This window comes from Calypte anna, chromosome 1, assembly GCF_003957555.1.
Source record: "Calypte anna isolate BGI_N300 chromosome 1, bCalAnn1_v1.p, whole genome shotgun sequence".
Taxonomy (NCBI): domain Eukaryota; kingdom Metazoa; phylum Chordata; class Aves; order Apodiformes; family Trochilidae; genus Calypte; species Calypte anna.
Window position 1 is genome coordinate 170,704,727 of NC_044244.1, and position 66,273 is coordinate 170,770,999.

Here is a 66,273-nt window from a genome sequence, read left to right on the forward strand (position 1 = left end):
CAATTCAGGAAGACAAATGCAGCTATTAAAATGTCACATCTTAGATATATTTGACCAATATGCACATGTTATTTGTAGGTGTAGTTTTTGGAAGTTACTTATAGCATTAAAACAGCAATAAATCCCTCATAGTAAGTATTATTTAGCTCCTATATTTCAGTTCTTTCCCCAAAAGGATGCCAAGAAGTGAAACAATGAATTAGAGGGCAGCTGCCTTTCATCAGCTCTCCTTAATTGCTGCCCTGGTTGCATTCCTGTGATATTGGCAGGGGACCTCTGCAAAGGCCACAGTGATGAAAGATGCTGTGGTGATGGGTGAAACACCAGCAGCAACCTGGATAACTGTGACAAGCATGGTTTTGAACCAGTCTGTCAGGGCTATGACTTCCCCAGGTGTCAGCCCTGCCCAGGGCTCAAGGAATCATCTTTTTTAGCCCACCTGTGAGAAGCCAAAAACTGACGAAGGACTCCAAACTACATTAGCAGACTACCATCTGCTAATGGAGCTGGGGCCACAGGTTGGATAGCTTCAGATGTAGTCTGGCTACCACCTCTCCTTTTCTATGTACCTTAAAAAAATAGCAAGTAACCTCATGTCAATCCCTTTCTGAACAGTGAGTTGTAACTACATTTTGTTTCTGAAGCCAGGGCATCTGCTCTGCTCCATGATCTGCCCTACACCATGGCACCAGGGGCCCTTCCCTGTCACCTACACACTCACTGTTCTCTCCTGCAACATTTTCCTTATGGCATTCAGCAAAGCTTGTGCCCTGGTCCTACAAATCCCCTCTTGAGCAGCAGGGAGCCTGCAGAGGGAAAAACAAAGAACCCAATTCTCTCGTCTTTGGATTTAGCAGACACAAGTCCTGCAAAGAGCACTGGTGGCTGGTTTTGTTGCACTTGAGTTTCTTGGTGGCAAGTTTGGCTGTTATACTTTAATTTTGGACCATTCTAATGAGCCCCAATAGTAGGTTTCCCCAGGAAACATGGGCATGTCTTTGCTTGGACTTTTTCAGGACTGCTGCTTTTCCTTTCTCCAACCTGTCCTTGAAATGATGGGGGTGTATGTAAGAAACCACATGTTATGGCATAAAAATGCCTGATCTCAGCTTATGCAGATAAGAAGCATATTTAAGCCAAATGCCAAGAACATCCCCTCTGCTTTTGGTACTGTTTTAAACTGGGGAGAAAGTAGGAAGATTAAAGATTAAATTGTCTCCTTTAGCCACCACACATCAGCCTGTCTGAGCAATGAGTGTGGGTGGTACAAGCCGTGCCCATCACCTTCAGCCTCTTAACACAGATGCCAAAGACTTTCTAAATGTCCTCAACCCAGCAGGGGAGCACAGATAAACAAAGAAAACATTTGCCATGAATCTCATATTCATTATTTTAAAGAGAAGACAGTGTCCTCTGAAATTGCTGAGGGATGCAAATCACCCTCTTAAAATCATCCACGGCTCTTGGTGCAACACAGGATGAAAAGGTTAAATGAACAGCATCACTTGTTGAATTATGTGCCAAACCTGTTTCACAACAGTGTGACTGTTTCAGTATACTGAGTGTCACCTGGTGATGGGCACAGCAAACTGCTGACAATCCTGGATTTTAGGTAAGATTACAAGGAAAACACCGAAGCAGAGGGATTGTTCCTGGTGCAGAGCAAACATCAGCGTGTCTGGGAAAGAAACCACCACTGCATTTTTGTGCCTCTTCTGGGTGAGAAAAAATGAAGTTTGGCAAAAATCCCACAGTTTTACCATACTTTGATAACTGTTATCTTCAGTAAGCTGAGAACATGAGGTTTACCCAAGAGAAAAGGACTCTCTGCAGGTTTCCACATTGCTATGGATTAACATTCTTCATCGGATGCTTCCCTAAAAAGCATTGCCTCCTCCTCTACATTTTTTTCCCTGTGAGAACAGGGACCTCTGCCCAGGCAGAGGCTTTGGCAACACAGTTCTCCAGGCAGGATATGGACCATGCAGCCCATCCCAGGCCTCCAGCAAAGTCACCCTGCAGTGAGAAGAGGGGACATGGCCCCAGCTGTATTTCTGCAAGCACGTGTCTGGCAGCCGCCCGGATAAACTTATGAGCTTAGGGTTGTGTAATGTTGTTTCCTTGATGGATCATCCCATAAAACCACCAAGGGATCCTGAGGCAATCTGACACCTGTAGTCGGCTGGAGGAGCAGCTATTGCTTTCTTTGCAAGGCAACTTGGCAGAGGAGGGCAGGGTATTTTTACCCCCACACTTTTTCCTCTCTGCCTGGTCATGGCAGGTTATTTGGTTTAAACTGGCTAGAAAACTGCTGGGTTTCTTTTGGAGGAAGATGATCTTAAGGCTGTGGGGATAGACAGGAGGAGGAAAGGGCAGGGCTGTGTAAAACCATGCTGAGTCTGTTAAAGGGATTTAACCACTCACATCCCTGTTAGGGTGTGAAGCCTGTTAGGGCTTTGCTGAAGAGGGTGAGCCTGGTTTAAGCTGGAGGAGGGTCTCAGTGGCCTCTGCCATCATGGGGATCCTGCAGCAGTCCCTCTCCAGATGATGCTTACAGGGTGTGCTCAGTGGGGTGGCAGCTTCAGCCCACACTCTGTCCTGCTTTTCCCCCCCACCTCTCCCATTCACACTTATTTGGATACAATAGAGCATTGCCCCAGAACCAGAGACCTCTACCCCAAGGATTTATAATGCTCTCTGTCCTCTCCAGCATACTGGAGATGAGAGGCAGCCAGTTCTGGGCCAACATGGTGGCCTGGGATGTGTGGTGGCCATGGTGGCTTTAAGGTGCCACACTCCTGTCCTCAGAGTGAGCTCTTGTGGACTGCTGCAAAGATGAAAGGCAGAGCTAAAGGCATAGGGGCAATTCTGGATACCCTGAGCTGATGTGCTGGGTCACTCCAGGTTGTAAGACACCAGGCTGGATGAGCTCTGATGGGTTTGTGCAGGTACAAGGAGCATCACTGCAGTGTGTAGGGCTGTGGATTTCACACCAAGAGCCAGCTGGCCCCTATGTTGGGACATAGAGAGAGAGGTTAATCCCTTAGGGAGCTGGGACTGCACAAGTAATTGTGGAAGCTGAAAGCTGAACTCAGGTAGCATCGTTTGTGCCAAAGAACCCATAGTCAGCCCTTGCTTTGGAAATGCTGCAGTGCTCATTTCATCTGAGGAAGAAAAATCTCTTCCAGCCTGGATAAGGTAACATCAATCAATCAGCACTGGAGCATTTGATTTAATGCCTATTTGCTGGTTTGCTTTAAATATTTAAAAATAACTACCTAAGAAATTGTCTCTTTTTTTACATCCTAACTGTGGAACACAATATTCTCCTGCTGATGGATTTGTAATTTAATCTGTTAGTTAATTCTTTCTCAATATTGACTTTTCAAGAAGCAAAACGAGTACCAAGACAAATAGCAAAAAAGACTGAGTGAAGAATATTTACACTATTGTTTGCCATATGTTACTCTTTGCCAAGCCATCACCATCCTTGTTACTATGCATATTATTGATCATTAGCTGTGCAATGTCCATCTTCAGGAATGCCCCCAGCTTATTCCTCAGGCCTCACCTCCACAGCTGATCTGTCCTGGGGAGTTAATTGTTGTGAAATTCATTTACAGATGATGCACAGAAACGTCAGAGTATATGGAAATGAATGAAAGATGAGAAAATGAAGAGTGGGCAAATGAATATTCAGTTAAGATAAGACACTTTTGTTGTTATTTTATTGTGGCTTCCCCTGGAGGGAGCACAGACTTAAGATGTCCTTGTTAGTATGTCTGCATGCTTTAGAAAACAGAAATTGCAGAATGCTTCTATTTCAGTTCTTACATTTTCCTGTATCAGTCTCTATTTAGGGTTTTTGTCTGTCTGTATTAACTCTCAGTCTTAGGATGACAAGGATGGCTTAGCACAGCTGCCTGTGCTCTCTGGACTCAAACTGAAGATAAAACCCTTTCTTAGATCTCTGGTTTTATTTCTGATTCTCACTAAATCTAAACATTTTGCTGATTTTAGAGTGGTGAGCACATCTGTCCAGCTGCCACGCTGCACACAATCTCTTCAGGGTCCCACAGCAGCCAACAGCTGTTCTGCAGTGGAAGGTACCTTTTGGGGTGCATCCAACCAATGTCCTGCTCCAGAGGAGTCAGTGGCGATGCTTAACTCAGCTCACAGCTTCTGAGCCTAAATCCAGAGTTGTGAACCTAGAAATCCTGCTGCTGAAGCTTGGAGAAGGTTCAGACTTCAGGACATGGCATTGATGCACAGAAAGGAGGAGAAGCCCATAGCCAGCAGCCTGCAGCCCAGTGAAGCCCACCCTGAAGGGCCTGGGGCACAGAGACCTGCTTTGGGTGATGGTTCATTGCACTGAATGCAACTCCTTGTCCCACTGAACATCATCCTTCTCCTGACTTGGTCAGATCTGTGTTACCACAAGAGTTACCCTAGTCTGGAGAAGGCCAGCATCAGGCACCAGCAAGTGGGGTAAGCTGAAGAAGGCCCTTCTACCCTCACATACCCTAACATACCCAGGCCTACCATTGCTAAAGGTCTCCGTGTTCATCACATTGAAATCCTCCAAGACCCCCTCTCCATCCCCATCTGTGGTACATGAACACCAAGCATCCAACTCTGGGTGCAGGCTTTGTTTCTTGGACAAAGGAAAAGGTTAGTGTGAAAAATGTCTTATCTGAGTTTAAAAAGAATGACTCAAGTACATTGTATAACTGTAATATATCTTTATAAATGTAAATATATGTACATAGTGTAGAAGTATAGATTTGTATTTGTTATTATATAGTACCAATATGGGGAATATAGAAATGCTCTACATGTGTAGATACACATTTATGTAATCTGTATAATTTTTGTTTATATATACACATTATATATGACACGCATTTGCTAATGTTACCTTTTGCATTTTGTATACCTTGTGCTGCACTTTCAGTCATGGTTGAAGAGGCTTTGACATTGTGAAGAGTGCATCTTTGAAGCACAGTGGGCAGAAAGGCAAGCCACAACCCAGCTCCACTTGGTTTCATTGGCCCCAAGGAGTGCCCCAAATCCCATCTGAAAATGTCATTTTGAGGTTTTGTTAAGATAGATGCAGAGGTTTTTACAGGTGGGATGGGTGGATTTGCAGGCAAACCCCTGTACCCATGCAATGGGGTAGCCCAAGCACTGAGTGTGCTGGGCCATTGCTAGAAGGCACAGACATCCATGCAAGAGGAGAAAGGATGATGGAAGACACCGAGGGAACTTGAACCATGCTGGTGTTTGCCCAGGGCTGGGATTCCTGATGCTGCAACCCATTTGCCACCACATGCTGCAAAAGTGGTGCATGGCAGTGGGGCCACAGGGAGGCAAAAACTAAAAACCTGCAAGGCAAAAATGAAAAACTCCCACCAGGAAGAGGGAGAATGGCCCTAAAGTGTTGCTTTCCCTGTGAGAAGCATGCAGTGGTGTTGCTTGTGCAAGGGGCAAGCTCTGCTCCTGGCAGTGCATCCCAGTCCCAGCAAACCCCATGTGGGAGCTGCCTGGAAAGAGTGTGTGGCTGGTGACAGCCAGGTCTGCCTCCAGTAACCTGCCTGAGCTGGTCTGCTGGTAGCAGAGGGAAAAGAAAACATCTGGCTGAGATGGAGGAAAACCCAGAACTGCTGAGCCACATGCAAGGTTCCTGTTGGTTTCTCAAAAACTTGCCCATGCAGAGCTGTCTGGGAAGGCTCTGCCGTGCTTGGAGGGAGAGGGCAATAATCTCCCCTGTCAGTGAGTACTCAGATTTATGTACATCCCCATGCCTTCCTCTAAAAGAGCTTTCCATAGAGAAACTGCAAAGCTGAAGAGATCCTCTGCAATTAGGGGAGAAGCTCTCTCTCTTTCAGCTAACACAAGAAAAAGAGCCACATGAAACTGTGCATTGTTAACGTGCTTCAGCTTAGTCACTGTGGAGGGTAATAAACAAGGCAGACTTGGTTGGGATAAAAAAAGCATCGAGTGTGGTGAGATTATGAAACAATAGGTACTGATAGAGAGGCAGACCAGAGCCAACTGCAGAGCAGAAGCTTTACTGAATGCCTGGGTTTGAATGAATCCTAATGATAATCATGGGCTACATGGCAATTCGTTTAAATAACGTGCCTCCTGCTTCCTCCCAGCCCAGCAGAATGAGTCCGTACATGTTAATTGCTTCATTTCGAAGAGAAAGCTCCTCTCTGTGCAGCAATGTTACTTTTTTTGTTTTCTGTTTATTTACACTGCCCTTTTTCCAAGCCTTTTTTGCTATCTATAAAGGCATCTGCTGCTGTCCTTTTGCATTTCGAACAAAGGTGTTTGCACTCAGGCTCTGAACCTGTTACAGGGAATTTCTCAAGGATATAGAGAAAGAAGTGATTGCTGCCCCAAATGAGACAGATTTCTCATTTGGAGGGAACAGGAGTCTGTGAGAATGGGCTGCCCAGGGAGATGGTGGATTCTCCGTCCCTGGAGGTTTTTAAGAAGAGACTGAATGTGCCACTCAGTGCCATGGGCTGGTAACCACGGTGTCAGTGGATCAAGGGTTGGGCTTGATGATCTCAGAGGTCCCTTCCAACCCAGCTGATTCTATGCTTCTGTAATCTATATGCCAGATGTATGAACCTCAGCACCACAAATCCTCTGAACTTTGTGAAGGGCTGGGGCAGGCTCCAGCTCAACCCTCTTAAGAGCCCTGATCCTTTCCAAGTAAAAAGTGGTGTGAAGTCTCAAAGCACACTCAGGAATGTGTCACATAAGATTAACACTGAGTGCATTTGCTGGGCATGCAAGCTGGAAAGGTTGGCATGCTAAAAATAGGTTTATTAAGATCAATAATAATAATAACAACCACAGATAGAATAATACTACATATAATAATACTACTACATACACTACTATTAATAATAATAATACTAGATAATAGCAATAAATAACAATAATAATAATTATAAGAAAAAGAAAAGAAGGTTTTAGCAAGATTCCTCACTGGTTACATGCCAGTTCATTGCTGAAGCAGAAGTGAGCTCTGCCAGGCAGCTGCACTACCAAAGAGTCCATGGGAGCAGAAGCAGAGCCATATTTCTTGGGCACCTGTAGCCAGGCTTGGTGTTGCTGCTGCTGGACTTTAGTCCTGAGTTTTCTCTCCCTGCTCCCTCTCAGTTCTCCTCCAAGAGCCTTTCTCTAAGGGTGATTAAAAACCAGTATTGATGCAATTTATTTATTTAGTGATTATGTGAAAAAGGAATGGGGAATGCAATCCCAGCTGCTTTTTTGCTCACAGTAGGTTACAGGTGCAAATTAACACCCTCTGAGTTGTATTTCCTCTCATGTGGCCTCTGTTCCCACCTGGCTGCAACTCTGTCCTCTCCTACAGGCTGCTGCATTAGCTCATGTCATTTGTAAAGGTTTTTCAAAAAGGTTTTTATGGGGCTTGTTTCAAAAAGTGTTTGTGAAGGTCACCCTGTCCCAAAACAGCATATTCCCCAGAACACTTGATACTCAGGCTTATCACTTAGCTTGGGTATTTAATTTTCTACCAAAGCCTGATGCTTAAAATGCTGCTCCCACAGTGGGATATTTATGAAAGGGTTACCATCATTGGAAAAATTAATTGGAATATATAGGAAAAAAACAGGACTGCTTATTGCAAGTGCAAATATTGTTGCTGGCAGCTATTTTCCTAGGTCCTATGGACTACCAGAAAGAAGACAGGATTGCAATTTGTTGCCTGCAATTTGAAAAAAAAAAATGTTTTCTTTTTCATTAGCATCATTAATGGCATTAAGTATCAAATTCCAGCAGCTACATATTCAAATGGTACCACAGATCTACACACAATACTGTTTGTAACTATTAAATATTATTTGGAATAAGGCCTTTATGGATGGTAGGGCACATTGCAGTGGGTCATGTTCTGAAGGGGGGCTACAAGAAAGCTGGGATTGGGCTTTTTACATGGGTGTGTAAAGAGAAGACAAGGGGAAATGGTTTCAAACTTGAAGAGGAAGATTTAGGTTGGACATTAGGAAGAAAATCTTTAATTTGAGGGTGGTGAGACACTGGCACAGGCTGCCCAGGGAAGTTGTGGCTGCCCCCTCCCTGTCAGTGTTCAAGGCCAGGTTGGATGGGGCTTGGAGCAACCTGGTCTGGTGGGAGGTGTCCCTGCCCATGCTGGGGGGTTGGAACTGGATGGTCTTTAAGGTCCTTTCCAATCCAAACCATTCTATGATTCTGTGATCTGCGGGTGTATGAGGGATTCCTTAGAAGGGGAAAAGGACCATTCCCTACGCTGGGTCCAGAAGCTCATTACAAAGATCAGCTTCCTCCTAGCTATAAGACTGAAGGTGCTCCACAGAGCTGGATCCCCCCAACCCTGCACTGTCCCAGTGTTCAAATTGCACTGAAAAAAAAATAAAACCAGGCTGGTTCCAAGTTTTACAAACTTTTAAGCTACAACTAATGAATGCCTTTAGAAGAATCTATTTTTGCACGCACCTGAATCTCTCTTGTTTTTTTTTCCTTCATGGTTTGTGTTTGTTTTCACTTATGTATTGAAAAAAAATACAGGTACTTGTCAGTGAAAGAGAGGTGGGTTTATGTGACTTACAAGACAAATGGATATATAATGTGTCCCACCACAGTCACTGCAAACCTGCAAGGCAGAGGGCTTGCCCCTGCTCCTCTTTGAGATGAAAGCTGTGGCCATACAGCCAGGCTTGTTAGAACTAGAATTAGGAACATTTTATCTTTTCTATAGATTGAAAAGAAAAATGCCTTCAATTGTAAGACCTTACTCCATCAAAACACATTAGAAAAGGATTTACCAAAACTAACAAAAGCTGTCTCTGCTGTGGATCGACAGCCTAGAATTAGTCTGAAATATGTGGCTCAGCAAAACAGTTCTGCTCCTGACAGACGTGCAGGCCCAGTCCAAACACAAAAGTTGTTTTACTTTCATTCTTCTAGTACTATATAATCCCCACACATCTTTCTGTCCTCACCTGGAGTGCAAGCAGATAATTCAGGAAAAAAATAATAGTAGGGTAACATGTCCATGAAAAAGGGGGAAATGCATTATTATGCCAAAGTACCTGTGTGTGCCACTCTGAATTACACATCTGTAAGTGTTGTGGAAAAATCCACCCCTCTCCAAAGCCCTCCAGCCTTTTTCTTGAACAACAGAAAAATGGTGTATTGGGTTATAACTACAGATCATACATTTCCCCCAGTGTTTGTAGTTGGATCTGTTCCCAGGTCTGGACAGCTCATGAGATTTTCTGGAAGTCTAGTGCCAACACAAGGAGAGCATGGGCATGGACATCCCTGTTGGTGTCAATGTGGACTTTAAAGTCAATTATGGGAACATTTCTTGAGTCTTTCCAAAGACCCTGAAATTGCTGTACAAGTGCTATATGCCCCTTGCTTGCTTTCCAGAAGTGGGGATTGAAACAGTCTCTCTGCTACTGCTGAATACCTTTTTCCAAAGACTTTCTTGGGAATGGGCTGCAGACTGAGTGATGTTTTCTAGAAAACTGTATGGGTCATAGCTGACCACTACTCTTTGGGGTGGGAATACTTTGGTCATTCTTCTTCTGTCTTGCCAACACTATTTATTTATTTATACTTTGGCCAGGACATGGGTTAACCAGGCTTTTCTGCAGCTTGCAGAGTTTCAAATCCCCTACTTCTAGGACAACCCATAAACAAACAGGGTTCTTCTCTGGGCAAGGGTCTCACTTCACATCTCAGGTCTGGTGCTGAAACTGGTTTTGTGGTTTGCATGACACAGGTGCTGGGTAATTACAGGTTATACAAGAAAGCACTATCACACCCCTGCTGTCTGTTGTGGTATTCCCAACAAATCCATTTCTGGCTGCTGTGTTACTGGCTCCCGTTGCATCATGTGTTGGATGCTGTGTGTTGGATGCTGCATGCTGGGCTGAGCAGGCTTCCGGCTTCACCCAATATGGACATTTTATTTTAAAGAACAAAACAAAACAAAACAAAACAAAAAACCATCTCTTTGTGGCATTTCAAAGCTCATGGGGTGGCTACTGGTAGTTAAAAGAAGAGTTAGAGTGACTCAGGATGCCTTGAGCCATCTTCAGGTCCTAAGCAATAACCACCAGTGCCCTGGTGGTTACATCTCTACACAAAAGATGTCATGAGTGAACAAGGGAACAAATTTATGCCAGATCCTGCTCCATCGACAGCTTGGTAGGAGGGATTTGCATGATTTACATCCTGCCACCAATGTAAATAAGCCAATGAGTATTTTTTTAGCTTTTTCAGGCAATTTAACACTGCAGGCTAGGATTAACTCAACAAATATGTTACCCTTAGCCATGGAGCAGGACTCCCTGACACTCTGGGTGCCTTTCCCAAGTTTTCCAGCCTGGGAAAGGGGAAAAGGCAGTCTTGCTCCCAGTTGTTTGCTGCTGCCTGGATTTGTGTAATGATGTTTGTGGAGCAGGGTGACCTTGTTTTAACCTGATGGGACTGGGAATGTGTATGGCCAAGGGAAAGGAAACCCACACTGGGCAAGAGGCTAACTGGGAGTTATAAGGAGGCCAGCTGGGCCTGGATCAGATCTGCACAGTCCAGCTTTGACTCCTCCTGCTTGCTCTTCTCTGGGTGCCATCCTGCTTGCAGCTCTGCTCAGTCATTGCAACCGCAGCATCTTTGTGTACAGTGTAAGCAGTTTTGCTGAGAAATTAGGACTTGTATTTATTTCTCTCCTCAGAGGATGAGGAAACCAGGACCAGGTGAAAGCACTGTGGCTAGGTAGGGCACTGAGCTAACTAGGAGAATGTGTCAAGACATATTTTCAGGAGCTCATGGACACAAAGAAGTGGGGCTTGGCTGCAGGCCAGCCCAGCTCCTCATGAAGACAAGATCTTCAAACCAAGAAAAGAACCCGGCAGTGACTGCTGCAGCTTAACTTACTCTTAAGTGCAAAATTACTTCAGGCTCTAGGAGGAATTTACCGATCAGGCCAACACCAGCAGCTGCACATCCTTCTGCACCACTGCAACGAGGTATAAATTATGTGCCTTGCTACATTCAGAGACAGGAAAATAAGGAAGGAAGAGAAACAAAGGGGAGAAACAGAGATGGCCCTAAAAGGGAATTTACTTTCTTACAGAGCAATCCTGAAAGCAGCAATCAGGTACTAAACAATAAAGCACAGCTAAGCAGTTCACTGCTACACAAGGTCACAGTCAACCTCCCCCCCCAACCACCCTCAGTGGGAGGCTCAGGTTGGAGCAACGGATGCAGAGCAAAATTGACATCCCAACCTGGAGGATCCAGCCATTTCCCCAGGATGGATCTGACATCCCTGGCTAAGCTTAGAAGGAAAACAAAGGGTGAGGGAAGAGAAACAATATCATTCTGATTCTGGGGAGGAGAACAAAAAGCAGTGCTGTTAAGGCTCGCTTCACAACGGGACAGCTTTATCAGTACCAGAATAGCAGTGTGCTGTCCTGCAAAGCACCTCTAGTGAGGAGAGAGCTATTTCAGTAAAACTGGATTATTTTTTTTTAGCAGAATAACACCCTTCTGGATGCAGAGAACAGCAATGCAGCTACAAGCAACATTTTTGACTGTTTAACACTTCCTAGCCCAGAAGCTGCTTCCTGCCTGCCAGGCTGTGTTAGCTGGGGATATCAGCCCTTCCCTCTCCTCACTGATAGAGCTGGCTTCTTTGTTCAACTAATTTAGACTTTCTGTGTGTGACATGGGGCAAAATACTTAGGGTAGAGCTCTACCAGAATCCTGCTGGAGTGGGAGAGGTGTGCTTGCCCACCAGTTAGCATCACCAACTCTTCCCTCCCACCCCACTGGGACAGCAGCAGGAGCAGCAAACACAGAGGATTTTGGTTTTTCCCTCACTGGCTGGTGCAGCTCTGGCTCTTTCTGGAGCCCCAACTTCCAACACTGTGCTGATGCTGCTGAGGAGCCTGCAGGCAGCTCAGGCATCTTCCTTACCCCCACCAGCATGGTTCTGCAAAGCAAAGCTTCAGCAATATGTGGAGTTACACTGAAAAAAAAAGGCCATCTGTCACTACTGCTCACTCTGTTTGAGGAAATGATTCAAACAGCATCAGCAGAGCTCTTTTGCTGGGTGACATGCAGCTCCCACAGGGATTGTGTTGACCATCGCTTTTTACGTAGAGACAAAGTTCCCCAGAATTTGGGAATTATCAGCTTTGGACAAATAAATGGCTCCACATCACTTGTTTTAATACCAGTGGGAAAATGGGCCTTTAGAGCAGATGTAGAAAAGATGATGAATTAGATGAGAAAGAAGGATGGAAAGAGGCTACAGGCAGCCCAATCCTCACTCTCTGGCAAAATACAGATTCTTAAGATAATTAGATGTCCCTCCCTTTACTGTACAGTCTGAAGGTGTGTTCACACCCCCTACTCAGAATACTTTATTTAGGAGTTATAGCTACTACATTCAGATTAGTCATGAGTGATTCAGACTGCTCAGACTTCGTTCCTCAGACAATGGAGAGATGGGGTTGTGACAGGCGAGGGTAGAAACAGGCTGCAGACAGTCCCAGTGCCTCATGCTCCCAAGAGATGTTCTGACATCTCCCCCCAAAGTGGGAAGCACTATTTCCATCCTACATACAGAAAAAGATGACTTTGTCCAGATCTTGCTACCAACTTGCTTCCACCAGCTTATCTCGATTTTGCCAGAGTTTACTTTGGCCAAGACCTGTGCTTTTCCCACGCAAAATCCTCACCAAACTACTGAAGCCTTTATGCAGTGTAACACTTTTTCACTTTTGAAAAGGGCATAAGTCATCTTATACTGAGTACAAATATTTTAATTCAGAAGGGAATTTAGGTTTCTCAACAATGGGGATTTTAACATCTACTGCTTGCCAATATAATGAGCGCATCCAAGAAATATGACTCGGGTCTTCATGTTTCTTGAAGCTAGGAACAATCTTGTCTGCTAAACATGCCAGAGTTTTCCATGGATGTGACGTGGTTTCTATTTTTGCTCTCTCTGCATTATCTTGAATTAGATTGCAGGCACAATGCAACCTAAATACTTACAAAAGCATAATTTTTTTTTCTTGACGTGTTCTGGAATTCGGGAAAAGTGACATTAGTTTATTTATACATTTCTCTTCACACTGAATTTCAGGCATTTTAGCATATGACTCCCCATAAGAATGTTCTTGCAATCCTATTTAATTCCCAGCCCACCTCTCTTGACTGCAGCAAAGGAAATTCCAGTGTCCAAGCAACTATTCCTCTTCCCTGGACGTGACAGACCTTTGGATCATGTGGGGAGATAAGGAGCTCTTCTGCTGACTCATCAGTGGGCAGATCAAGGGGGTTTCCTTAGGTTCAACACAGGGCTAGAAAAGGGGCTGGGGAAAACTAAAATGTCTGGCTGTTAAATAAAATTGAAAAATAAAATTTTAATATAATAATAAAATTAAATTAAAAATAAAATAAACCAAGTATAAAATAAAATACTCTCAAACAAGGAAGAAAATGGTCCTACCAAGAGCTTGGTTTTGCAAGTATTCAACCTGAAAACAATTCAAAAAATCAAAGGTTTGCCACGGTACATCTGAGACCTCTCCCTAACCCCAACCCTAACCCTAACCCTCCCCTGAACTTTTCTCTAGAAATCTATATGCAAGCTGTCAGTAACCTGAAAAGTATTTTATTGTGGAGCTGTGTGGGGGAAAGAACAGTGAGGAGGATCATTTGGCACTTAGATTTGTTCCAAATCTTCTGTTGCAGGCTTCCTGCAAATACCTAAGCAGTGTAGTTATGGACATATTTACACAATCAGGTCCCTCACTACAGCAAGAGATAATTGCTAATGCCATTTCCAAAATAATTGTGCTGAGTCTCAACACATCAGGTATCTTAACACGCTTAAGTATCTTGTCAGGGCTGGATCCTTGGGCCTGATAGCCTGGATTCAGGGAGATGTGTAAGAATCAGTGTTTTGCTGATTTATTTGCAGGCCCTTGCAAAATCCTCTCTGAGCCATGAGCTTGATCAGCTGTCAATATACAGAGTAAAATCAACACAAACTGGCAACGAAAATGAGTGAGCACTACAGAAGTGATGTAAAAACTCACTCAGATAAATTCACATGTATTGCCAGGACCCTGTTCCTTCTATTGTTTTCACACACAGCCCTATGCATGGCAGTGCATTCCACAGAAAACTTGCAGAAAAGAAAACTGGCATGAATCCTCGTGGAAGTCTGTATTCTCATGAACATTTCCACCTGAATAGCACTTCCCACCATCTCTGAATGCTCTTTGTAGGCCTGGGAGTAGAACTGCACTCAATGGAAATGAGGGACCCCATGCATGTCACAGATTCCTCTTTGCAGAGCATCTGTGTTACCATTTGGAGAAGAGGAGGCTGAGAGGAGACCTTATCCCTCTCTACAGCTACCTGTAAGGAGGCTGCAGGGAGGGGGGTGCTGGCTTCTTCTTTTGAGTGAACAATGATAGGACTGGAAGAAATGGCCTGAAGTTGCACCAGGGCAGGTTCAGACCAGATTTGAGGAAAAATTTCTTTGCTGAAAGACTAGTCAGGCACTGGAATGGGCTGCCCATGGAGGTGGTGGAGTCCCCATTCCTGGAAGTATTTAAAAACCATGTAGATGAGGCACTTCAGGGCATGCTCTAGTGAGTGATACAGATATTGATATATTCAATATATATTTTATGTATTTTATTTTATGTATTTTATTCAGTTGGACACAGTGATCTCAGGATCACCGAGGATCTTTTCACACTGTGATGATTCTGTGGTTCTGCGTCCTGACACGATTCTTTTCATGGAAGATGAACACTTCAGGGAATTCCTGACAGGTATTTCTACCTTTGTAATATCTAATTAGGATTTTAAACTTATTGGAATAATACCACCTGACTTCATCTACTCAGAAAGCACCATAAACAGTTTAAATATTATAAAAATAACAACTTCAATATTATAAAAATAATAAGGATACGCAACAGTATTAGGTGCCCTGTCAGTTGTATTGATCCGTGGATGAACAAATAAAGTCTGGTTTAGACTTTGTATCTTGCTGCTACACCTATAATCCCAAAAGGACTCAGAAAACATACAGGTTCAGTCAATACAAAGTTTTGCACTCAAAGAGACAGGGTGTCAAATTTTAACTTTCAAAGCTTTGACAAAACATTTGGGTACAAACACCTAGTGGAAACACCTCAAACATTTCACTGGGAAGTATGATTCATTCTTACAAAAATTCATTTGGTATTGGCAAATATATTCCTAAATCTTAACCAAAAATTACTTCATAGTGCAACTTTTATAAGCAGGTATTGCCTCTTGTTTCTCTGGGCAAGGTTGGGACTTGGAATACAACTGGGAAAACATCTGGGTTTATTGCCAGATGCTGAAATGACATACTGAGACATTCTTTTGACATTGGAGTTAATGGTACCCTTTCTTTTCTGATTAATTATCACCACAAAACTTTTTATCAGGTTCAAAAGGTGCTCTCTTTCTGTTTTGATAAATGGAGGGTAGTCATTTTTTATTCACAACCCTCCCGAATTTTGTAGTATTTCCCTATGTCACCAGTTACAGAACAAGAACTTTCCTGACTTTTACACAAGAGGTGTAGTTACATCAAGCAGTATTACACATGCACCTTACTGTTTAGGATGAGAAATGAACAACTTTGGAGCTATAATAGCAGAGTCTTTGTAATTTCTTTGTGTGTGTGAATTTAGCAGCTATTTTGAATATTTTATATTTACAAAAATGTTTTCCATTTCAAACACCAGCTTTGATGAAGACAGCCTTCTCTGCATTTTAAAGCAAGTCTACATAAAGCTCAAGGCAGCAGCTTTTACTGTTAAATATTCTTAAACACAGCAGACTTCAAAAAAGTTGTTAGAGAAAGCGATAAGAATTTCCTTAAATTTCCCCATGAACATGAGAAACATAATTCCACAAGATGCACTTTCATCTCAGTAGTCTTTCATGGCAAAGAGCCACTGTTGAAGGCATTGTTGAAAGATATCAAAAGGAAAAAGGACACACGCCTCCCCTTCCCTTTTATATATGTATAATATATATGTATGTGTATGTCATAATTTCAAGTTTGAAAAGCTGACAAACTTGCTCACAGAAACATTATGATATGTGGCAGCTACTGTAACAGCATCATCTCCAGGAATAATTACAACATGGTTGAGGTTGGAAAGGCTCTCCAGAGGTCATCTGGTCCAAGCTCCCATGCTCAAGAAGAGCCACCTAGAGACAGTTGCTCAGGACAACATCCAAACAGCTTTTTAATATCTCCAAGGATGGAGACTTCACAATCAGACTAACCAAGATGTGTGACTGCTCAGTCACCTTACCAGTTAAAGTGTTTCCTGATGGTCAGAGGGAATTCCTATGTTTCAGTTTGTGCCCACTGCTTCTGGTCCTGTCACTGAGCACCACTGGAAAGAGCCTGGCTCCATAAATCTTTTCATCTTCCCTTCAGACATTGATATATATTGATCAAAGTCCTCTGAGCTTCTGTCTCCAGGCTGAAGAACAACAGCTCTCTCAGCCTCTTCTCATAGGAGAGGTGCTCCAGAACCACCATCATCTTTGTTGCACTCTCTCTAGATGCTCCAGTACCTCCATCATCTTCATTGGACTCTCTCTAGTATGTCCATGTCTCTGTTGTACCAAGGAGCTAAGAACTGGACACAGCACTCCAGGTGTGGCCTCACCAGTGCTGTGCAGAGGGGAAGAATCACCTCTCTTCACCTCCTGAAAACACTTCATGTAATGCACTGAGCATGCCATTAACTTGGGTTGTTTTGGGGGGGGGGGGTTTTGCGGGTTTGTTTGTTTGTTTGTGGGTTTTTTTCTCTTCTTTTCTTTTCTTTTTTTTTTCCCCCAGCAAGGACACATTGCTGGCTCATATTCAACATATTGTCCACCAGGATCCCAAGGTCCTTTTTTGCCACGATGCTTTCCAGCTGAACAGCTGCTCAACATGTACTGGTGCCTGGGGTTGTTCTTCCCCAGCTGCAGGACTCTCTGCTGAACTTCATGAGGCTCCTGTCAGCCAATTTCTCCAGCCTGTTAAGGTCCCTCTGGATGGCAGCACAAGCCACTTGTACATCAACCACTCCTCCTAAGTTTTGTCTTACCTGCAAACTTGCTGAGTGTATACTCTGCACCATCATCCAGATCATTAATGAAGATGTTAATCAGGACTGCATCCAGTACTGACCCTCCAGTACACTGCTAGGCAGTCATCTCCAGCTTCATACCACTAATCACCATCCTCTGAGCACAGGCACTCAGAAGTTTTCCAACCACCTCACTGTTTGCTTATCCAGACCACACACCAAGAGCTTTCCTGTAAGGATCTTATGGGAGACAATATCAAAAGTGTTAATGAAGCTGAGGCAGACAACATCTACTGCTCTCCCTTCATCTACCAGGTGAGTCATTTTATCATAGAAGTTCATCAAGTTGGTCAAGTATGACTTCCCTTTGATGAAGTCACACAGAGTGCTCCTGGTGATTTCCTTGTCTTTAATGTGCATGGAGATGGTTTGAGGATTAGTTGCTACATCACTTTCCCAAAGATCAAGGTGAGACTGACCAGTTTGTAGGGCCCCAGGTTCTCCTTAACCTTCTTGAAAATAGGAGTGACATTTGCTTTCCTCCAGTGTAGTGAAATGAGGCAACCAGGTGCCGCTAATTGCCAGGGAGTGAGCATGAGCTTGTGTCAAGCCCACCTGTGCCCAATTAGGATTGGCCCCCTGGTCCTGCTCATGCGCAGTGGGGGCCAACCCTAATTAGGGGTCCTGCATGAGCAGGACCAGGGGGCCAATCCTAATTGGGCACAGGTGGGCTTGACACAAGCTCATGCTCACTCCCTGGCAATTAGCGGCACCTGGTTGCCTCATTTCACTACACTCCAGGATTCAGGCACTTGTCCAATCACCATGATTGATCAAAGGTTGTTGAGAATTGCCTCACAACGGCACTGGCCAACTTCCTCAGCACTTGTGGGTGCATCCTATCAGCAACCAGCAATGTTAAGTTTGCTTAAGTATTCCCTGATCTGATTCTCTTCCACCAGGGGTACATCTTCCATGTTCCACCTTTCTCCCTGGTCTCTGGAATTCCTGAAGCCTCATCTTGCTAACAAAGACCAAGCAAAGGAATGTATTCAGTGCCTCAGCTTTTTCCATGCCCTGTGTCACTGCATCTCCAACCTCATTCATTGATCAATGGGTGCCCATTTTCCCAAGTCTTACTTTTATCTTCTATGTACATACAGAAGTCCTTCTTGTAGTCTTTCACATCCCTAGCCAGATTCAATTCCATTTGGGCTTGAACATTCCTAACTCTGTCCCTGGATGGTCAGACAATGTTTCTGTAGCCCTCCTAGGTTACCTCTCTCTGCTTCTACCCTCTGTACTCTTCCTTTTAGTGTCTGAGTTCAGCTAGAAGCTCCCCTGCTTACCCTGGAAGGCCTCCTGGCATTTTTGCATTATTTATTCATTGGAATGGAACTCTCTTGAGTTTGGAGGAGGTAGTCTTTGAATATTAACAAGTTTTCTTGGACCACCCACCCTTCCATGGCCTGATTATCCCATGGGACTCTTCCAAGATCTCTGAAGAGAACAAAGGCTGCTCTGCCCAAAGTCCAGGGCTGTGAGCTTGCTTTTTATCCTCTTCCCCATTCTCACAACCCTGAACCTCACCATTTCATGGTCACTGCAGCCATGGCTGCCTTTTACCTTCAGGGTCTTAAGTTGTGCCAGGGGAGGTTTAGGTTGGATATTAGAAAGAATTTCTTTACGGAGAGGGTGATCAGACATTGGAATGGGCTGCCCAGGGAAGTAGTGGATTCTCCATCCCTGGAGATATTTCAAAAGAGACTGGATGTGGCACTCAGTGCCATGGGCTGGTAACTGCAGCAGTAGTGGATCAAGGGTTGGACTTGATGATCTCTGAGGTCCCTTCCAACCCAGCCAATTCTATGATTCTATGATTCACATCCCCAACAAACCTCTCCTTGCTGGTGACTATGAGGCCCAACAGAACACATCTCCTCACTGGCTCCTCTGTCACTTGGAGGAGGAACACACTCCAGGAATACATTCCAGAAACCCCAACTGCTTCTGTCTTGCTGTATTATCCCTCCATCAGATATTGGGGAGGTTGAAGTCCTGATCCACTTTTTCTTCTTGGTGACGTGGCCTACAGCAGCCATGGACTATAATGTCACCTTTACCTCTAATCCTAACACAAACTGATCTCAGTTGTTTCCTTATCCATCTCAGAGTTCTATACAATTCAGTTGCTCTCTCACGTCAGCTACTTCCTCCTCATCTTCCCATTCTGCTCTTCCTGAAGACCCTGCATCTCTCCTGTGCAGCACTCCAGCCATGGAAGCCACTCCACCACATCTCCATGATCACGGTAAGACTATAGACTTGCAACTGCACCCAGATCTCTAAGTCACCACATTTATGCCCCATTCTGAGTGTGTTATTGTACAGATACTTCAAAAAATCATCCCAGCCTGTTGATTTCCTTCCTAGAAAGAGTTTGGACATTTCTCCCTGTTTGTGCTTTGCTTACATGCAAGCACTGAAGATGACTGTGCTTAAAATTTATTTTTTGATTTTCTGACTCCTTCTCATGACACAAGCTATGCCCTTTGTTCATTGAACCTCTCCATCCTCACTCTCTCCCTCCTCAGACTTTCTTGGTTTAAAGCTTTCCTAAAAAGATCAGCCATCCTATTGGCAAAAAGTAGTTTTTCCCCACTTAAATGAGGTGGATCCCACCACTCCCAAGCAGATGCTGATCTGCAAACAGAGTTCCATGATCACAGAAACCAAGCCCCCATCACCAACACCAATTCAACTAATTATTGATGTGTTATATTAGTACCCTCTTACTGGGCTTGCCCTCATCAGCAGGACTGGGACCACCACTGGGGCCCTCATGTCCATGACTACTACCCCAGAGCTCTGCAGACACTTTTGATACTGTCCAGGTTTTCCCAGCACTATCATTTGCACCCACCTGGAGCAACAGCAGAAGGTTGCAGTCAGAGTAAGGTCCTTCAGTAGGTCCTTCACAACATCCCAGATCCTGGCCCCCAGAAGGCAGCAAACCTCCCTAGATGATTGTTTGGGGTGACAGATGGCTGCCTCTGTCCCCTGCAGCAAAGAGTCACTCGTTATGACTCACCATTTACTCCTGGTAATGGTTTGGGGCTAGGTGGAGCAGGTTCTTTGGTTGAATGCACACCTAGGTCCTCTTCAGCATTGAGGAAAGGGAACCTACTTTACAGTTGTATGCCCTCAGGAGGGGCAGGAACCTTCTTCCTCTTGTTGCCAGAAGTCATGAGCTTCCATCTTTCCCCTTCTCCAGAGGTTTTGCTTACCTTGTTACTGCAAGGTAGACACTGCCTGCTTCGGTGATGCAGATAAGAGTCTGAAGCTCTTCAAGCTGTTAGTATCAGAGAAGATTCTGTATATCTTCTTTTCAACTTCTCTGATGTGGTGCAGCCTGCTAGCTTCCTCCTGTAACTCTCCCATCAGTGACACAGGTAGCACCTCTGTGATAACATATTTAAGAAGAGGAAAAATTGTTGGGCAGCAACAGGAAGAAGAGAGAAGTAAGAATATGTGGGAGTAGCAACTCTGCAGACACCAGGGGCAGTGAAGGGGGAGGGGGAAAAGGTGCTCCAGGTGCCTGAGCAGAAATTCCCTTGCATCCCATGGAGAAGACTGCGGTGTGGCAGGCTGTCCCCCTTTAGCCTGTGGAGGTCCATGTTGGAGCAGGTATCTACCTGCAGCCCGTGAAGGACTGGAGGAGGTGGATGTGCCCAAAGGAGGCTGTGACCCCACAGAAAGCCTATGCTGGGAGCAGGTTGGCTGACAAGACCTGTGACCCCATGGAGAGACCACCCCAACTCTGGAGCAGGTTTGCTGGCAGGACTTGTGACCCCCAGGGGACTCATGCTGGAGCATTCTGTTCCTGAAAGACTGTGCCCTGTGAAAGGGAATCCTGCTGGGACAGTTTGTGAAGGACTGCAGCCCATGGGAAGGACTCATGTTGAGAAAGTTCATTGAGGACTGTGTCCTGTGGAAGGGAGCCCATGAGAGATTAGGAGAAGAGTGTGAGGAGCCCTTCCCCCAAGGAGGAAGGACCAGCAGAAACATGTGAGAGACTGACCACAACACCCATTCCCCATTCCCCTGCACTGCTCAGAAGGTAGAGAAATCAGGGGTTAAGTTGAACCTGGGAAAAAGGAAGGAGTGGGGGGAAAGTGTTTTAAGATTTAGATTTTATTTTCTCTCTAACCCACTCTGATTTGATTGGCAATAAATTATATTAATTTCCCTGAGTCAACTCTATTTTGCCCATGGTGGTATATCCCTGTACTTATCTTGAGCCATGAGCCTTTTTCCTACATAAACCCAGCACAGAAGTCTCTGCAGTAGCAGAGAGAGAGCTCCCATGTCTGCTGGGGAAAATGCTTGAAAAATCTACCAGGGAAAATGAAAGGAAACTTATGAATGTTTTGTCTAACATAGATTACATATTTGACTAAAGCAAAGCAGAGCAGATTTCAAGGGGAGGTGATAAAACTGCACTCTAATCTCCCATTTCTTTCAGGTTGAAAAGTTGTGCTCAGTGCTATGATGTGATAGTAAGATTAAAACCAAGGAAAACACAGGCCACTCAGAATGAAAAGACAGACGCAGAAAATCATAAGGTGAAAGGCTTTGAGAAAGCTGTTTGTATTTGAAAATTTCAGAATCAGACAGTTTCTAAAAATATTTAAACAAAATCATTCATTAATGCAAATGCATTAACCCAGGAAGAGCCAAAACCAAAAACCAAACACCAAATATGAAGATTTTCTTTACAATAAAAATTCTTTTAGGAAGTATATTAAATATGACAGGAGGGAAAAAAAGCATCTCAGAATTTATATTCAAGGGCATCACATTTTAGAACAATGTCTTAGCCATAATAATTTATAAATGATTCACAAAGAAATTAAATATGCTATTCCATAAAAGAATAATCTAATTTACAATTTAGATGTAAGGCTTCACCATAACATCTCATACCCTTAACCTGGCTCTTCGCATACCCAACCTGATCTGTACTTACTCTCCTAAGTAACACAGCACCATGGTCCTCAAGAACAGGGAGTGTTCAGGTTTACTTTGCAAAGTTCAACAACAAAAAAAAGTAACTAGAAAGTGTCCTATAACTTGTAACAATAAAAGCAAATGAAAAGCTAAGAGAAATAGGTAAGTTTTATTTGTGGGTCTTCGATTGAGGGACTAGATTAAATTACACCTTTAAAAAAACACACAAAAACCCAAACAAAACATCTATCTGCTAGTTATGCTGTTATATTATTAGTCATTGTGCACAACTGGGACATTGCAACTCCAAATCACAGACTAGAAACACAGTGCTTCCTCTGAACAAAGTACTCAACTTCTGGGAGAAAAAGTTGGGAAAAAAAAATGAGAACTATCCATCTCCATAGGTGTCATATGCTTAAGAACTACTTGCTTTACAGAGTGACAGTTTATCTGAAATCCCAAATGTAATACTGATGTCAGTAATAAACTTTAGTATCCTTATGCATCAAGTACAAATCAGAGAAAAACTCTGCCCCCAAGCGCCCATTTTCTACCACAGAACATTGTCAGAAATCTCGTATTTGCAACACAGTTACCTCGTGTTGCAGTCAACATATTAATTCTGCAGACAACAGTCACGAATACTTACTGAAAATACAGATATGTTTCCTAAAAGTAACGTGAAGCTTTATTTAAGATGACACAGCTTTTGTAACAGTGCAGGGTGCAAATTTTCAGTATGAAGACATTCAGAAGATTTGCTGCTCAAAGAGGATCTTTTCGAACCCTGGTGGAGGTGTATGATAAAATTCACTGAACTGACAATCCAGAATGGCACTGTCATCAACTGCAGAAGAGAACCAAACAGAAGGAATCAGAGAAGGGACACTTAGAGTTTGATCCTCCATGACACCATATTCATGGATTATACACTCTGCTAAGACCACAAAGAATATTCCCCAATACATCCATTACATGTGGATTAAAAGTCAAAAGAAGTATCTTCAACAAACCTGCCTAGCCCTACACACAGGACACACAAGGACAGCAAATAACCTCTCTTTTCTACTGCTTACTTTAGCCAGCAATGGTCCTTGCTGAAAGAAATTACAATGGTACCTTTTATTTCACTGAGAGCACTAGCTGGGCTTCAGACAGTTCCCTTCAAGTATACTACTCTATTTCTCTAGAAATCTATAGATTGAGAACCCTGCCAGATACATATTGCAAGGCTGCTATCTCCTCAGCTGCATATTTCTCTGTCCACTGCCTAATTCTGCTGGGGTGCTGGCTGCCTGCAAGGATGTTTCTGGAGGTTTACAAGGTTGCAGAAGCCTGCAATGGTTGGTGTCAGACACCTGCTTCAGCAGGTGATAGGAGAGCATTCTTTAAATTGTAAGTTTTTACAATACTTCTCCTAGTTGTGGACTCCCTGCATAATCTGAAATACACGTGTTACGACCTTCAATGTAGAATATAAAAAAGAACCTGTTGAGAATTTTCAGAGGAAAGCTTTCATGTATGGTATTAGCAAACTGAAATACCCAACCAGCCAGAAAATCAAGATCTCTTTCAAAGACATATTTCTAAGATGAACCTGGTACACTAGCAACATGAGATCAAAAGAGAAAAGCTTCACCTCCATATTTTGGCTTGAAATTTAGGTATATCAGATCCCAGGTAGAAATTTTTCCTTTTTAGGCTCAGCTTAAACTTTTATATTTGTACAGTTCTGAACTATTAACCTAGTGTTTCTGTCTCACTTGTGCAGAAGTCCTTAAGTACTAAGCTGTAGGGAACAAACTTTAAGTCCACTTTTCTGTTTTACATTCTCAGGCTTGACACCATGTTTGCCTGCCTGATATATAAAAATATATCTGCAGTTCCAGTCTGAATCATGGGTAGGGCAAACATTTAAGAAACTCTCTTCCCTATGGTAAAATCCTTTCACATGACTACAAGTTCACATTAAAATAAGGACTTTGGTAGTTGAAGTTTATTCCAAGCGAGTACCACGCAAAAGCAATTTGCAGGCTGCAACTGTTACAGATCTATGCAGGAGTCACAATAATTACATTGAAATTATGCCCACTTGTGGAAGATGATAATAAGAGTGGCAATAAAAGGTCACTGCATTCCCCAGACATGAGACTTCTGTCAGAGAAAGCCATGATTTACAGTGGGCTAACATGCCACCAAATGTTTTCTAAAAGCAACCTGCATTCTCCATGCTATGTAAACCCATTTTCAAAATATAGGCAAGATGAAACAAATCAATTACCACACAGATTCTCTGCCATCTGTTGAGGGTTTTTGCACTAGGAAGCCCCGCAGTATTGCAGGGCAGCTACTGCCTGCCACAGCATTTTAGCAGCGCCATCATGTGGCATAAGAACACATCACAAAATGGCCATACAAAACAATTCCCACTCCAACAGCCTGGAAAGATGTAATTTGTCAGCTATACTGATAGAGTTGAAAAGGCTACACTGCATAACTAGAGTATTTTCTCTTCCCGTTTATAAAATTCATCATTACAAATGTATCAAGACATAAATGGTAACATTAGGAACCAACCATGAAATGAAAAAATTAGCCACATCACATGGCTGATGTGATGGTACCTAATGGTACCTCAAGAACAAAATTATTTTGAAAGGGGCTACTACTTCGATGAAGCTCAGACAGCAATAAAGATGAACTGGAGATGGCTATAGCTGTAATACAGGGGACTCAACAGGCAGTTAGCATGTGCTCCAATTTAAAAGCCAATCCAGAGAGTAGCATTGATCATGCACTGAGCCAGGGGAAGCTCAGTTAAGAGGCTAACAGAATTTTGTCTCCTTAGGGACTGAAAAACAACGGGCAAGTTCTGGAAGAGTAGATTGCTGAATTGTTGATACATATATCTTGGCCAAATTCCAGCTTCCATACTTCATAAGTTCTTTCTTAAGCTGCCTATGCAGGGATTAATTAGATATGGTTATTTGTTTCTTGTTCAGAACTGCTGTGTAGTATTGATGGTTGCTGACAAAACAGCTACCACAATTCACTCACTGATTGTTGGATTTCAAAACTGGGCACCAGTTTGGTGTAGCAGCAAAGAGCTATACTGCCATACAGCAAGCACTTGTTTTAGTACTACATTAAAGTTATTACTTCCATAAGACTAAACAAATACAGGATCTATTCATATTTCACCCTCAATGCATTTATGATATGAAAACTAACAGGCAGAAGTATCAAGCTTCAGAAATAAATCATATTGGCCCACAAGTCTACATTGCTTTGAATTTCTTGATTTTCCTTCTTCAGTCTGCTTCACAGGTTTTTTACCTGGCAATTTTTATACTGAGGGCAGCTAACAAAGCTAAGTTTAGACTAACTCCCCAGCTTGTTGGATGTAGACACTTTGTTTCCTAGCTATTAAGCAGCACTAAAAATGAGGTGAAAACGTACTTTTGTATCTTCATAGGTTTGTATTTTCATGCCATTTATTATTGTAGTTGCAAAAAGTAAAAAAAAAATATTGGCATGCGTGTCATTTAAGTGAGAGTAAGAATATATAGCTCACAAGATAGACTTGGAAAAAAAAAATATTTGTCCATGCTGTAAAAGTTTGAAAATCTTGAGCTTACCATAGACTACTGGGTAGACAGTCCCTCGGATTCCTGATGCTGGACAATGCAGGTTCTTCCCATTTAAATATACATTTAATTCTACATGGTCATATGTAATGCCCTACAAAGCACAGAAAATTAACAGAAAAGCATCAAGTTTGTATTTTTAAATACCCAGGATTCCCTAATGATCAATCAATTTGGTGCAACACTGCACACAACAACTTACTAAGGACTGTTTACAGAACAGATTTCCAAACTATTCTTCACCACATTAAATAAACACTAATTTTTCAATTATTTTCAATATTAAGCAGTTGGCAGTCTTATTGTTCATATCTCCTCATGGAGATAACTGCAGTAGTGATGCCACAAATTAAGTTTCTCTGTCCATATTTCCATACAGTAACCTCTCAGCTCATTTAATCTGCCAGAAGCAACAGAACACTGTTTCATACACACCACTCTAAATATGCTGACTACACAGAAGAAAGCAAACTCTAAACAAGTAATAAATTAATTATTTGTTAGCTAACTGATCTTTCTCACTGTTCTGGCATGGCTCAGTGTTGTCATTCAGTACTTCAGAAACCTATTTTCATGACAGAACAAAATAAACTCAAATTTACAAAAAAGTATGGAGTTTGCAAAGTAACACATGAGCTGCTTTTCTGTGATAAGTTGACTAAACCTCGAAACAGTCTGCAACGCTTTAAAAATATTTCAGAAAGGGATTAAAAGAATTTGGATTAGGAATAGAGGAGACTTAGAAATTTCATCTTCAGAAGCCTCAAACAGCTGACCATCACTATACAGGGGCAAGGTCACCCAGCAAGATAAAACAGTGGTGATAAATGGCCTAAATTTCATTGCACTGCTCCCATGTATTTTTGAAAAAAAAATATCAAACACAATATTGAAGAAATGACAGCAGTAAAACACAACCCTTTGAAAAAAATCACTTAAAAGTTGTTCTGAGATACCTGTAATACTAAGATACAAAAAATATTAAGATTCTCTGCTTGCTCTCAGTCTTAGTAATGTTCCCAGCGAGTCCCTACTTCATGCCTCTTCTCCCCTAAAAATACTTTGCTAACAACACAACTCATCTATCACTTAGGAGCTACCTCTCCCCAGCTCTGCCTTCTAATCATTAACACAGGAGCTTGAGTTCAGCTGGGCATGGTGCATAGGTGTGTAACACATTCCAGAACACTATTTGTTCAGGAAGGTCCCATCTGAAACAACACAGGATCCCTGTGATGGGAATTACCAGTCAGGTGGATAATGCAATAGAGCACTTGATGCTACTTTTTAAACTCTGGTGAAGTTTACCCCTCCTTCAGAAACGTATCAATGCTGAGAATAAAGTCCACTGGTATCCAGGTTGCTGATTCATTCAAACACAACAGGATTTTGTGTAAGCAGTTTCCAAAGCTGGAGGTGCAAGCTGAACACTTTGCCTGAAACTGCCAGTCTGACCACAGAGCTGTAAGTGAGAAGAATCTGTGACCAGCTGAGGAAGATAAAGAAGCCTTAAGAAACTCACCACCACATCACCCTCCTGAGGAAGGTTGTTTGCTGGTAGTCTATTTTTCTCCTCATTGTTGTAGTAGAGAGCTCCATCATTCCTCATCACCAGGCTATGGACATCTCGACCAAGTGGAATTTGATTCAAGTTTGCTTTCTGGGTTGCAACTCCAATACCCCAAATCCCTAAAATGGGACAACGATGTGACCAAAAAACCCAAACCAAAAAAGAAAGAACCCAACCACCCCCAAAAAAACCCAACAACCAAAAAACCACATTATTTTGAAGACTATCTGACTTAAGCAGGACAGCATGAAGGATGTGTTTTTAGCTAGTGCCATGCAGTACTACCAGTAAATATCTCCAGGAAATACAAAGATCACTGTGATTCAGCCCTGGTAGGCAGCTGAGGACCACCTAGACATTTTTCCCCACAGGGATGGAGGAAGAGGAAAGGAAGAATAAAACCAAGAAAACTTTTGTGTGAAGAGAAAAATTGTTTAATAAACAAAGGAGCAGTGGAAGAAAGAAAGAAAACAAAGCAAAACAAAGTGATGCAATCACTCACTACCTCCCAAAGGTAAACCAGTGCCCAGCCAACTCCCAAGCAAAAGATAGCTAATCTCCCTAAATGCCCTCCTCTCCCTTTTGTTGCTGATCATGACATTATATAGCATGGAACATCTCCGGGGTTAGTGCAGGTCATCCACTTGGTTTTGCCCCTCCCAATCTCTTGAGCACCCCCAATCTTTTTTGCTGGGAGGGCAGAATGAGAAACAGAGGCAGCCTTGCTGCTGTGCAAACACTTATCAGCAATACCTAAAACATTCCTCTGTTACCAGTATTGTTTTGGTCACAAATCTAAACCACAGCACCATATGAGCTGCTATGAAGAAAATTAACTCCATCCCAGACAGACCCAGTACAAGCAGTCACAAGTGGCTGAAAATAAACAGCATCTATCCTGAAAAAGAAGGATCCAGATAATTGTAACCACTTAGCTTAACTTTTATTCCCAGAAAAAAAAGTGAAAACAAACTCTGAGACTGCAGGAGAATGTAAAAAATAAATCCAACTAGCATGGATTTGAACAACACTATCTCCTTTTTCAGCCAGTTAGACTAGCCTTAGGGAAAAATAAAAAATTGCAAATATGATAGATCTTGATTTGGATGTGTTTCTGAAACTCATACAACATTGAAATAGTCAGATTATGAAAACATGCTCTAAAATGTTACAGTGATATGAATACACAACTGGTCAGAAAACTGTATTCCAGGACTACCCATCAGTAGCACCCTGACAAATCAAAAAAAAAGGCTCAAGTGGGGTTTGAGGTTTTGTATCTAATGCCCAAGGTTGGCTGGATACTGTTCCATACTCACATTAATGACTTGGACAACATGACAATGTGCTTACTAAACATACTGCCAGTACCAACCTGACAGGACTGCAAGCTCTTCAGAAGCCCCTCAGGTTTCAAGTGATCCTGACAAATTGGTTAAGATGTCTGAAATCAGGCAAATGAGTTTGCTTTTCCTGAATTATGAAGAACAGTGGGAAAGCAGGAATAGTAAGTGGCAAAAACACAGCACTGGCTTGGCAACCAGTTCATGGAATATAATATGGGGGTGATGACAGACCACAGGCTGAGCATAAGTTTGTGCCCTACTGCTGTGAAAAACTTCTGGATGTATGGTATGTATGAAACAGTCATACTGTATGTACAGGAGAGGAAGGACATCGACTGCTGCTGCAGCTAGAGCAGAGCATCCATTTTAAGCATCCTAACTCAAGACAAATTTAGGTCAAGATATTTTAGAAGAAATGAGAAAACCAATCAAAATTGTAAAAACATCATTTATAAGGAGATAGTGAAAAAACTGGGACCGTTTAAACTACAGAAGACTAAAATGGGGCAAAAATATATGAAAATTAGTTTCAAAAGACAAGTTTGCAGAACAATTTATTCTAATACTTACATGCCCAGACTGAAAAGGACAAAAGTGTGAACAAGATTCAGACCAGATTTCAAGAATCTTCCCAATGGTCAGGATGACTCCAGAGATGACCCTTAGAAGACTGTGCAATGACACTTCTGGGAATCAAAGGTTTTAAGCTAAGTGACCTACAATTCTCCAGTCTTGGGACACAGGAATACACAAGACACAGCTCACAGAGACCAAGAGAGCTTATTTCCTATGTTTCTCAAATAAAGTATAAGAGTGTGGACCTGATCTCAGAGATCTGTTCCAGCCTGAATGATAATTCTGTGATTCTGTAACATGGATACTGTGTCTGTGTGAATAATGAGCATATATGAACAACAGTGGCAGTGGATTCTTCCCTCAGCAGAACAGATACTAAAATTCCCAAATTAAGACTGAGCTGGGTTTAGAACATGTAGTTTTAAACTCAACAGCTGGTTTGACTGCAAGGTATTTTGGACAGATTTGTGTTCATGCTGCCTGCACTCCAACCCAGCTGAATTCTCTTGCCCAAAAAGCATCAGGGTCAATCTCCAGCTGGTATCATGAAGCCTGTCCCTGGACTAACACTTTCTTCCTCCCTTCCCCTACTCATTTAGGGGAAGAACAGCTTCTATTTCACAGTGCCTGTTGTTTTTAAAAATACAGGCTGATGTAAATGTCAGAATGCAGGCAAGCCTGGAGTGCATTCTGTACTAGTGAAGCTGATGACATTAGGAAAAACATAATGCTTTCAAATGTCATTCACTTTCAGCTGCCTTGCATTAGATCTGTGCAAACCAGATAAAGAAACAGGGTGCTCAAAGGCTCCTCGAGATAAGGCAGTGTCAGAGTAAGTGCTGCACATCTGATTGGAGGAGCAAAGTGTAGACCAAGTGTTTCCCTCACTTGGGCAAACACAGTGCAGGCTAAAAGGAAATGAAGGTAGACAAACAGCTACAAATATTGCTGGATAAACTGCATTACTTAAAGCAAAAACACTTCACAGCTACAGCATTTTATGTGGTCACAAGCATTTGGTCACCAAAAACATTTCTAAAATATGCTAACTGAAAAACATGCAGAAACCAGCATACAAAACAAGAGGGTGTTTTAGTAACAGACTCTTTTAGTAACAGACTCACCATTCTTAATATTTCAGATCCACAATTTCAAACCCCCCAAACTCCCTTTTACACAATGACAACTTACAAACTCCCCAATGTTAGCAGCTGCAAGGATACAGTTAGAAAGATGCATGTGCTCAGATTCTGAGATATGACCACCAATAGGCAATGAGACATACCTTCCAAGTTTAAAGTTGTACATTTTTGCTGACTAACCTGTGGACTGGATTTTAAACTCGAAATAGCTCTTGTTCTGATGCAAAGGTGCATTGGCTAAGCAGCCTCCTGTGCCACATATTCTTCTCCCATTTTTAACAATAACAACATCTGTTCCTGCAAGAAGAAAAAAACCAAAAAACAAAACCAAACCACAAAACATTTCAAAACATTTTAGAAGTCTGGAAACAGCCCTTAAAAGCCCTAAACACCTGAGATCAGTTTCTGTTCTTTTCTATCCCAAGTAAAACTTCGTTAGTCTGTGAGAACTACAATGATGGGCCATGTTTTGAAGTGAGAAAAGGAAGGCTGTTTTCAGGCCAGTTCATCTTTCAACCAGGATTTATTTAAAATCTATATACTGCACTAATTTTGCCTTGTGTTCTATGGCATCATGCTAATTACAACCCTTGCTCAGCCACATCAGAAGCATTATTTACAGGTTAGTCCCAAAGGGTTCACTGTGAGACCAAAGCTCTGTACCCCACCTCTATACACAGGAGACCAAAAATCTGCAAAATGAAGGAAAAGGCACATTGGATAGAAATGTTTGATGGAATTGCAAGGTATTTAATTATCCTTTGAAAAAAAAAACCGTTTTCATTAGAAATATGCCTGTCAATACATTGAAGAAAAAAAAAAAATCTGCAATGTTTTCCTTCTCCAGTGGAAAACTTCATCCTTGGCCACAGTTGTCACAGCCAAGAACATGGGAGACAGTCAGGGTCCACTGATACAACTAAATAAAAAGAGGCTAACAATTGTGCTTGAGCAGTGGACTCAGGATTGGCCACACAGCTTTCCTCCTAATTTTTCCCCCGGCTGTGCTGTAGCTGACCCAGATCACTTCACTGCTCAACTAAGCCCACGCATGGTTTTGAGGACAGCTCATCCCAAGGATGACACTCAAAGAGCACTAGGGACAAGCCCCTGTATGGCCTGGTTCCTTCTGTGTCTTGACTGCAATATCTTGCCCCCTCTGCTCTGAACTACACCATCCCTTGCCCAAACTGATCAAGGCTTCCAAGCCCTTCTCGGGCAGCCTTTGTCCCCTCAGACACCACCTCTGAGGCACACCCACACACACTCATAGTGCTGATGAGCTTCAAGTGCACTTATAACAAGGTCAGTTTTTCCAGAAAACTGCCAAACCCTTCTAAACCCTTCTAGAGTAGCAAAAAGTCGACTTTCCCGGTGCCAGGATGCACCTCAAGGGCCGGTGCGGTTACACCATATTAGAACAAACCCGGCACCCACATCCCCACCGCTCCGCCGTCAAACCTTCCTGCCGGCAGTGCCCGGGGACACACCACCCGAGCCCCCGGCTCCCCACCCACCTCCCGGGTTCCCCGCTCCGTGTCCCGGGGGCCGGGTCTGAGGCCTCCTCCGCCAGGCAGGCGCCCGCCACCGCCCCTCAGCCCCCACCCTCGCTCTGTCACGGGTGGCTTTCGGCCGTGGGGAAGGGAGACTCGGGCCCGCCTCGCTTACCCATGCGCTGCGTGTCGAGATGGACTGCCGGCATTTCCTTCAGCGGGATGTGGCCGGCACCTCCATCCCTGCACCAGGAGAAGCAGCAGAATACGGAGGCGGCCATGACTGGCCCGGCCCCGCCACTCCGCCCCGCCCCGGCCAAGCAGCGGCCTGCAAGGCGGGCCGGCTACAACAGCGCCCCCTGGCGAGCGGGAGGTGGCGGAGCGGGGTCGGGGGGCAGCGGGGAGGTGTCCTCGCTCTGCTGTCGGCTCTGGCGCGACATGGCGGGAGGAGTCGGGACATGGCGCGAGGCGGCGGGTCATGGAGGGAGGAGTCGGGACATGGCGGGATGCGGCGGGTCATGGCGGGAGGTTTTGTCGGGACATGGCGGGAGGTTTCGCTGGGACATGGCGGGAGGCGTCGGGTCATGGCGGGAGGTTTCGTCGGGACGTGGCGGGAGGTTTTGTCGGGACATGGCGGGAGGCGTCGGGACATGGCGGGCAGCGCCCTCCGAAGGAGAGGCAGCTCGGCCCAGGGAGACCGTGAAAACGAGTGTGCAGTCACCCAAAAAAACCCAAACAAAACAAAACCAACAAATGAAAAAGCCCCCACGCAAATAAACCCCATTATACCCCCACCTTTCCTCAGGAAGTGAAAATTTAAATTAAAAGGAGTGCGGCCGGAATCGTGCTCCTCCTCCCTCCCCTTCCTCCAGAGCTGAGGAGCGTGTGCTGTGATGTGAGGCAGCACACCCGCACCTGAAGGACAGTTCATACATACCTGGCTTTTTCATGTGTGCGTATATATGTAAATAAATAACTAAAAAAATAAATATAAAAGAGGTCTTATATATAAGAGGGCTTGCTGGTGATGATGGGCAGCTCGTAGTTATCATGTCCAACTTCACAGTGCTGGGCCATGTGGGAAGGGACGCCATGGAAATTTAGTGGTCAGTGATTCCTGGCTAGAAGTAATAAGAAAACCCTTTTTTTTCTTTTTTTTTCTTTTTTTTTCCTCCCCCCCCCCCCTTTTTTTTTTTATTTATTTTGGAAAAGGCAAGAGAGATGGGACTCCACAAAAAGCAAGGTTCATTCAGCCAAGGCTGGCAAGGGGAGTCTTAACTCTGAACTTTTTGAGTCTTCTTTGCTTTTAGACTATTTCCTCATTTGTTCAAAAGCTTTGGTAGTGTTTGCCCTGATCGACTCAGGACTTAGTTGAACTCAAATGTAAAACTTCGTCAATTCACTTACACTGCAAAGTACACTTTGGGACCAGCTTTGGGACTCTTTCCTAAAGACAGAATGCCATGGAATTTAAATATCTGTAGCTTTATTTCTGGCTGTCTCTGCAGCACACAGCATCCAGAACAAGGGCCACAAACAGGGCTCCAACAGATACAGTAAATGGTTGTAATGTGGCTATAGAAGGCCACCTGTACCTACTTCACATTTTTATTTATCTACATAAAATGATCCAATAAGTGTGCTGTGAACTGCTGATCTCCCAATATTTTGCAGACAGCAGGTCATTTAAATACACATATTTGAAGGCCTATTTATCTCTGAACCAGTTTGGGATTGTTGGAAATTGTTGTTCCACACAATTTTCAGCTGCTGTCTTATTTTGTGGGATTTCTCCTAGAAAGCTCCCTTCACATTTTATTACAGAATTCAATATGATACAACTGATGTAACCCATGTGGTACAATGTTGTATGTCTTTGAGGATAAAGGGTTAAGCAGATATTAAAAAAGACTTATTAAAAGAAATCTTCATAGGATGAAATATTTTCTGGGTGGTCTGGATGAGCCGAATCAGTCACACTTACTCCTTTACTTGAAACATGGGGTGAAACAGTCTTCCTCAAGTCATTCCTAAGACTAGTCTGATTTTAAGAGCAGCTATAAAATATGCTTCCTTTCTTTTATTTGACTTACTGTTACATCCCATAAGCATTTGGGGTCAAGAGCTCACTTCCTTAAAATGTGTCAAATGGGATTATTCTTGAACTTCTAAGAAGTAAGTATTAGGTGGGAACTGATGTTTGTTTTGTATGGAGGGCATCATGATTCTCATTGGTAGCTTGTTGTTCACAAAATTAGTCCCATGTAAGTCACTGAGGGGTTTTTATTGTCTGTCACATACTGTGGGTTTGTTACAGCAAATGCTAAATGGCAAATGTTAATATAGTATTAAAGAAAACCCTAAAAAAAGCAAACAGAAAAAACACTTAGAAAGATAGCTTCCAAATGACTCTGCATCCTGTTTTTTTTTTCCCCTGTGCCCCTCTAGCTCCTTACCCAAAATGATCACTGGGAATACAAACTCATCTCACCACATGAAGTCAGCATTGCCAAATCAGTTGGACTCCAGGGGACAGAGCTTTGGGGAGCAGAGCCTGGCTGTGCCTTGCTGCCAGCTTCCTGCTCCACTACTTCCTTAACTTGAGCAGCCAGTTTTACAGGCCAGCAGCTGCAGAACTCGTGAGGGAAAGCACATGCCACAGCCTGGAAAAGTTGTTGGTGCTGTTTTGGAGCACATTGCCTCCACTGCCTATGTGCCTGGTGGGTAGGAAGCCTCAGGGGACCGAGGTCAGTACAGGTCTTGTCCCTGTGCCCATTCTGTCTCCCTCCAGGTGTGGATCTTGGGTGCTGAGCACCTTGGCAGGGGCTGGTGACAGCTCGGTATCAAAATGGGTTGTGCAAAGACATACATGTGCCCTGAGTGAAGGCTCCAGCACAGGATAAAAACAAGCAGATAACAACACTGGTCCGGTGAAAGTAAAGCAAACATCAGCTGGGAAGCTGGGAAGAGATGTGGCTTGTTTCTATGCCTTCCTTGGAGGATGAGGTGAGCAATTCCAGCAGGATAATAGCACTGTATGTGTAAATGTGCTTATCAGGCTCTCTAGTGCACATTTGAACACTAGAGCTTTTACAGTGCACATAGGATTGCCCCAAGGAGATGAAGATCTGGGCTCCCATATTTAGAAGTATAATTGTGCTAGATAATGAAGAGTTAATTCAGATTCTGCCTTTCTTGATTGTGCATTTCTTTCACTGGGGAGGCCAAGTATTTAGGATCCTCCCACACTGGAGGAAAAATTATGCTCAGCATGCCTAAACATGTTTGCTGCTCACGGGGTTTTAACATTATTTCCTTGAACAGTAGCAGCAGAGACATTTTGTCTGGGAACCATGTTAGAAGAAAAGGGAAAAAAATGGTCCCATCCATTGCAAAAATGCAGGCATATTTGGATGTCCTTCAGAAAGAAAATGATGGTCATTAGTTTGTTCTCTAGCTCAGAACTTAATTCACAAAATACAACTGTCTCACATCAGCCCTGCAAAACAGATCTACTGGCTGCAGACAAATGTGTTTCAGAAAGGTTCCCTGATACTTCCAAACTCATATGAGAGAATCACAGAATCATCAGATTGGAAGGGATCTCTAGAGAAGGGGACTCTCTCCTGTTGTTACAGCATGTAACAATCATGACTAATCAGTTCTCAGGAAAATCATTCCTTTTAGTCCTAGTTGTGAAAAAGTCCCTCTGGGACTTTTTTTCTCCAGTGCCACAAGCTTCATGGAGACACTTACACCTGTGAAAACCAATTTACAAAGTAGTTATTAAATATGCTGGAATGAGTTTAATAACATCTCCATACAACTTGCACAGAAGTGAATGATGGTGCAGGACTGGAAAATCAAGGTCTGTTTATTGAAAGCAGTGCTTCCACTCCCAGGGTCAGGCCTGTGGTTTGGAAGATGATGCAGACAAAGTCTCAGATGAAAAACAGGTTGTGCTTGTACTTTTGAAATCTTCATTATAACGTGTTCTTGTGAGGATTAACGTTCTGTAGGAAGCCTTGTTTTATACAGTTAATCTGATGCTTGCCAAGTCATAGAAGAAATTGTACCTGAAAATTAATTTTGTTCCTCATTGTTCTATTTACTTTGGAGGTGATTTCTCCTTTCCTTTTTATGCAATATAAGCAAAACCTACCAGAGCAGAGCTTTGATCTATAGGCAATCACAAACCTCATTAAAACTGACAGGCATGCTGACCATGCTTTGTTCAGGAAGGAGCAATTAAGTTCTTCCACGCTGTAAGACAGCTAAAAACTAGAAACTGCTGCCCACGGCTTACATGGCCAAGCACTGAGATGAACTAACTCGTATGAGCAAGCACTAATTTGGGGAAAGTCAGAGAGATTTCTCCAGGGACCGCTTGCGAATGTGGCAGCAAGAGCACAGATTGGTTGCAGCTGTGTTTGCTGTGTGCATGTCTGGGACCGGAAACACCGCGCCAGAGCCAGCAGACAGTGGGAGAAGCAGTGGTGCATGGCCCTGAGAAAAAGCCAAGGGACAGCTTCTTCTGGGCAGGCATCCTGGCTAAAGCAGCAAACTTGGACTGCTGCACAGTGCTCCCTCCCATTTGCTTCCTCTGCGTGCAAGGAAATGGGACGTGGCTGTACATTCTTTGTAAATAAATAGGATTACACTAAGGAGATAACGGAATTCGTAATCGATCCCACTCCCCTCCTCCCCCCTGCAGAAAAATCTGGGAAAGTGTTAAATATTAGTTAACTGTGGGGGTCAAAGTTCTGTTTTTGAAACTACAGAGCTTTTCGGTACTGCCAAAATAGTCACCCGAGACCCTGTAGATATCAAGAGAGTCTCTGAAATTCAGACCTCAAAACAGCAGTTGATCATTTCAGTGACTGATGATACTTCATGGCTTTTTCATGCCTGTTATTTCTATGATGCATATTAAAAGTAGCTTTTATGGAAGAAACTGTTCTCTCTGATCCCTCATTTGGAGTGTTTAATCTAGTCCAGATGTATCTGTTGAAAAAAAATGCAGGCAGATACGATATGGTTGTGAAACCTTTATATACAAATAAGGTGTTTGATACACGGAGCTGTTTTGAATAGTTTCTTTATTTGTGTTATCTTACAGCATCTTTTAATGGAGCTGCAATCGGTGTCAAAGCTCTTGCTGATTTCTTTATATATTAAGGTCCCCACAGTGATTTCATGGTACATCTCAAGATTGTCTCTCTCCATTTTAGGGGATGCTCACACCAGCACAGCTGAATAAAACTGTGCTTCAAGAAGCATAGAATCATAGAAGAAGTCACTGTCCTGATGCCAGAGTGTACTCTGTGTGCTTGGACACCTCTGCAACAGGACATGAAGCCTTAACTTCCCTCAGTGGGAAGTAAAAGGCAGACTTCCAGCCAAGGATAAGGCTGGAAAATGCTCTCAACTCACCTCTTTTCCATGGTGTTTCACCCTAGAAGACAATTACAATCTGAGAAGGCTTTGGTAGCATGGCTTCAGAGAATACAAACCTGAGGGGAAAAAACCAACCAAACAAAGAATAACAACAACAACAACAACAAAAAAAAAAAAAAAAAAAAAAACAAACCACAGCAAGTTGCTTTTAACTCCAGCTACATTTATAAATCAGCTTTTTTGTTAGACATCTTCTCTAGCACAGCACAGGGGGTGCCTGAGGCCCAGAATGAGCAGCTGGTGTGGCTGAAGGGGAAGGCTGTGTTACTTTTGGCAGCAGCATTGGCAATAGGTGGCTGGAAGCATTTGTGAAATTATGGCCTGTGGGGGCACTTCTGGTTTATGCTGACGTGTGTGCAGGCTGCCACCGAAACAGGCCCTAAACAGGCCCTCTCCCTGGCTCTTCCTGGCCTTGGTGTTTGTTCGGCTGTGGGCTCAGCTAGCTGCCAAAACCAATTCTGCTGAAAACTAATTTTTTTTTTTTTTTTAAACTGGATTAGCTTTCAGTTCTGTTGGCAAGTGGATCTGGCCTAACATGTGGGCCATGAATGTCAGAGACAGTGGAGAGGAGGCATCAGGAAAGCATGACTAAGGGAAAAGGATGGAATTATCTATTTTGCCAGTAGCACAGTCTCAGCTTGGCTTAACCCCCTGTGTATCTACTTCTCAGGGTAAAATTACCTGTTACAGCTTGAACCACTTTAATGGCTTACTTTCACAGAACAGGGAAAATCTTGTTCCTCTTTCCCTTGCTCTTCTGATCTTAGACCTGATGGATGTCTAATCTTGCACTGAACTGGTTTAGCTTGTTGAATCAGCAGAAAACTAACCCAGGCAAAGATGAGGGGATAGCATTCTGCTTGCTCAGTGGGTTGAATCAACTCAGTAAAGCGTCTGATGAGTGTGGTAGAGCCAGTAAAGGTGAGAAGGACAGCTGCAGACAGCTGTGAGGCTGCTGACCGACCCAGAGCATACAGCCTTGGTCTCAGAAATCTCCTGTCATAATGCTCAGTAGAAGAGCCAACCTCTGGGTTCTCTCTCTATTTTAAAGATGAAAATAGGTGCCATCCCTTTGTCTAACAACAAACAAGTATTTGTCTTGTAAAGCTGGAAGTTGCCCCTATTTTATAATCCTTTCCAAACTCCTATCCCTGTATTTTGAACTTTCCCATAGATCATAGAATTGTTTTGGTTGGGAAACACCTTTAAGGTCATCAAGTCCAACCATTAACCCAGCACTGCCAAGGCAAGTCCACCACTAAACCATCCAAGCACCACATCTATACATCTTTTAAATATCTCCATGGATGGAGACTCAACCACTTCCCTGGGCAGCCTGTTCTAGTGCTTGGTAACACTTTCAGTGAAGAAATTTTTTCTCATATCCACCCCTGGTACAACTTGAGGCCATTTCCTCTTGTCATACCACTTGTTACCTGGGAAAAGTGTCCTAACATTTATCCCAACACTTTCCATCAAGATGGGCCTCTCCTTTAAGCCTAGATTTCCCTTGTGTTTGTTTCCTTATTAGGTAGGGAAATATTTCCACAGATCTACACATACCTATTCCATCAGCTAGAACTTTCTCTGAAGCTTCAACAAATGGCTTCTGGTGCTGCTTCAGGAAGACACTTCATGCTCTCAGATGTGGGAATGTAAGCTCCTAAGCAAACTGCTATTGAAAAACCTCTATAAACAACAGAGTGTTTACAAAATGCTTTTAGAATCATAGAATCATTTAGTTTAGAAAAGACCTTTAAGATCATCTTGTCCACCCATGAACCTAACCCTGCCAGTTCCTCCACTCATCCATGTCCCTAAGCACCACATCTGCAGGTCTTTTCAGTACCTTCAGGGATGATGATTTGAGCACTTCCCTGGGCAGCCAGTTACCACACCTGACAACCCTTTCAGTGAATAAATTTTTCCTAATATCCAATCTAAACCTACCTTGTCCATTTATATAGATACGCAGTATGGGAAGGTGGAATTACGTATGTGCAAAATGCTTCCGTGAGACTACAATGAGATGGAATGCACAAATAGTATTTGATCACTCTCAGGAAAGCCATAGTATACTTAAGTGTGAGTGCTGACCTGGCATTGTCTCTGTGCAGCAAGACACCAACACTCTGTGCTGGGTTTGCCCAGAACTTTAAGCTTTCATCTTTGGCAGAAAAAAAGCCCAGGTAAGGAGGGACAAGAACATTTTGAGGTGGTCCTAATGTAGAGGATATATCCCATGTAACCATGCATCCAATCTAATGCCCATGCAGTTTCTTCATTTATAAGGAGACAGAGGAGTACTGGATCAGGTTATTAATGGACAATAATGTAATCTAAAAATCAGAAAAAAGTTACATGAGAAATAAATGAATTTATAGTGAGTGAGGAATTTAAAAGGCCATGCCATCATTTATAGCTTTAACCATAACATTAAAGATCACAGCCTGGAGGAGAATGAGGGGTGACCTCATAAATGTTTATAAATATGTAAAGGGTGAGTGCCAGGAGGATGGAGCCAAGCTCTACTCAGTTACATACATAGATAGCACAAGGGGCAGTTGGTACAAGCTGGAGCTTAGGAAGCTCTGCATCAATATAAGGACAAACTTTTTCACTGTGCTCTTTCAAGCACTGGCACAGGCTTCCCAGGGAGGTTGTGGAGTCTCCTTCCCTGGAGACATTCAAACCTGGACATGTTCCTGTGTGACCTGCTACAGGTGACCCTGCTCTGGCAGGGGGGTTGGACACAATGATCTTTCAAGGTCCCTTCCAACCCCTAACTTTCTGTGATTCTGTGATGGTGTGATTCTGTGAAGGAGAAGATTAGTAGAATCAATAAAATCGTGATATAAAAATACAATAATTCTTGACATAAAAATGGCTTAGAGGGCCTACAAGCATTTACAATTGGGTTTTGACAGCACTTCCCAGCATTGGTCCTGAGGGCTTGGTCACTCTCAGAGCCACAGTTTAGGCTTGTTATTGAATGGCTTTTAAAATCTAGATCCCTGAACAATCAGAAGAAAGATGTGAGATGCATGAGGGAATTTAATTTCACAGAAATATGGTCTAGCCTGTGATGTTTCTTGTGTGGGTGGTCTTGAGAAATCCCTGTAGTGCTGATGAGTGACATGACTGCAGTGGGTGACTGAAGAGCAGGGGAGTGATGGGGATGCAGGAGGCAGAGCACGTGTGTTCTGGAACAGCTTTTGATGCCGTGTTTTGCGAAGTCTAACCTTAAAGTAAGTTGAATTTGGCTTCCACATGAGAGCTGTCATGTTCACTGAGAACTAACAGGACCACATAAAATGATGCAAATCACAAAGATTCTCGACAATCCTGCACTTCCAGCCTGTTTCACAGTCCTGTTATTAGAGGGTCCTTGTAGGCAGCACAGGATCCCTACTGTTCTGTCTCTTTGGGACTAGTTGGTAAGTTGGCACTGGGTTGATGGTTGGACTTGATGATCTTAGGGGTCTTTTCCAGCTTGATGATTCAAAGATTCTATTCTGAGAGCCTTGGTAGATTTGTCAGGCCATGTCACTCCAACAGATTGACCTGTAGGAAATGTTACAGCCAGCGTGTTAAAGCAAAAAGGAATGCATCTCCATCCATTTATGAAGCATGTAATGATGTCTGAGGATATCTGGCTAAAATGGTGTTTGGTTTTGTTTTTTAAGTGGTTTCAGGGGGTGGAAGATGCTCAACGGGATTGCCACCCAGCAGCACTCCTTGCTATGCTGTGCAGCACACGCCTGTGAGCCGCAGTCTGCAGGCCAATTTAGCAGAGTTAATAAACAACAGAAACCCGTAAACACCTCGGCGGAGGCACAGGCAGAGCCTGCTTGGCGCTGCAGTCCGCGACAACTGCCTTAGACAAGCGGCGTCCACCGCCCGTTCCTCGCTCCTGGCAGCCTCCGGGGCCTTCCAGAGCGGAGGAGGAAGAGCAGCGGCAGCTGCTGCCCCGGGGCAGAACCGGCGAGGCGGCCGCTGGCCAAGGTGGGTGGGCGCGCTCCGTCCGGGCCGGCGGGCAGCAGCAGCACCAGCTCCCGGCCCCATCTCCTCCGCAGGCCGGCTCGGGGCCTGCCCACCCCTCCCGGGCCGAGTGGCGGTGGCGGCGGGGCGCGGCGAGGAGGGGCCTGCAGCGGAGAAGCCGGCGGCCCTCGGTATCGCCCTCTGACCGCGCCGCCGCGGCTCGCCGAGGTGAGACTGGGGGGAAGCGGGCGGCCCTATCCCGGGCTGCAAGGAATCGGGGGGCGGTAGCCGGGCGGCCGGCGGCTTCGGGCCCGGAGGGGGCGGTGGCTGGGGCCGTCCCGGGCGCCGCGCGGTGTGGGCGGCCGAGGCAGCCCGCTCCCTCCGCCTCCCCCGGGCCTCTTCGTCAGCCCCGGCCCGCCATGGTGAGTAGCGGGCGCCGGTGTCTCCGTCGGCAGGAGGGGCAGGGCCGGCTGGGAGAGTGAAGGCCGCGGCGGTGTGAGGAGGCGGCGCGGGCGGACGCCGCGGCCGGGGCCGTCTTGGTTGGTTTCGCTCGCAGCCCTCCTGCCCCACGAGTCCCGCTGCCGGGGTATTCGTTGCAGGGTTCGGGGGTGACTTCGAGGGCCGCCCTCCCCCGACCAGCGGTGCCCGACGGAGCGGCTGTGACCCCCGGGGAGGCCATGGCCGGCGGGCGGGCCTGGCGGGAATGTCAGCCGTGAGGCGGGTGTCGGGGATCCCCCGGGCGGGAGCGGGGTTGTAACCAGAATCAGTGAGCAAACGCCTGCCCGAGAGGGCCGGGAAGGTGAGCGCAGGAACGTCCTTGGCTCTGCCCTTCCACTCGGAGGATTGTCTGGCCGGGTGGATGGAACGGTGGTGTTGGGGCTGGAGGTGCACTGGACCAGCATTGCCTGTTTCTCTGGGACTTGCGAGCTATCTGAGGGCTGAAAGTGTTGGAGGTACCTGGTACACCTGGAAAAAAAAAACTTGGGCCATGAAATAACAGGTTTAAAGCATGGCCACTTTCCTCCTGCTGTACCTGGAGGTCAGTCAGTTGTGCCACGTCAACAGGTCCACACCACTCTTCCATGAGGTTGTGGTTCCTCTCGATGGGGTAGAGCCGAGTTAAGTTCATTGCAGCTGTAAGCAGTAGGTCACACCTCCTTTCTTCCTGTCATATCTAAGTGAGAGCCTTTCAGGGGCTGATTGAACACACCAGTCTGACAAGAGGCCGGGGACATTGCTCCTAGGAGGTCCTTGGGAAGGAAGGGAGAAGACACCTCTTTTGACTGGTTCAACTGCTCCTGAAAATGCAGCCTGTTCATTTAGAATACTTGCACAACCCTGAAGAAAGCTTGCAACTCAAGAGCTATCTTTTTGTTTTATTTGAAGTTTGGTAAAATTTTGGTTTTGCTTTCAGACTGCTGCTGGCTGATAGGTCCAACTTGTGTGCTGAGAAGCGTGCTAGAGGAATTTCTTTCTGTAGCGTGGGAAAAAGCTATGGTGGTTGTTTTATGTTTTGATTTGTTTTGCCGTTCTTCTTCCTGATGATAAAACTCTAGAAATTGCTCTTTTTGATGGGTGACATCTGCTGGGTTTGTACCCAGAGAGTTTATGTAGCTCAGGTGAAGGAAGAAAGTGCTGTGCCTTTTGATCTGTGTGCTATGCATGGGGAATTCCAGGGCCATCCAAACCTGGATCAGAAGTTACATTGAGAAATTCCTGATGGCAATGTTGAAATATTGCTGTAGTTGCCCACACAAATTCCAAGTTGCTAATACAAAGGGATGTTTCAAAATCCGCATGGAACTTACCCTCTGAAATTAATGTCCAAAAGAAGACAGAAGTTCAGCTGTCCTAACCAGTCATGCAGGTTTTCAGTATATGTAGTTCAGTCTTACTGGTGGTGTTGTAAGAGAGGTAAGAAACCAAGCTCAAAGTCTTGTCCATTTCTTTCTTTAAAATCCTAAGTTTCAGTGATGCCATAGAATAGTTTTGAAATTCATCTCTATTTATAAAGCATAATTATTTAATTGGATAGGTAGGATTGAAGGGTTGAAGTGCATCAGGGCAGTTTTATTTTGATCATGAAACCTTTTTGTATATCTTTTTTTTGTATTTTTACGAGCATGAGTCTTCAATGTTTGTCCTGCAGTTTTGATGGAACGTGTTTTAGTAAGCATTCACTGCAGTGGTTTGCAGTCCTTTCTGTAAGGCATGCAAAGCTGCTTTTATATCTCCCTAACTGAGAACTGAGCTCCTCCTTGGAAAAGAAGACAAACCAGAGCAAATATTTTCTGCACTATGAATTTCCATTTCCTAAAAGACTGAGAACTGTCATTTTAGTCTTGTAGTTATCCCCCTAACACATGGGGAAATATTTATTTTTGTGCTGCTACTGTGGCTAAAAGCTGTGAGTACAAGTTGGAAAGAAAGATATTAATAAACAGGAAGACTCAAGAGTACGGGGGCAAAATCATCCTCTTCCTGTCATCCCATTCTTTTTATCAGTAGGAAGACAGAAACGAAACCTTGACTGTTCTTGCATTGAAAAGTGCTTCAAAATGACTTTCTGCTCACAGAAAATGAAATTGCTGAATGGGATCTGTGGTTTTAGAGGAAACCTTAGGTGATAAGTGGAGTCATTGGGCTGTTTCTCTGGGGATTTGTCCCTAAATGTAACGGTGGCCTTCTTCTGCATGATGGCCTTATCCTGTGGATGAGTAAAAAAGCTTGCAACTTTTCTAAACTCCCCTTAACCAAAGAAGCAGGGAGAATACCCCTCTTCCTCATCATCACTGGAAAAGCGTGGGAGGTTTTCTTACACCTCTCAAGAATGTCACTTTTACTGTGAAGTCTCACTGGGACTTTGTCCTCCTGTGACAGAAATCAGAACTGACCTTGCTTTTCTTCTCTGTAGCTATCTTTGCTTTGATACTGAATTTATTGCTCTTCTTGTCCTGTGCAGCATGGATCAACCGTTACAGCTCTCCTCTAGGTTCCCATGTTTGCCCCTTTATATACCTTTGAGGGGATAGGAACTTTATAAGTAACATCAAAACTAATTTAAAAAGCTCATTGGTATGCCTTTCTTTCAGAAGACTTCTTTGAGCCTTCTTTTTTGATATATCTTTTCATTTATAAAAGGAATTTTATTACTTACATATATTAATACATATTGTATAATATGGAAGGAATTTATACAAGGGAAACATTTTTCTAATTATAACTTGAAACTAAGTGTTTGAGAGTTTCGGCTAATACAAACCCTCACCCATTTTGGTCTTAGTTAGCTCTTTGTTTTCTTAGAGTGTGCTGTAAATTATAAGATGTCTGCATCTGAGAACTTGGCTTGAGTAGAGGCACTGGGAAGGTAATGAGCTGGGTCCCTTCATTGAGACTTTCCAGTACAAAGAAGTATGTGACCTTCCTGTAGGTCCTGTCAAGGAAAAGGAATTGCTGAGGTATGAATTCTCCAAGAATGGAACTGGAAATAGAGATTGTGGCTGAGTAAAAAAAGGGTAGCAGTTTTGTGATGGTTTGTCAATGACCATGGGCAGTTTTTCTTTGAAGTATTTTAACTTCGTGCTGAGTAGCTCAGTGGTAACACATTCACTTGGTTATTTAAAAATTTTGTTGGAGCAAGAGAAAAGCTAACTTTGTGAGTGAGTGGTGACTCCCTTTTGTCTTTGCAGGCAGAACAAAGAGCCACATCACATACTGTGTAGCTGAAGAAATTCTGAAGCTGGGCTTTTTCAGTCACCTTTAATTTTGCCTCCTTACTGTAGCAGTGCATGAAATTTGAAACTGAGGTTTGGATGCGCTGAGGAAGTGAAGAGTAATCACATCTTAGCAGGGCATATCAGCTGGGTATCTAGTGTAAAAATTCAGTTTCTGAGTATTGCATCAGTGAGGAAAGATGTAAGTCATGAACTTATTATGAGGACATGAGTTATTTTCATTCAAACCCTTGCTGGGTTTGGCAAGCCTTCTTTTCCAGCATTTCTAGTTGAGAGTCCAAAAATGGTTCTGCCTGGGCACTGAGCTGTTCTTGTGCCTGCCATCTGGTGGCCAGATACCACAGCTGACTGGACTGGCTGCATGGGCCCAGCTGAGGCTCTGTCATAAGGATACTGGAGAAGAAAGTAGATCCTTTTCTTACTGAGCTGTATCTCGGATGGAGATTGGGGTTTGCACGGTTTTCCTGGAGGAAAAATGAATTTTTAAAGTATTGTTACTATCTTTTCTTTCCTAGGATATGATGGAGCTCCTAGAAGAAGATCTCACCTGTCCCATTTGCTGTAGCCTTTTTGATGATCCTCGTGTCCTGCCTTGTTCTCACAACTTCTGCAGAAAGTGTCTGGAAGGAATTCTTGAGGGAAACGTGCGGAATGTGCTTTGGAGGCCATCTCCTTTCAAGTGCCCCACGTGCAGGAAGGAAACTCCCGTTACTGGAGTCAACAGCTTGCAGGTCAACTATTCCCTGAAAGGTATCGTGGAGAAATATAATAAAATCAAAGTAACTCCAAAAATGCCTGTGTGCAAAGTGCACAGTGGGCAACCCCTTAACATTTTTTGTGTGACAGACATGCAGCTGATCTGTGGGGTTTGTGCCACCCGTGGTGACCACACAAAGCACATTTTCTGTTCTATTGAAGAAGCTTATTCCCAGGAGAAGAGGGCTTTTGAAACCCTGTTTCAAGGCTTTGAAACTTGGCGTTGTGGAGATGCCCTCTCGCGGCTGGATACCTTAGAAACCAGTAAGAGGAAAGCTCTGCAGATGCTGACCAAAGATTCTGACAAGGTGAAAGAGTTCTTTGAGAAACTGCAGCACACACTGGAACAGAAACGAAATGAGATTCTCTCTGACTTTGAGACCATGAAGCTTGCAGTGATGCAGGCCTACGATCCAGAAATCAATAAACTGAACACAATTCTGCAAGAGCAACGGATGGCTTTTAACATTGCAGAGGCCTTCAAAGATGTGTCTGAACCCATTATATTCCTGCAGCAGATGCAGGAGTTCAGAGAAAAGATCAAGGTGCTCAAAGAAACCCCTTTACCTTGCTCCAGTGTGGACATCAGCACTACAATGAAGAGCTTCGATACCAGCCAGTGGAATGGAATAAAACTTGTTGATGTGGACAAACTGTCCTTGCCTCAGGAAAACAACACTCTTAAATTCAAGATTCCCTCAGTCTTCTCACGCAGATTTATAGTGACCTCTTTAATTTTCTTGCTGATTCTTGCTGTCACCAGAATGCCCATTGTGGAGTCAGTTGTTGACAATCTCCAGTGCTGGAAATCTCAGTTCTTTACAATGAGCTTGTCCTATCTGGCAGATACAGTGGAGATAGCAGATCATGCTGTCTTTTACTGGGAACAGATGACAGATGGAGCTTCACTTCTAAGAGAAAAGTGTAAAAACTATACATTGGTTGTACTGGATAATGTTGCACAGTTTGTGTGCAAATATAAACTGTTGTGAAGTCCCTGGCGAAATGCAAGAACTAAGAGAGATCTGAGGAAGAAAACATAGAAAGTCTTAAAATTCATTAATTTTTGTAAGACTTCCAGTGAAAACATTCAAAGATTCAAGTATTTCCAAGACATTCATGCTACTCATGTAGTTTGAGCGCTGATAAAGTAGATGAGAGAAACCTCTGAAAAACACATTGTTTCTGGATTCTTCTCTCAGTGATGATTATGAGAATATTATTCACTGTAAATCATTTTTCTTACCAAAATGAGGGCCAAACTGTCTACCTTAGTTTAATGTTAGCGTAACTGTAGAATAAGCTAAAATCACTTCCTAAAGGGTCATAGTTAAAAAAATTTTAACTGGGAGGTGGTTTGGAAAGAGGAAGTGCAGTTGTGATAGACAAGAGCACTGGATTGAGAGGCTTGTTGAGGACTGCCCTTCCACTGTGAAATACAGAGTGTGGCGTGCACATTCTGGAACCACCTTCTGTGTGAGGATGTTACTTCTCACTTCAGAAAGATACGTGTATATTTTTGTATAATCACATGGTGTAATTATCCTGTGCATTCAGATTACTGGTTATTGTTTACATGTTCTATACAAAATGTATCTTCAGGGCAAGCGTGAATTCTAGGGATAGAGGAAAATCAGCTGAGGTTGGTAAGAGAACAAGCTGCAAGGTAATATGTACTTTGTAGGCAGTACATATGTGGCAGTTTACTTTTCCAGCATGAAATTGTTGGGGTACCTGAGCTGTTTTGTTAGATCCATGATTTTCTAAAGCCTTAATGTAAACAGTTCAGTCAGTAAAAGGCATGGATGGGTCAGCCATGGGATGGCAGCTCATGCTCCAGCCCTGCAAAGGTGGCAGGTAGAGCAATTTCTCTTCAGTCTCTTGTCTCTAGGTCATAATTCCAAAAACTGTAAAGAATGATGGGGTGATTCCTTGGAACAGAGTGCCTAACATGACAGGAGTATGGAAGTTATTAGTGTTCAGAAGTGCTTTACCACCGGAATATATATATATATATATGTATATATATAGGCTCTTCTGCTGATACCATATTTTCACGTACCTTGTTTCAGGAGTGAACTAGATTTTCTGAGTGTATTGACTTGGCCATAAGGTGGCCAAGTGATTTAAAGTGAATTGTAAGCTCAAGTTTTCTGAAGTGCCCTTCTTTAAGAGCATACAATACTGAAATGTATTGCTGGAAGCACATCTAACCTCTTTTTTGCAGTGGTCCTATGAGTGGCAACGTAGAGAAAGAAAGCATTTAGTTGGTTCCAAGAAACAAAGGTAATGCTTGCCATGCTTTGAGGATGTTCCTTGGCTTATCTCAAGGTTTAATAGGTTGTGATGGTCAATTAACTCTCTTCTAGTAGTCCTTGCAAGCTGTTCATTTAAAAAATAAAATATTAAATTCCAAGAATCAAAGTTTCCAAGCAACCAAACCCTGCAAACAAAACTATTGTACATGATATTTACATCTTTGTTGCCTGGGAATCCTGTTACTGCTCTACACCTCACTCCAAACACTTGCTAAAAGCACTGAATGATTCTTGAAGTTCAGGAAGGATCAAGTCACAAACACATAGATCAGAGAGTTACAGGTTTTGAGTGGCTGAGCTAAGGATGAGCAATCGAGAGGTGGTCGCTCTGAGCGTGGGAGGGGTGAGATTTGTGACCCGGGCTTCTACTTTGCAGCAGTTCCCTGAGTCCAGGCTGGCACGGATGTTGAGTGATGGTGACCAGGAATTCAAGCTGTTAAATGGAGAGTTCTTTGTGGACAGAGATGGAACTTTGTTTAGCTACATCATGGACTTCTTGAGAACTCTCCAGGTCTCCTTACCTACTGATTTCTCAGATTATCAGAAGCTGCAGAGAGAAGCAGAATTCTATGAGCTGTACCCTCTGGCTGACCTCCTGAGCCAGGAACACTTGCTGAAGCCAAGGCTGGAGATCTTGGAAGTGCTTTTTTCTCTCCAAGAGACGCAAGCCTTTTTCCGGATCTTTGGTTCCTGCAGTACCACTGTTGAGACACTTGCTGAGCAGGTCACTGTGTTTACAGGGCAGCAGTCAGGACAGAGGTGGAAGAGCCCTTTTACCTCTCAGAAACCACTCATTCCACTTCCTTTGGAAAGACCTTCTCATCACGACATGGTGTTTCGGTGTGGTACCGAGTACTCTGCTGGTGACCACTTTGTGGCCAGGTACCCTCCCTCGTGTGTCTTCTCGTTGTGAAACTTCTTTGTGATTTCTAGTTCATGAAGTACATGCTGTGTGCTGGCAAACTCATTTTACAGAAACAATCCGACTGCTGTCTAAAAGAAATGAGATATGTTTTCTCCTTTCTGCTAATTTCATGTTATCTTTTTATAGTTCTGAAATACCCACTTTGATTTCTGTTGCATTGATTTGCCTGTTCTTCAGCTTTCTAAAATACTGTTCTGGATGCTCATTTTTCAGTTCTCTTGGGTCTTTCTCTGTATCTGCCTGTTCCCCCTTGCTCACTCTCTCAAGCTTTAGAATTTCATAGCATCACCGACCTTCTAGAAGGTCTTGAAAAAGTTCTTGACCTTCTAGGTTCTTGAAAAACAGAGTAAAATGAAGCAAAGGAAACAAACTCAATAAAGAGTACACTACTGGAGAAACCTCAAATCTCCACATGCTCAAGGTTCAAAAGACTTTCATATAGAAAAGGAAAAATAAAAAAGGCTAAACAGGGTTGAAAACACCAATAGAACTAAGACTGAAGTTCAGGGACTGGAAAGCTTTTATAGAGCCTTTTATTGAGGGGAGGGAGAAGGAGTGGATTATTAACTATATGCTACACAGTGGGTTTTGTTTGAATTCAGAGCCAGGTTATTTTTTTATTAAGATTACTGAATATCGGTGATTTTTGTGATAGCAGTTCTGTATTGTAATGACAACTTGTCTTTTTAAAACATGCTTTTACTGAGTGTCTCTATTGTATGGAGACATGTTCTTACTGTATAAGAAAATGTAATGTAATTTGTCCTTTGTGGCTGTTAGAACATCTAGAATTTTATGGAAATTTCATTGAAATAGTTCCAAAAGGTTTAAGCTTTCTGCATACGGGAATCAACACAGCAGTCCTTTGTTTATTTAAAAAAAAAACAAAACAAAAATCTTTCTTCTAGCTTTCTTTAGCTAAGCAAGTAGAAGAAAAACCACTTTGCTTTTGCAAAGCAAAATGTTTTTATGTATCAAACCTTAATTTTATAATGTATTGCTAATTTTAATGGACTAACAATTGGTTGAATAGGTTACGGCAACTTAAATAGTGGGAGAAATATTCCTGATTCTTTACTTTATTGGTTCACTCTTGGTAAAAAATTTCCTTTGCAGATCTGTAGAAAAGCTTATCTTGATCAATGGAACAAGTGAAGTTTGATTATGGTGCCTGCTGAATTTCTGTAGACATAGTCTTTGTGGTGCCATCAACTCTTTTGCCTTTTTTTGTGCTTTCCATGAATGTTTGATGTACTTCCCATGAACTGTGGAACAGTTTCACCCCTGTCAGCTTTATATTTTGTAATAGTATTTTTACCTGACTTCTGTTCCTCAAAATGTCCGGACTGATTTCTGATCTGTACTTTATATCAAGTAAAATTGTTTGAGGCAATGTGAAAATGATTTTCATACTTGTTACCACAAGACCTGCTGTACGAAGTAACTTTTCAATAAATGTCACTCTTTGTAGAGAGATCCTGTGTAATGAGTAGTGATGCTGTGGGGGTGAATGTGCCTTCATTGCCCTTTCTGTCACTCTGACCTGAGGAGCTGTTGCAGCCCTGTGTAGAGCAAGCCAGTCACCTCTCCTCTGTGAAATGAAATGAGATGGAGGTCATCACAGCTATTTCTTCAGAAAGTAAGATTTGGTGAAGGAGAAGTTATTCCTTTCTGTCGTGTAACTGGACAAGCAAAGAATTACAGTTCTTACAGTCAGGGAAAGAGTTAAACTGTCTTCAGAGAGTTAAATTATCTTCAAAGGTATTTAAAAAATATTCAGAACCTTGGCTGCTGTTAACCTGTGCAACTGTGCTGGCTTGTACCACCCAAGGACCATAGATTCCATCCTTCAAGAAGTAATTAAAGTGTAACTGCTTTTTTCTGATTTTAGGTATGTTTCCATAAAGCCTGATAACAGAAAGCTGATTAATGGCACCAATGTGCTAGGCCTGCTGCTTGACACTTTACTGAAAGATGGATTTCGCCTCATAAGCACCAGGACGGTTTCCAGTGAAGAAAAAATTGAGTGCTACAGTTTTGAAAGGATGAAGAGGCCTCCAGCCCTTACCATCACAGTGAACCAAACGCTGGGGAACTCTGGGGTAGCACAGGCAAAGAGAGGCCAAGTACAGAAAGGGAAATAAAGCCTTTTCCTTTCGTCTTCTGATGGTGGAAGAGGGGTGTGTCAGCACCAGTGGCCTTTTTTGTTGGATTGTTTGAAACATCAACTACTGAGGGAAGTAACAAACAAACAATTTTTTTTTCCAAGTGTTGGGGGAAAAAAAAAAAAAAAAAGCTTTCCTGACTTTTACTGCCCCACCCTCTTCAACTCTAAATAAAAGAGACACAGATTCAATACTGGGTTTGTGGACCAGAGTCCAGCATTTTCAAGGGTGGTTTTTGTTCTTCTCCGTGGCTAAAATTTACATCAGGACTTATAAAAAATCAGCCATTCCTTTTAGAAAATAATTTTTATGTTCTGTGCTGATCTGTAAGTGGATTTAAAATGCATTACAGTACACAAAAGAAATAAAAGCATGACACAACCAGCATCCCAGCAGTTTGGAGAAGTGGCTGAAGGAGAAATGCAAACCTCAAGAGCTGAATATTGCTTCTACTTGCAAAAGATAAATGTACACTGCTTCTTTTGCACTTCACTGAAAGCAGCATAACAGAAACACCCCAAGTTGTGTTGCTGTGTGGCTGCAGCCATGTGAACGTGGCTTTGTGAAGCCACCAGCAGTGTCACTGAAATAATGTGTTACTGTCTCCTGCAGAATGCTCCTCTGTTCTCTCTTCCCACTCTGAAGGCACGATGCTGCTCTTCAGCCCTGAGGATTAAAATGGTAAAGGTCTTTGTGAACAAAGGGTCAGTTAATTTTCAGAACTTTAGAACTATAAAAAGAATGAAAATGTGATAAACAGTCCTTCAGATGGAGGAGTTAGTAAAATTTTAAATAAGATAATACAAAGGATTTCTTAACACTGTTTTAAAGTGCAAAACATAATTGGGAGGAAGGCTTGGCAGAAGTGTCTTTCAAAGCCCTGGGAAAGTTAGTCCTGTACCATGCTTTGTAGAGATGCCAAAATTAGGTACCAAGAGAGGTAGGTTAATGAGGCATTATAAATTAAGACTCTCTTGTCCTCCCAGACAGGGAAGAAGATAGCAATAACTTCAAGGAGTCATTTGAGTCTGACTTCTGTTGTTGGTAGAGCACCATCTTTCCAAAGTTACAAACAGCGAAGTACAGCTCATTCTTGGATGACTGTTTAGATCCAACTTTTCAACAGCTTTAAAATATGTATTTATTACCTTATTTGCAGCACTTCAAAACGGGGGTGTGTGGTGGGAATCATGCATCTTATTTCTTGCCCATAGGAGTTTCAATGAAATGGATCTTCCCAGACGGGTGGTGCCACTATTGGACATCTCTTTTATTTTGCTGCCACATTAGTGGATTCTAGCTTGACACAAGTTCAGAAGTTCAGTGGCAGCAATGAAGTCCTCTTTGCTTGTTCTAGAGCTTTCTGGGTGAAGAATAATGTGATTATGGGACTACATCTCCTAAGCCATTTACAGGTTATATAATGTAGTAAATGTTGAGAAATGTGTGGATGCTTTCAGCTCAAATGGGATTTTTGTCAATAGTGTCAATATGTTCCTATTCCTCTTGGTATAATACAGTTTTTACAATGAGAACCATCATTCACTGGAACAGCCTCCCTGGGGATGTGGTGGAGTTCCTGTTTTTTAGTTTGGAGAAGAGGAGGCTCAGGGGAGACCTCATCACTCTCTACAACTCCCTGAAAGGAGGGGGTAGCCAGGGGGGGGTCGGGCTCTTCTCCCAGGCAGCTGCCAGTGAGACAAGAGGGCATGGACTTAAGCTCTGCCAGGGGAGGTTTAGGTTGGATATTAGGAAGAAATTCTTTACAGAGAGGATGATCAGGCACTGGAATGGGCTGCCCAGGGAGGTGGTGTATTCTCCATCCCTGGAGGTTTTTAAGAAGAGACTGGATGTGGCACTCAGTGCCATGGTCTGGTAACCAGAGTGGTGGTGGATCAAGGGTTGCGCTTGATGATCCCAGAGGTCCTTTCCAACCTGGCTGATTCTGTGATTCTTCTGTGATTCTGTGATTGCTGGAGATTTCAAGGTGCAGTTGGACAAGGTGCTGGGTAATCTCACCTGGGCTCTCTTTCCTACAAAGGGTTGGAGCAGATGAACTTTTGAGGTTCCTTCCCTGACTCTGAGGTCAGACTGCTGATTGCAGCATTTGGGTGACCCAGCAGACAAGCTGTGTGCGAGTCCTGTCCTGACAGGTTGCTGTACTACAAAGACAATGCTACTGGCTTTCTAAGTTAATTTTGAGGTCTGTGTACTGACTTCCTAGAGAAGTTCCCATTCCTCAAACTGGGATAAAACTGAAACCAGTAAACATGAGTACCGAGTCAATCAGTGACTGTTTATTGGTGGTGAAGAGACTTGCCAATAATAGCAAGAAATGTGAGTGACATTTTACAGGGAAAGAGGAAAAAAGGGGACTTGAGACTGTTTTTAAATGTCACATCTTAAATGATGGCTGACAGCAGCAGTGTAAACTGAGACTAATTTCAGAACCCCTTGTAGTAAGAGAATTATTAGTCCACTTCACCTACTGCAGCAGTGAGTTTGTTTGCCTTGCTGTAGCAACCACTTTGAAAACTCAAGTTGGAATTACATTTGTTTTGTTCTGGTTTTAAATAAAGGAAAATACAAAATATTTCCATTTTTAAAAAGCCCCAGAGTTTTAACCTATGCTGCTACTCATGTTTTATGGCCTTGGCAAAATAAATATTTGCTACAACCTTTTCAGTAACAACTTGTCATGGGCAAGTGCAGAGCACTTTCTGGTTCACCTTGTGGGTTATTTTTTATTCAGCACCAACATAACTCTATGAATGTTTTATTTTGGCTCTGGAAAAATATACCAGTGTAAGTTCCTGTCCTTTAAAGAGCCATACATGCTTTACATTGACCTTGTGTAATGACATACTGTGAGACTATCCATCTTTTTGAAACGAAGCACATGGCTGTTGGCAAGTCTGGATTCCCAAAGTTCTCCTACCATTTATTATTCCTTGGCATGGAACTGAGAAAGGTCACTTGAAGGGCTGGGAGAGGTTACTTGTGCACTTGCAGGGAGCATGACAAGGCTCTTAGTGCTTTTGGTTCTTGTTCTTTTTTTTTTTTCAACAGTTTTCTTACATAAATTTGAAGGCATCTGTGTGTGTCAGTAAGATGGTAGAGATTTAGAGAAAGTGCCTGACTGAGATCCTGAGTTTTAGTTGAAGATAATTTGGTCTTAAACTGGTTCTTTGAAGGAGAAGTCCTCACTGGATTTCAGTATACAGAAAGTGGCAGCAGGACTACAGGTGCTGCAGCTTCAAGTTACACTTAAGTGTCAGTACTCACAATGGAAATGGGAAGCTGTGTTTTTTTGCAGACAAATTAATATAAAAATATCAATTTACCAGGACTGGCTTGGGTAGTTGCTGCCCTCCACCTTCCAAAATGATTTATGCTGCTGTAAAGTGTTGATGGACCAGGATGGCAACTTTTCTGTGTGCTCTTTGGAGTGGTATGCAACCCATCCTGTGGGCACTGGGCACCCACTTAGAAGAAGCAGTGGCTGGGCTGATATTTTTACTGCACCTTTGCATCTGAGGTCCTGACCAGGCAAGAGAGAGCAGATGGTGTGGTATGTCACCAGGTGAGTGGCTCACACTGGTGTTATTTCCACAGAAGATAATGGATGTACAAGTTGAAGTGAATTTGGCTGATGGGAGCCCAGATTATGTTCTGTGAAATTCCATCATTTACTATAGCTTTATTTTTCATAGAATCATAGAATCATAGAATTGGCTGGATTGGAAGGGACCTCAGAGATCATCGAGTCCAACCCTTTTACCGCCGTTGCGGTTGCTAGACCATGGCACTGAGTGCCACATCCAGTCTCTTTTTAAATATCTCCAGGGACGGAGAATCCACTACTTCCCTGGGCAGCCCATTCCAATGCCGGATCACTCTCTCCATAAAGAAATTCTTTCTAATATCCAACCTAAACTTCCCCTGGCACAACTTAAGACCGTGCCCTCTTGTCTTGTTGAAAGTCATCTGGCAAAAGAGACCAATCCCCCCCTGGCTACCCCCTCCTTTCAGGGAGTTGTAGAGAGTGATGAGGTCTCCCCTGAGCCTCCTCTTCTCCAGGCTGAACACCCCCAGCTCCCTCAGCCTTTCCTCACAGGGTCTGTGCTCAAGTCCCTTCACCAGCCTGGTTGCCCTCTTTTGGACCTGCTCCAGGACCTTCCTAAACTGAGGGGCCCAGAACTGGACACAGTACTCCAGGTGTGGCCTCACCAGCGCTGAGTACAGGGGCAGAATCCCTTCCTTGGACCTGCTGGCGATGCTGTTCCTGATACAGGCCAGGATGCCATTGGCCTTCTTGGCCACCTGGGCACACTGCTGGCTCATGTTCAGCTTCCTGTCAATCCAGACTCCCAGGTCCCTTTCTGCCTGGCTGCTCTCCAGCCACTCTGTGCCCAGCCTGGAGCTCCCCATGGGGTTGTTGTGGCCAAAGTGCAGGACCCGGCACTTGGCCGTGTTAAACCTCACCCCGTTGGAATCAGCCCAACTCTCCAGTCTGTCCAGGTCCCTCTGCAGAGCCCTCCTGCCTTCCAGCTGATCCACACTTCCCCCCAGCTTAGTGTCATCTGCAAATTTGCTGATGATGGACTCAATCCTCTCATCTAAATCATCAATGAAGATATTGAACAGAACTGGGCCCAACACTGATCCCTGGGGGACACCACTAGTGACCGGCTGCCAACTGGATGCAGCCCCGTTCAGCACCACTCTCTGGGCCCGGCCCTCCAGCCAGTTCTTAATCCAGCACGGGGTGCTCCTGTCCAAGCTGCGGGACAGGCTACAAGCCTGAGTGATTTTAAAAGCCTTCTGGGCAAAACCAGATTATGTGTCAAGCAGCACTTTCACCCAAATCTTGGCAAGCAAGTCAACTCTAGTATCTCACAATATGATCTTTGCTGGTGACTTGGTCCTCCTTTTGCACAGAGCAGAACCTGGAGCTCTGATCTCTCACATCCAGATCTTCTTGATTAAACTGGAATGAGATTTTTAAACATTTAGGCTTTTTTTTTTTTTCCCAGTGAAGCTGGAATTTGTGATCACTGACACGATCCACTTCTAGTCATTGCTAACTTTCTCAAGAGAGTTCCTTTTCACTAAGAAGGTGCAAAACTTGCTGATTTCAGTAAACTTACAGCTATATTTGCCACTTTATTCTTACTTGGATTCAGCAAAAAAATGCACAGTTCCACTGCCTGAGATGCTAGAAACTGAGTGCTTTAGTGCTGGGGGGCAGCCCTCTCACTGTCTTATGCTGAGTAGTGAGCTCTCTTCTGCTTTTTAAGACATGAGCAGACACCCAAGTCAGTAAAATCACTGGAGGGTAAAGAAACTACAAGGTAAGGTAACATCAGAGTTCTGCACTGCAGTTTACATGGCAGAAGTAGATAACTGAAAGAGCTTGGCTGTTAGATAGTTTACTGCTAGACTTGATAGATGGAGATGATTTGGAAATATAAATCGTAACTTGTCATACATTTTCTTTTTTAATCATATATAGTTTTCTTTCCTGATATAGTTTATAGTTACAGTTTTCTTCCTTAATCATATATAGTTGGATTTCATCCTGTATTTGTATATTCAAGACTGTAAAGAGCTTTACCAATAAGTTCTTGAGGTGCCTGTTGGATAACCCAACAGGACAGAACCCTTTTCCCATTCCTCTGTTTTTTGCACCATGTTGATTTTTTTCATAGTAACTGAATACAGATTTTGTGCTTTTAAGTAACTTTTTATGTGCTTCTTCACATACTGGGAAATCCTCCTATGTCCTTCATATTTTTTTGAGACATGTCATTTATTTACCACTTGAATTGTTCGGGAATCTGCTGATACCAGGGAGGAGAATCTGATGCAAAACACATTTCTGTTCTTTAGGTATTGATTTAAATATGATAATTCATGAGAGGTTTTGTTCTTTTAGGAAGTGCAGTCACTGTATTCTTGTAGGTTCTACAGTCAGTGCTTGTAAGATTGTGTAACTGATAAAGAACATAAGTTTAAATAAGACTATTGCAATTGATACCACGTTTAAACTAAAAAAAAACCCAAACCCTGATCTCTTAGTGCTGGTAGTTTTTTCCCTAAATAATTCCAAACCATTTCTCACTTCCCTGGATAGCTGAATCTTGTGGAAATAGTAGAAGACTCCACCCTCAGATGCCATATATGAGGAATTAGTAGATATAGGGTAGAAGAATGATGCTGGAGTAGTTGCATTCTGTTCTGCTTCCACAGGCTTGCAAACAGGGGTAGTAACTTCTGACCCTGGAGAAACTTTTCTCCACACTGGGCTGTTCTCACTTTTTACCCATTTTGGTCAGTTTCCAGATTTCCAGTGCTAAAAAATAACTCTTTTTATCTGAGCTGAGCAAAGCTGATGTGCTTTAATCTGTCTCTGGAGGGGAAAACTGTAAGGTATATCCAACACACAACCTGGGTGATAACTCCCTTTCGACCTGCAGCTGATTTCAGTACCAGAAAGCCAGCAAAGTGGATCTTCAGTCCTGCTTGAGTTCACAACAAAGTGTTCAGAACTTTTAATTTTAATATTTTTATTTATTTATATATATATTTTTAATTGTTCCTAGATTGCTGGAAAGTGTTATTGAATATTCATTGGGAAAAAAAAACGGGAGGGAAAAAAAACTGGAGCTATCCAAGAGGGGGTGGGAAACTCATTGCCTCCTGGTCCTTCCCTGCTTTGTGCTGAACCATTGCCTGCCTTTAGCTTTACAAGGTTTATTTTTATTGATTTTCAACAATAAACACTGGGAGTATCTACAATAAAAGATTTACAGCACATCTCGAAGAAACACAGCTCCCTCCCAGATTATATTGATCTACTCCCAGCTGCTACTGGACCAGTGTATAAAAGCCCAAATCAAGTCCAGTGATGGACAACTTCCTCTCTCTAGTGACAGATGAATATGACTGCTACGTCTTCAGAAAACAATAAAAGGGAAGGGAGCGACTCTCCTTCTTTGACCGTATCTTCAACAGCCCAGTTAAATCTGTCAGCTCAGTGTAACCCACATAAATAAAGAATTTGGGAACCAAGGGAACTGCTAGTGCATCTGAAGCTTCCCATTCTTTGAAGCAGCCTCTCCTGCTGCAGTTAGGCCATAATTAGTCACAGAAGGCCTTGTTGTGACTAGTAAATGGATGGACCAACAATGATCTGAATAGTCTGGAACTGGCTGGAGACATGCCTGGAGCCCTGAATATTCTCAGATGGGTGGGTGGGATGTAAATCACTAGTCATCACATCAAATACAAAATAAATCTGACTCCTATTAAAAAAAAAAAAAGGGGGGGAGGGGGAGGGGCGGGGGAGAATGTCAGTTTTCTAGACCATCATGTAGTTTCTGCTGAAATAACCCCAATAAGTGTGATCTGAAGTGTGAATTTTTCCAAGATTCCTTCCTCCACTTCTACTCTGTTTCCCTTCTAATGCAATGGTTCAATAATTGGTGGCTTCTTTCTGGTTGGTGAGATGATGAATGTAGCCCTAAAGGTTGGAAAGAGTAATGTGTCCAAGCCTACTTTGGATAATGAATTTAGGGCTCTGCTTTCTAAGCAACATTCTGCTACACCAGTCAGCTGAGAGCTTGCTGAAATTGAAGAATTAAGCATTGCAACATTGTTCCATCCTGATTCTCCATTGGAAAAAGATTGGAAACATCAAGTCTGGGGTTTTACTAGTATTTTGGAGCTAGGAACTTTCCATTTCAAAGGCACTTTGTAGCTTTCATTGAGGGCCTTCTGAAAAGACTGGTCTATGTTTTTTGTTATTTGTTCCCCAGTGATAACTAAAGTGAGTAATAAAATAATTGCTGACATATCCTTTTATTTACAGTGTTCAACAGTAGACAGAAGGCACTGCTGATCTTCTATCCTTTAATCTTTTTGTCTTTTTACTACACCTTCAGATCACTCTTTGGCCTGGCCACTGGTGGAATAAAGCAGATGGTTACGTGATAAGTGCACGTAGGGACTCATAGGAGAAAGCAAACTCACTTCTTTCCCATTACATGGGAAGAGTTAAGGAATAAATTAATCTGGAAAGAGTCACTGCCTTTGTGGAAAGAGAGAGACACAACTTATTGTATTTAAGGGAAGACATTTAACAGATCTGTCAGAAATTTCAATGCCAGCAGATAAGGAAAAGCAGATCATCTTATAGGGGTGAGTGAATGGGTGGGTGAAAGCTACTAAGGGAATGTGGAAAAGGCACAGAATGACTTAGATGGCACAGAATGACTTAGCTTTCCTGTGACTACAGAGACATTTTCTTTCTTTCTCAGTGTTAGGAAAGTGGATCTGCAAAACATCTCCCATCAGCAGGCTACATTTGTAGCAGAACCACATTTGTCTCTCGGGGGTTAATTTCTGCATTTGCACTATGGACCCAAACACTGCAGGATCCAGACCTGAGATGGCTTAACCATGCCAATTGGCTTTTGGTGGTCAAACAGCTAAACTCCGAAGACCAGAACACCAGGAGTGCTTTGGCAGCACTGAGCTGATAAACCTCCTGGATCATTACTGGGCAGGGCTTGCTGGGGGCCTCTTTTAGTTCCAGCTGCAGTCTGCTGAGCAGTAACTCTATTTATAAAGTTCCCAATTTTCCATGCATTGGAAATCTTCTAAAGCAGACTTGTTCACACTGTGTTTTCCCCATTTACAAATCTACCCCTTAGCCATGTAATTTTTTTTTGCTACCTATGATTGTACAGAACATTATCTTCTGAAGATGGGTCAGTAAACAATGGATCCCTGGTACAGGATAACAGCTTAATGATTAATATGTCAAGAATGTAAATGAAAAATTGTAACTCCATGGCCTCTGATGTAACTGAGATCCTTCTCCCATCTTTGGTTAAGGTTGAGGATGGTTGCTGCTGTTATTCAGTAAGAGTTTTCTCTAACAATTAAAGTGATAGCACAATCCAGAGTCCACTGGTGTTTGTAGGGCCACAAACATGATCTGAGGACTGGAGCACCTGCCTTATGAAGACAGGTTGAAAAAGTTTGGGTTGTTCAGAGAAGGGTCCAGGGAGACCTTAGAGTAGCTTTTCAGTACTTAAAAGGGGGCTACAGGAAAGCTGGAAAAGGCCTTCTACAAGGGCATGTAGCGATAGGACAAGAGGGGACAGTTTCAAACCGGAAGGAGGCAGATTGGCATTGGATATTAGGAGGAAATTCTTCACTGTGAGGGTGGTGAGAGACTGGAACAGGTTGCAGTGTTCAAGGCCAGGCTGGATGGGGCTTTGAGCAACCTGGTCTGGTGGGAGGTGTCCCTGCCCATGGCAGAGGGGTTGGAACTGGATGATCTTTAAGGTTCTTTCTAACCCAAACCATTCTATGATGCTTTGATACTCACTCTCCATGGATACATGTGGAAAAGGATGTGCCCAAGATAATCTTTTTGCTTGACTCATCTTTCATTTCAGAGATTCCCTACAGAACCTTGGCTGGTAAATGCACTAAAAGGCACAGGGACACCCGTGTACCCATTGGCTGTAATTTCCCCTACAAGCCATGCTGTGGCAGTCTTTTGTGCTTAGCTACTGAAAGCCTGACACTTGCTCTCACAGAACTTCTTGAAGTAGGCTTTGAGACAAAAGAAAAGCTGAATATCACATAAAATTCTACAAGGCTGACAGAACATCAGTCTGCAATGGTTTTCATCTATATTCTGTGTAGGGATCTATACTGACTTCTTGCTTACTCCCAGCATCAAGATATAGCCATGAGCAGAGGATCTAAAGATAGTTCTCATGGAGTTCACGTCCAAAGCATTCAGAATATGAAGATGGGGATTTCCAGTCTTCTGAAACAAGTGGTGACAAACACAGATCTTCTACTGAAGGCAATGACTCCTGCTACAAAGACCACACAGCTACCTCAGGCTGGGTGGATGATAATGTGGATGTAACTTTTAAAAACTGAAGAGCAGGGCTCTTAAGAGATCCAGGACAGTCAAAGTGAACGCTTCACTTTGGAACTTCACATCTATCCCCCTCCCTTTTTAAAAGATAAAGTGGGATCTTTTCCATAGGAGAAAAAATGATGTTACTAATGACTGAACATGCTCTCACTGAAATGTTCTGGGACAGAATGGAGTCAATGAGTGACTAAATCAGAATACACAAACCTGTTGCTGTGGTGGCTGCGAAGTACTGATCTGCTACAAAACAACTTGTGTATGAAAGGAAATGGTAGGGAGGTGGGTGTTGGCCTCCTCTCTCAAGTAAATAATGACAGGACTGGAGGAAATGGCCTGAAGTACCACCAGGGGAGGTTTAGACTAGGTCTGAGGAAGAATTTCTTTACTGAGTAATAACTAGTTGCTGGAATGGGCTGCCCGGGGAGGTGGTGGAATCACCATCCCTGGAGGTATTTAAAAATCCTGTAGATGAGGCACTTCAGGACATGCTCTAGTGGGCACGGATATTAATAAATATATTTTATTTATTTTATTAGGGGGATATGCTGATGGCTGGATGCTGTGACCTTTAGAGGTCTTTTCCAACTTCTGTGAACTGCTACACACCAGGAAGTTGATTTTTAAATTTTCTTTAAGTCTTGTGTTTCTTTCCTGGAGATCATGTGGATCTGTATAGTTGGATGCCCATGTCTGGGAACTGCTGTTAGTAAACACCACTCTTGGAGACCCTGCCAGCAGTGTGCCCAACTTTGTCTATACAGATGACAAAGCATTGAATAGCTGCTTGTACTTCAGAAAATCCACAAAGAAGTTGTCTGTATAAAGATGTCCAGCTCTGAAAAAGTTATTGCTACAAATGGTCTGTACTGCAGTATATCTAAATTCCTATCTAGATGTTTGTGGCAGTTCTTACACTTTTAAATTAGCATTTGCAAATCTGAATCAATAATACCCCATTTAGCTCGTATGGTTTTGTACTCTGGGACCCTCATTTTGAGAAGGCAGCTCTTTCTGCAGCTTAAGTAAAATTTGATCTTTTTGCTCTGTCATTTTTTGCTGTTACTGGAGACAGCTTTCCTTCCAGGTAAGGCTTCCTTGAGACAGTGTTCTAGTCTGATGGTATCGTGTGATGCTTTTGGGACTAACTGTCCTTCCAGTTGGGTCTTTGAAAGTTTTGTACTCATTGGATGCAGGTAATGATTCAGGAGCTGCCTTGTGGAGAGAAAATGAGAATGAAATGTGCACAGGGATCCTGCTTTGGTAGCTTGTGGGTGACACAGCAACAAGAGGCTTTCTTTGAATGCTAAACTGAAGGTGTGGATGACACCCTGAGGACCCTTAGAATTAAGAGGGAAAAAGATCCTCCAGTACTGGCAGAGAATGGTTGAACCAAGATGAAAGGCTGGACATACATGGAGGCTTGTAAGGGGTTATTATGATCCTGCTTTGACAGTGGAGTGCTGGATTGCTGTCTGCTTTTAACTGAAGGATCCAAAAGTGATTTGACCTTGTAGAAATTAATTTTGGTGTAGTGGTTACTGATCATTTCTGCTCTAGTATCACATCTGCTGACAGATCCAAGAACTGCAAACCACACACAATGAAATGTCCAAGGCAATTCCAACTCCGCATCACTGGACAGCTTGGTCTGTCCTGGGCATAACTCAGTTATGCTTAACTTTGGAAGAATTTATGTAAGAGAAAATCAGGATCTGTTTTGCAAATGTCCTGTTCTTTGTCACCCTCTAATAAAGCTCTAGCCATGTTTGGAGACTTGTTGACAGCCTAGGGCAAGAAGTGGAAACAGCAAAAGAATTCTGGTCTTTCTCAGCATTTCTCCTCAGGCAAACTAGGAGCAGAGGCCAGGTGTCTGTATCACTTGTGACATCTTGAGGCAAGATGTTTTTTTGTTCACACAGCTTTCTTAGAAGATTCATGTGATGTTCATCAAGCCAAGTAAAATGTGTCTTCTGCAGCTACTCCTTAATGACATTAATGTGCATTACACAGGGAGTGTCAGGGAGGTCATGCTTCTTCATGGGGTTTGCATTGATACAAAACTCCCCCTAAGCTAAAGTAGTTTCCCCAACAGAAAAAAAAAAAAAAAAGAAAGAAGAAATGTTACAGCTTCTAAACCTAAACCCAGTCTTAACAGCTATTTAAGTGCTAATATAATTATAAATCAGACACTAATAAAAGACTGTCTGGCATATCAAAAGGAGGCTGGCTGGGAAAACCAACCACATCCTGGGCTCCACCAAAAGAATGGCAGCAGGTCAAGGGAGGCAATTCTGCTCCTCTACTCCACTCTCAGGGGAACCCAGCTGGAGTGCTGTGTCCAGTTCTGGAACCTCCAGCGCAGGAACGATGTGGAGCTATCGGAGCAAGTCCAGGAAGGCCACAAAGATGAAGAGTGGGATAGAGCATCTCTCCTACAAAGATGGGCTGAGAGATCAGGGTTGATCAGCCTGGAGAAGGCTCCAGGGACATTTTATAAGAAGCCACCCAGTACCTGAAGAGTACTACGCAAAAGCTAGGGAAGGACTTTTCCTAAGGGTGTATGTAGTGATAGGACAAGGGGGAATAATTTCCAACTGCAACAGAGCTGATTTAGGTTACACGTTAGGAAGAAATTCTTGAGTTTGAGGGTGGTGAGGCACTGGCACAGGCTGCCCAGGGAAGTTGTGGATGCTTCAACCCTGGAAGTGTTCAAGGCCAGGTTGGATGAGGCTTTGAGCAACCTGGTCTGGTAGGAGATGTCCCTGCTCACGCAGGGGTTGGTTTTGCCTATGTAATACCAAGGGGAGGACGAAAGAAATTGGCAAAGGAAAAGAAGCTCAGTGAAAATTATTTGGTTTTAATATAAAGGGTGACAGAGAAATTCCTATCCCAAGGGCACGCTTTATGGGGAATCAGAGTAGTTTCACCAGGCCTGGACGTCTCAAAGGAAGAGCCTGTTGGCAGCCTGAGAAACTCAAACACTGTAAATCACCAGGACCAGATGCTATTTTTACAAGAACTCTGAAATAAATGTGGTAACAGAGATATATTTAAGAATTTGTCAACAGCCATCAAAAATATCCACTGCTCTGAACAACTGTTCATAGCTAAAGAGAAAAAGGTGCTATTTTAGAGATAACTGATTGAGGATGCTCTTCTAGTGTAAGGTAGTGCCTTTCTCAGGCTACTTACATTATGCCTGAATAAGCACAAAATAATGAGAACACAACATCACAGCTCTGCAAGTAAACTGTATATTCTAAACTAACAGAACTGCTTGAACCAAATTAAAATTACAGATATGGCAAGAGCCTTGAGGAAATCCTAATTTTAATTTTGGAAGCCACTCTTCAAGAGGACGAAAAAAATGTGATTTTTCTCACTAGGGAAAGTTATCTGAGTTGTAGTCCACCCAGAACAGGCTCTTATAATTTTCTGCTAAAAATAAATAAATAAATTAATATATCAATAAATCAATGACAGCAGAATGAAGGAGAAAAGAGATAAATCCCCTTTCTGGTTGCTGAAAAGCCATGATACAAGTTTTTAAATGCTTCTACTTGCTCTCTGCTTTCCTTCTTCAGCAGGTTTAGATCAAGTAGAAGCAGAAAGGAGTTTAAAGCCACCTTTACTGGTGCTCTTTAGCAATAAAACCCAGAACTCTGGCATAATAGGACTGTGATGTAATTCACAAATATTCAGTTATCTCAGTATTCATCTACTGGAAACACAAGGTATTCCTTTAGGGAGCTTTAATGGGCACTTGTATTTATTGTATGCTCATTTTACTGTTACTTCAGGAAACATCTTAGAAAGGGACTATGGAACTTGCAAGGAACTGCACAGTTAGTCCAATAAAAGCAAATTCCACTACCCTTTGAAATCCTACCTGCAGCTTGCTTTCATCTGCTCGTGGTAACAGTTATCACTGCCAACAACATCTGAACAAAACCATTTTGTGACTTCTGTGCTTTTTTGCTCATATCCTCGATGTAAGAAGAAAGATGGGCAACATCTGTGAGCAGCCTCCACCGGGCACCTTTTCAGAAGCAGGAGATGGGAACTTGAGACCCCTTGGGCTTCTGAAAAACATGAAACCCCCCTTTTCTGTTTCTTGGGAGACTCCCCTCACCCTGAGATCACTTCCAACAAGTTCTTAAACTCTTCTGATGGATTTTAGAAGGTCATGACAATTTTTAAGTATCTCTTTGGTCTGTCCCTCTTTCCTATTTCTCCTCTTGAATCACTGCATGTGTCCTTGCCCTCTGTTGTTTCTGCCAACTCTTACAAGGTATCTGATTACAACAGAGCTTTTAATGTGTACCAAAGGGGAAGAGAAGAAAGAAAGAGAGGTCTTAAGCACTTTGGCTTTCTCAGCATCATGTTATTCTTCTGTTCCCTGTTGTAGTAGAAGACTAATCCTCACAGTTTTTCTCCTACTGTTACAGCTATGGATTTTCAGCCACAAAATACATTTTTCAAACAAAGATGAGCTTTTATTCCCTAGGCCATACCTGATGAAGTAAGAGATCACCTCTGTATTGTTTATCCTGGATCCTGTGCCTCCCAGATGGAGTTCTTTCTGGAAAGTTTCATTGGCCCACCTATTTTTATTTTCACCACAAATAGTGCCTTTTAAGCATGGATAAGTCATCAGGATCTAGAAAGTAAGTGCTTGCATCCATTCATAGAGTACCTACAGCACTCCATCACCAGATGGATATACAGTGACCATTACAAGACAGATTTTAGGTTTCCTTTACAAACTCTTAAAAAAAAAAAAAAGTCAAAATACCAAGTAAGTGTCCTTCAGCCTTCCAATATTTTAGATGCCTATTTCTTTGGAAGAATGAGGTTTTTCATAACCAATAGGAAAACACAAACTGGAAGCAAGCAGCTAGCTGCAATGGTAGCAACTTAAACCACATCCAAGGGATTAAAGCAAAGCAAACATCAGTTTAAATCTCCAAGCCTCTTGGTAAAATTGTACC

General features: G+C 43.1%; 3 protein-coding genes across 6 annotated transcripts; 2 read left to right on the forward strand and 1 right to left on the reverse strand.

Annotated features, from left to right (window-relative positions):
* Positions 1-21,813: 21,813 nt before the first annotated feature.
* On the reverse strand, positions 21,814-32,317 carry SPRYD7 (SPRY domain containing 7). Its single transcript, XM_030447817.1, has 5 exons — positions 32,155-32,317; positions 30,667-30,783; positions 27,375-27,541; positions 25,844-25,946; positions 21,814-23,052 (listed from the first exon to the last, which is right to left on the reverse strand). Exons 1-5 carry the CDS (start codon positions 32,258-32,260, stop codon positions 22,955-22,957), a joined length of 591 nt encoding a protein of 196 aa, XP_030303677.1. The 5' UTR covers positions 32,261-32,317; the 3' UTR covers positions 21,814-22,954.
* Positions 32,318-41,234: 8,917 nt separating this feature from the next.
* Positions 41,235-49,597, forward strand: TRIM13 (tripartite motif containing 13). Of its 4 annotated transcripts, XM_030462606.1 has the most exons (3): positions 41,761-41,839; positions 42,832-42,914; positions 45,667-46,960. In XM_030462606.1, the coding sequence occupies exons 2-3, from the start codon at positions 42,912-42,914 to the stop codon at positions 46,897-46,899; spliced, it is 1,236 nt and encodes a 411-aa protein (XP_030318466.1). In that variant the 5' UTR covers positions 41,761-41,839; positions 42,832-42,911; the 3' UTR covers positions 46,900-46,960. The 4 variants fall into 4 exon arrangements, with proteins under 4 accessions (XP_030318483.1, XP_030318475.1, XP_030318456.1 ...); XM_030462623.1 differs by lacking the exons at positions 41,761-41,839; positions 42,832-42,914 and adding an exon at positions 41,235-41,441 and having other exon boundaries at positions 45,667-49,597; XM_030462615.1 differs by lacking the exons at positions 41,761-41,839; positions 42,832-42,914 and adding an exon at positions 41,543-41,645 and having other exon boundaries at positions 45,667-49,597.
* KCNRG (potassium channel regulator) lies at positions 48,507-51,500 on the forward strand. Its single transcript, XM_008501630.2, has 2 exons — positions 48,507-49,107; positions 51,042-51,500. Exons 1-2 carry the CDS (start codon positions 48,530-48,532, stop codon positions 51,292-51,294), a joined length of 831 nt encoding a protein of 276 aa, XP_008499852.2. The 5' UTR covers positions 48,507-48,529; the 3' UTR covers positions 51,295-51,500.
* Positions 51,501-66,273: the final 14,773 nt, after the last annotated feature.

Coding starts and splice junctions, on each gene's coding strand:
- SPRYD7 (XM_030447817.1), bottom strand. CDS start 32,260: ATGGCCGCCTCCGTATTCTGCTGCTTCTCCTGGTGCAGGGATGGAGGT. Junction 30,784..32,154: donor TCTCGACACGCAGCGCATGG/GTAAGCGAGGCG, acceptor TTCTTCTTGCAG/GAACAGATGTTGTTATTGTT. Junction 23,053..25,843: donor TGTCTACCCAGTAGTCTATG/GTAAGCTCAAGA, acceptor TCTCTTCTGCAG/TTGATGACAGTGCCATTCTG.
- KCNRG (XM_008501630.2), top strand. CDS start 48,530: ATGAGCAATCGAGAGGTGGTCGCTCTGAGCGTGGGAGGGGTGAGATTT. Junction 49,108..51,041: donor GGTGACCACTTTGTGGCCAG/GTACCCTCCCTC, acceptor TTCTGATTTTAG/GTATGTTTCCATAAAGCCTG.